This window comes from Vicugna pacos, chromosome 4 (genome assembly GCF_048564905.1).
Source record: "Vicugna pacos chromosome 4, VicPac4, whole genome shotgun sequence".
Lineage (NCBI taxonomy): Eukaryota > Metazoa > Chordata > Mammalia > Artiodactyla > Camelidae > Vicugna > Vicugna pacos.
The window spans coordinates 79,094,267-79,162,751 of record NC_132990.1 but is presented as its reverse complement, the minus strand read 5'-3'; the positions used below and the strand labels follow the sequence as shown (position 1 = coordinate 79,162,751).

The following is a 68,485-nucleotide window of genomic DNA, read 5'->3' as shown; positions in this document are numbered from 1 at the left end:
TCCCATTTCCTGGCCCACGGGCGCTGAGGTCATGGGTGTTCTTGTTGTCTTCCGTGGCTGACATTTTGGGGTGGCTTGTCCCCATGATCGTAGCCGTGGGGGCTGATGGCGCTGCCTGACGGAGGGGCAGTGGGGCCCCCACAGAGGGGCGTGTGGGAGCCCAGCTCCCAGCAGGCCCAGGAGGCCCTCCTCGCTTTGCTAATGCTCACCGCCTGGGAGCCCGAGAAGCCTGCGCTCACGTGGTCACGGTTAGCCTTCTCCTCTCTCTCCAGCGCCGCCGGGGACGTGGGTGACCGCCAGCGGGACAGTGAGGGTTGTCAGGAGCCATAACTGGGGTGCTCGTGTTTGGGAGAAGCTGGGGAAACTTGCAGGTGGCGGCGGCGGGTGAAGGCGGCGGCTCAGAGGGGGAGGAGGCGGAAATGGAATTAGTCTGCACAGCTCAGCTGCTGATGGCTATGCTCAAAGGCCTCTCACTTGCTCATTTTTAATCTCTTCCATTTTTAAACAGCTGGCAGCGGAGTGGAGCTCAAGTGCACATTCCGGGATCAGGTCCAGGCTCCCGCCCGCCTCGTCCTCTCTCTTAAGCGTCCCCTCCAGTTGGTGAGGAGGAGGGCTGCAGGCCCGCGGCGGGTGGGGAGAGCAGAGGACAGAGCTGGAGGTGAGACGGGGACCACACAAGCATCAGAAACTGTGTGCGTCCTTGTGACCACGTGCCCTCGGGGTTCAGTACCTTCTCCCCGGGTCCTGGGTTCCCCTCTCGGTCAGAGCTGTTGCCTGGAGATCTCAGCCTTCACTCAGCAAACCACACCACCCCCCGGCCCCCCAGCCCCCAGGGGCAGGCCTCGTTCCCAGCCTCACGTGGCTGAGCTACAGACTCAGGAAGCCCCCAGCCCGGAGCCTGGCCCCCGCGAGGCTTCAAGACACGTCACTATGATTATTAGTAACGACCAATAAGGGCAAGGCCAGTACCCCCACCCCGGGAGACCGCCTCTGACCCAGTCAGGGTGCCCCGGGAGGAAACTGGGGTCTCAGCTTAGCTTTGGGGGTGTGGACGTAGAATGAGGGGTCCAGATGCAGAGACCACATCAGGACGGAGGAGATGGGGGCGGGTGACAAGACCAGAGGAGGCAGAGCGGATCAGCTCCCACTTCGGGGACTGACTGTGCGGTCCCTGAACGCCGGCCCGAACACCTAGACTTCGTCCCCAGGCCAGGGAGCCATGGCAGGCTTTAGAGCAGTGGAGGGACGCCGTCCACACTGTGCCTTAGCAAGGCTAATACTGCCGCAATGAAGAGGAGTTGCTGAGGGAGGGACAGAGCCCAGCTGCTGCAGCTGCGCAGGGAGAGAGGAGGGTGGGGGCACGGTGGGGCCTCAGCAGGGACGCGCTCTGATGGGGGCGTGGCATGACCTTGCAGTGTGGGCGTGGCACGGCGGGATGGGCGTGGTGTGGGCGTGGTTTGATGGAGGGCGGGGGTGGTTGGGCGGGGCAGGGCAGGGGAAGCAGTGGGCTCCCTGACCCGGCCCTCCTTTCCTTGGCCTCAGCATCTCAGGTCCCCTCCGTAGGCTTCCTGAGAGGAGAGGAGAGGAGACCCTTGGTTCACAGAGGGAGCTCTGGGCATCTCGACCAGGAAAGTGGCCCCAGCGGTGGCCCCAGCGGTGGCGGACCCAGCTGTAGCTCTTTAGCCAGGGGCTCCGAAGGAAGGTTAAATCAGGCCGTCATTGATTAATGGTTCTCCGAGTCTGCGAGTGAGTGAATTGACCAGCGTGGGTGGTCCTTCCCGTGAGCTCAGAAAGTACATCTCAACGGGAAAGGGAAGCGGGAAAGGTGGGGAGTCACCGCGACATCAGGGCGGGGTCCTGAGCACTCCCGAGGCCTGCGCTGTGTGCGGCTGCAGAAGGGGGCCCTCAAGGACTCACGGGCAGTACGGAGTCTTGGGGGGGGTCCCAGGCAGGGCAGCAGGGCCATGGGGGGAGCAGGAGAAGGGGGAAGCGTGGCCCCCTCCCCCCAGGAGACAGAGGAGGGGCTCTGGCGCTGCCCAGATCCCGCCCAGCCTGGCCCTGAGTTACTGGACCTTGCTCACCAGCTGACCTCCTCACCCACCACCACCCCTGATCCCTGCCGCTCGCTCTGCAGACCTCTCTGCCCTCCGCTGCTGCTGCAGTGGGAATCTGGGGTGGTCCCTTCCCGTGCCAGGTCTGTAGTCCTGGGGCCCGCTCAGGACAGCGTGGCTGGTGTTGACGCTGGCATGGAAGGTGGCAGAGCTTCTCCACAGAGAAGGGACTCTCGATGCCCTGATAGCAGAATCAGCCCCGGCATTGCAGGTATTTGGAACCAACACCATTTTTTTTCTTCCTAAAGCGTCACTACCTAAGAAAACCCAGTTTGTGTAGTCACACTCCTTGAATCAGAAACTGGTATGTGTCAAGATAATAAGATTAAAGCTCAGGCTGGCGTCCCAGCAGTTTGATGGGCATCAGGGTTGGAGACGGGCGGCAGGCAGGGTCCGGGCGTCTGATCGGGCCACCGGAGTCGGAAGGGGAGCAGGCTGGCTTTCCCAGATGGTGGGTGGGCCAGACAGAGGCAAGCATGTGTCCCCAACTCCCAGCCCCCAGCATTCCTCACCAAATTTTCACCTTTTAAAGACAGGACTATTTTTAACCATCCTGTCAACATCCCTGTAAACTTTTTACTTTCCGTGTTGAAAACTGACAAAGACGCTACCTCTGAGGAGGCACAAACACTCCTTAACGGCATGGAGCGGGGAGGGGACGCGCTTGTGCAGGAAAAGGAAGGCACATTTTGAAGTGTACCCCGCAAAGAGGGGCTCTGGAAGGTGCAGTGAGGTGCTTAGAGAATGGGTGGAAGTCTGTCCTGGGGCTCCGACGTCTGGGGAGGAAGCCCGGGGGCTGAGGTCCTGCGGGGAAGCCATGCCCTCCGGGGGCTGGTTAGGGTCCCAGGGAGGGCAGGTGAGGGGGTGTGGCTCCTCCAGCTCTGGACTCTGGATGGGGGAGACTGGGGAGCACTGAGTTTCCCAGACATATTTCTTCAAGAATAGAGGTGAGGAATTACCCTGGCCCCAAGGAGCACATACCTTGGCCCCGAGGAGCACGTACCTTGGCCCGAGGAGCACTTACCCTGGCCCCGAGGAGCACGTACCTTGGAGTGTCTCCAGGGCCAGATTCCTTCCTTGATTCCTGACTGGGGCCCAGAAAGCCCCTGACGCCAGCCCCAGAGGAGCAGGGGGCCCTCACGCAGAGGGCACCTGGCTCAGGGCACCCAGGGACCCCCTGGCACCCTTGTGGGATGTACCACGGAGAGCTCCAGGGCTGCACGAGGTGAGCAGACGTCTGCAGAGGTGCTCGGACAGCCGGCATCGGTCCTCCTGAAATACGGTGCAGGGCGTCTGGGTGTCGGGGGGATGGTGGTGGGGAGGCCTGGGGCAGGGCTTAGGGCAGTCCCTCCAGTCCTGGATCCCTGGTGGGCGCAGACCGTGGGAAGCCCTAGGAAGGTGGGGAGACACTAGTAATAGAGGCCTGAACGCAGACCCCGCCCCAGGTGCGCTCCTCATCTCCGGGCCAGGCCTCCAGAGCAGCTTCAGGGTGCAAGGGCGCTGAGCGCTGTGCATACAGCAGGCTGCCCATGGATGCTTGTTGAAAGACTTCCCACCGTTGACAGAAGCTCGGTGAGTTTCCAATTTAGACAAACCTGATCTGCGCCTCCCCCACCAAGCCAGCCAGTCTACGTCAGGAAGATGTTCCCAGATGGCGATTGTGGCCGGCCGGGCTCTGCTCATAAAAGTTCCGACTTCGGTGGACGCCTCTGGGGGAAGATGTGACAGAAAATAACAGGCAGGCCAGAGGCGGTGCAGACCTTTCCCCTCTGACCCCAGCAGTCCTGCGACCCCCCGCAGTGGCTCCATCTGAGTCACCAAACCTGCCGAGGGCTCCCCCAGCCCACCCTGAAATTCCAGAGCTTCCAGAGTGGCCCCGCCAAGGGGGACAGACGTTGGAGCCCGGGCCAGAGGACGAAGCGGGGGTCCGTCGGTCGGGGCTCTGCTGCTGGGCAGTGGGGATGAGACTTTCCTTTCTAGGGGTCTAGCCGCTCGCGTCTGAATGGGGCAGCTGGAAGTGGTTCTGCGGCCTCTCCCAGACTGAAGCCCAAAGGGCAAGACCCCTTCTCTTGTTTGCTCCCCGCCCCCCGCCCAGCAAGCTGGGCGCTCATCTGGCTGCGTCAGCTGCAGTGACCGGGCACCTGCACGCACACGGGTTCATGCCCCCCACAGAGACTGCTCTGGGGCCGGCCACTCTCCAGGGCGGCTGTCCTCCACGCTGCCGCCCAGCCTGGGGCCTCTGTGTTTCCCCCAGTGGGGAAGAGAGAGATGGACGGCCCACCCCCCCCCCCCGGGAAGACTGCTGGTACCTCCCTGGCCAGAACCAGTCACGGGGCCCCCCATCCCCCCAGGGGCTGGTCTTCCCCCTCCCAGACCCCTGAGGGAGGACTAGGCCATGGGAGCTGGTGGGCGCAAAGGACTGTCTCTGCCTCTTACGTTGCTCATAAGTGAGCGAATGGACGGAAGCTTGCCCGAGGCTGGGCGGGCGGGCGACCGCTGGTGGGGCGGGGCCGCGGCCAGGAAGGCAGAGCGGTCACTTACATGACGCTTAGTTCCAGGAGGGCTTTGTCCTTAACACGCACGAGACGCCTCGTCACGCTGCAGTTAGACCCTCATTTAGGACAGCGTTTACCAGGCATTTCAGCGCGCAGGCTCTGGGCTTTGGGTGTCGGCTCGGCCCTGGCCTGGGGACAGGTGCCATCACGCGGCCCCCGGGGTGACAGATTGCTCTGAGGGAGCGCGGCTGGCCCTGGAGGGGGACGAGGAACAGGTTCTAATGATGGATGGCCCAAGGAGGCTGCTTTAATTTCCCACCCTCACCTGCCACTCTGCGGCCATCACCGGCGGCGCCAGTGTCATTTCCCAGACTCTGTCCATCCATCAGGCTAACATGAAGTCAAAGGTGCCCCTCATTTCATTGCCCGGGGTGGGGGGGCCCTATGCTGGGGAGGGAGGGAGTCGGTGGGAGGTGTGCCCTTCTCAGAAGCGGAGTTGGGAGTTTAGCAAAACCGGAAGAAAGCGTCTCCAGGCTCCAGCCTCCGGCCTGGGCTGGTTAACGTGGCAGAAGAGTGGGCCTCTGGGTGCTGATTTCCAGAGACTGCACTCGGGCCCTTGCTGGACCACGTCTTGGGGGTGTGGATGGCTGGAGCAGACCCTCCCCATTGGCTGCTGGACACACAGCTCAGCCAGGGAGCTGTCTGGAACTGCCGGACAGCCGCACCGCTGGGCAGATCCTCCCCGCCAGGCAGGACTGTGTCCCTCCTTCATGTTGTTATTCCAAAAAGGGACGCGGCTGTGCCTCCCCACCCACCGGGCCCCTCCCTGGTGGGGGTGCTGCGTCTGCGGGGGTTTTGAAGTGTGGGCTTCTGGTTTCTCTTTGTTGCAGAGAGCCACCAGGGAGCGCAGGCGGCTGTCCCATATGTTAGTGACAGAGCTGTCACGTCACTGTCAGGGGCTGGGCCGCCTCGTGTCCTCACCTCTCTGCCCTGGGCCCCTCCTCCAAGGGCTTGGTCCATGCGGGCAGGGGAGTCCTTGGCCTCTGAGGCCACGCCGAGTCCCTCGGTGCCACCAAGTTTGGTGCCCCAGATGATTCATCTCAGCCTGCCTCACCACCTTCTCCGAGGTGTCAATTGCTCGCCTTTAAAAATAGCTTTATTGCGTTCTTTGATTATAAAATGAGTTCATCATTATTGCAAAAACAGTTCAGAAGACTCGAGAGTCAAAGAAGGAAATTGTGACCACCTTCCCACGGGCGACCACCCCATTTCTGTGCAGGAGGACGTGCGTGTTTGCACAAGCACGAGGGCGTGCGCTTACCCGGCTGTGGCCGGCTGTTTCCCACCTGGAGTTTTGTGGACACCGTGCCCGCCCGTGCATGTCGGGCGATGTGTCACTTTCATGGCTACTGAGTCACTGCCAAGAACCGGGCTTCCAGTCAGGCTGGTGTGACCCCGGTGCGGCTGGGAATCCTCGGAGCCTCTGTTTCCCTCTCCCCCAGCACAGCTGCCAGCTTCAGAGAGACTGGCTCCCTGGAGTGCAGGGTGTGGCCCACGGCTCCGGCTGTGGGCATCCTCTGTGCGTCCCACTCCCACAGGCCCCCGGCCGTGATTCCCCAGCACAAAGTGCAGATCAGTGCACCCGGTTCTGCTCAAGGGCTGATGAGCTGTTTCTGCCTTCCCCCTGTAAACAACTCAGCAGGGGCCACCCTTGACTCTGGGTCTCCGCTTGCTTGGCTGATTCAGCTCTAAGATGATGTCCCTGCGTCCCTCCCTCCTCGTTTGGTTTTCGGTGTGTTTAGGAAATAGATCCAAGGGTGTCTGGCGTGGTTCCTAGAAAGCATAACCCAGGGCCCGGAGCTTGCACACAGGCCACGAGGCGCAGGGTGGAAGGGGCTGGCCAGAGGGCGCTGGGAATGGGAAGTCCCCAGCCTCGTCAGAAGCTGCAAGGCCACGTCCAGATTCCTGGAAACTGGAGGCCAACCAGCTTAGCCCACTTTCCAGGCCCAGGCAGAGAGGGTGCCCAGCAGAGGAGTGCTGGGCCCGGGGTTGGGGGCACTCCGGAGCCCGGCCTCCCCTTCGCCTCTGGCCCCGCCAGCCCGCCCGTCCTCTCCCAGGGCAAGCAGGTGGCTGGCTCCCAAAGACGGAGGGGCTGGTTCCGAGCACAGGGAGGTCGGCGCTCTGCCCCAGATATCTTCTCACTGGGCCTTTCGTCCCAGCCAACTAATTACAACAGTAGGAAAGCTCTCGGCTCCAGCCGGGAGAACTGGCCTCCGCCCTGGAGCCAGACGAGGCTCCCAGCTCATCAGGGTGTCTGTGCCTCGTCATCAACCTGCTAAGCCCCGGCCCGCGCGTCTCCCTGAGCCGGGGGGCGTGCTGACAGGTGCCACCAGCTTCCCGCCTTGCACGGAGCCCGGAGCCCGCCGGGTGCTGGGGCCTTGGGCTGCTGGACCACACCTGCCCCCGCCCTGCATGGTGGCGGTGCCGTGAGGGCACGGACTTGGCCTTGGTCGTCACTATTTCCTGTCGGGCCTGGTGGGCGTGGAATTGAGGGGAGGCCAGCTATGGACCTTCGGTGTTTGGCTCCAGTCGGACCTGCTGCACCAGTGCTGCGTCGCTGTCAGGGTGGCCGTGTCTGCGCTGCCCGGTGTGGAGTAGGGTCTTCACGTGCACGTGCTGAGGGGGTCAGTGCGCAGAGGAGGCCTACACGTGTGACACAGGCGCTCCTTCTTCGTGGCCACCCAGACCCACGCAGACTCTCCCTCGGGGCCGCACCACGAAGGACGCACTGCGGAGCCCACGGACACCAGGGAAGGTGAGGTCCGCCTGCTGCGGCCGCACAAAGCCTGCGGCCGGAGTATCTCCCCCGGCCGCCCCCTGGGGTCTCGCCCCCACCCTCTGACACGCTGGATGCTGCCCAGCCCCCAGGCCGCTCTCACTTGCCCGCCGACCTCTCACCCCGACTGGACCCTGGCGGTCAAGCTGTGCCCGGGAATGGCCCTAGCATCTCCCTGGCCGTGCTGCCAACGACTGTGCTGTTTTTCTTGGCGTTTGCTTTCGTGACGAGATAGCAGTAGCAGCTGTTGTTATCAGGTGCTCGCTATGGGCTGAGCGCTCCCTCCATCCCAGCCTTCGGGCCTGAGAAGCAGCCTGCAGGGTGGTCAGCCTGCGTGCTGCTTATAAACGACGTGCAGGTGGCCGACCCACTGCCGTCCCCACAAGTCCCGCAGCTGGAAGGGAGGAGCCGGACCCCGGTCTGTGCCTGCTCTGTGCTGAGGGGGGGCCCGGCGTGGTGACCGTGAGCCTGGCCCCGTCCTTGCCGGATGCACGCTGAGGCGTGCAGCTGCGAGGCTTCGGGGCTGGGGGTCAGTGGGAGGTCGCGGCAGGGTGGTCACGGGGCGTCGTTGGAGGGAGACCGAGGGGCAGGTGTGTCCCAGCCACAGGCTGCTCTCTCACTGCCTGTGCCCCATGCTCACTGCAGGTGACGTGGCCCTAAGACCCCTCTTCAGACAGTGACCCTGAAGGCTTGGTCCTTGGGGAGACCTTCCTTCCGGCAGGACTCACGTGGCCCCGACAGACAGCAGCCTGGAGCCGTGTCTCCCAGAAGCACTGGAGAACGCTGCTCCGGACTCGTCCACCCGCTCCACGTCCTGTCGGGGGTGGTCTCCCTGCAGCTCCCGGGTTCCAGCCAACTCCGGAATAATGAGCACCTCGCAGTCCCGGGAAGCCCAGCCTCAGAGACCCCCCAGCGTGATCCTCAGCCCCGGGCCAGCTGCCGCTCACCCCCCCCGTCCCCCCAGGACCGTCAGCCGACTAGAGCCAGATGGCCCGGAGCCGGGCATCCAAGGACACAGTCACGTCCCTCCCAGGAATAAGGACGTGGGTGGGAGGCACAGGTGAGAGCGTTTCCTTGAGTCCCAGTGACCCCAGAGCTCCTTGCGGACCAGGCCAGGTGTTGCCATGGGGACAGGTGGCGAAAGCAGCGAAAGCAGCAGGGGGCGGGCTCCCACCGAGGGCAGTGTCCCTCCCTCCTTGTGCAGAATGGTGTCAAGACCTCTTTTTTTGCTGTGAAAACCACAGTGTCCTCCCCTGCTGCACGCACGCCGGGAGTGCTGAGCACGGGCACCAGGGGTCCGCGGGCTCCGCGGGCTCCGCTCACACTTGCTCGGCTGCAGCCCCACGAGAATGCACAGCATCTTTGGTGGGCGAAGGGACGGCCTCTCTGGCCTTGCCTGGCCCTGCCTGGCCCTGTCACCAGCGGCCTGCGGCCCAGCACCAGCTCTGGGACAGCAGGGGACGGGGGCTCCCTCTCTCGAGGCCACCCCGGACACGCTCCTGCCCCCCAGGGCCTGGGGCCTCTGCCGGGTTCCCTGGTCACTCCCCATCTGTCTGGTCCCCCAACCAGTGCCAGGTGCAGGGGCCGCGAGATGAAGCTCAGGTGCTCAGGAGACTCACACATCCGTGTCCCCAGGACGCGGACGTCCTCGGCCCCATGCCAGCAAATGCGGCCTTATTTGGAAACAAAGTCTTTGCAGGAGTAATTGAGATGGAAGCTGAGATGAGGGCAGTCTGGAGTAGGATGGGCCCTTAGTCCCATGTGTCTGGGGTCCTTTGAAGCAGAGCAGAGCCGCGGAGACAGACACACGGAGCAGAGAAGGCGGTGAAGGCGCAGACACAGAGGGAGGAAGGGGTCAAGGCTGGGGCCACACAGCTACAGACCAAGAGACCCAAGGCTTGCCGACCACGAGCAGGAGTCAGAGGGGCCTGGAAGATTCTCCCGCAGAAGGAACCAGCCCTGCCGACCCTGGGACTCCGGACTTCCAGCCTCCAAGCCTAGGAAAGCGTACGCTTCTCCTGTTTAAGCCGCAGGGTTGTGGTCCTTACGGCTTAAACCGTTCTTAAACTGTTACACGGGTGCCCCCGGGCCTTGGGACTTGTCAGTCTCTGTAATGTGTGAGCCAATTCTTTAGAACAAGCCCCTTTATATATATATATATATATATATATATATATATATATATATATACACACACACACACACACACACACACACACACACAGCCCCCTTCTGTTGGCCCTGTTGCCCTGACTCACACGGGAGCTGGGGTGATGCTGAAAGGAGACAGTAGGGAGCGCTGGGGAGGGCACAGCTCAGGGGTAGAGCATGTGCTTAGGGGGCATGAGGTCCTGGGTTCAATCCCAGGCACCTCCATGAAGGAGATGGTGGAGGGCCCGCCTGGGCAGAGGGCTGGGCGGACGAGCTGGCCCCAGCAGGAGTGGCAGCGGCCCTGAGCGCAGTGGGCCCTTCCCGCCGCCAGCTGCCTAGCAACAAGACGGCTATCACAGACACCTCCAGGGATGCTCTGAGGACAAAACGCGGTGGTCAGGGACCAGCCGACTGCAGCCCACCAGCCAAAGCTGGCCTGTGGGGAAGTAAAGCTTTGCTGGTGCGCACCGACACCAGCTGGTTCGCCCACCCCGGCTTTCGGCTGCATGGCAGAGCCGAGCAGCTACAGTGGAGGCCAGACGCCCTGCAGAGCCTGCACGTTTACTGCCTGGCCTTTTCCTGAGGGACTTTGCCCTCAGTGTCGCGTGAGGGGTCTCCGCTGGCCGTGCCCTGTGGGCGGGGGCCGGTCGGTTCTGTGGCGCTGGCAGTTGGGCTGGCCTCCCTCACACGGGGGACAGGCTTCCCGGTCTGGGAGCCTCCCCCAGCTCACGCGGGGATTGCCAGAGCCAGCAGCGCTGAGGCCCGGCGCTGTCCCCTCTCAGGGCCCCAGTGGCCTCTGCTTGGTGGCCATGCCACCCCCCGCCCCCTCAGTTCCCGCAGGCCGGCACGCTGCCCGGCAGAGGCGCTAACTGTTAATGAAGCCGAGCGGTTCATTGATAACGGGGAGCCGGCTGCTGAGAGCCGCACGGACGGGCTGTCGCCGCGCATGCACCTTCCTAGAGGGGTGGGGAAGGCAGGAGACCCGTCAGCACCCTGAGTGAGGGCGCTGGGGGGCGGGCCCGCGGGGGGCTGTTTGCGGGATGCGGGCCGGCTGCTCACAGGCGGGTCCCGATGCGCTGGTGGTGCCGGCTCCGGACTGAGTCATCTCAGAAAGCGGCCCTCAGGGTCAGAAACGTCTGTGGGGCGGACAGAGGCCTGTGTTTCCCACCAGCAAGGGCGGGGGGTGTGCAGTGAGTCGAGCCCCGTGTTTGCCCTGGGGAGGCCGGGCCAGGCAGGAGCAGACCGCCGGGGCCCCTCCCCTCCACTTCCATCCCTGATACCCAACCTTGGGAAAACCGGGCTCAGAGCATCTGAGAGTGGGGCAGCCAGAGGGCACGTGGGGGTCCCCTGGCCTCCCCTCCGTCCCCGCCCCCAGGCCGTGCGGCTGCTTCAAGCTCTGAGGAGGGTTGGTGGCAAGTCCGGGGGCCTGGGGAGCTCCCACACCTCACCCTGACCCCATTTTCAGGTTAACTTCCATCAGAAAGGCCCACCAGCTCTACCGTCAGCTGAGGATGAGAACCCAGTCACCAAGGCTCTAAGGACCTCAGAAAGGAGAGGGGAAGTGTGTGTGAGGGAGGATGGTGGGCTTCCTGGAAGAGGGGGTTGAGCCTGCCCGGGAAGGACAGGCAGGATTTGGGCAAACAAAGTAGTGAGGGCCAGGCAGGCCGAGGTGGGAGGGGCGGGGGACAGCGGGCAGCAGGGGTCGGCAGCGAGGGTGCTTCAGGTGGAGAGGGAGGACCAGGTTCTCACGGATGCCACCCGGCGCCTCAGGGGTCTGCAGTGGGGAGCGGGGAGCAAGGGCCCACACAGGACAGGGGCGAGGAGACGCCTGGAGGGGAGGCGCCCCCTGGGGTCCCTGCTGCACAAAGGCCATCAGCGAACAGGCCTGGGAGTGAGCCCCCGGGGCCTGACAGGGGCCCATGAACCGGGGGGTGCTCCCTGCAGAGCCTGTGCGGGCGAGTCTGTGCTCTGAGCACCCCCCGCCCCCGCAGGAGCACATCCAGGAATCGAGCACCCTGTTTAGAGATGGGCCGGGCCTGCACCCGGGGCGGTGGGCCCCGCAGACAGAGCGCCCGCCCCCAGAGGCCCCCAGAGGCCCTGGTGACTGCGGCCTGGGTGGGGCTGCAGGTGGGGCTGGCCGGTCTCACGGCCCTGTGGACCAGCTGGCGTCCGGGCTCTGGGGCGGGGCCTGGCCCCGGGGCGGTCAGACGGAAGTACAGTGGCCCCAGGTGGGGGGGGTGTCGGCAGTGCACACAGTCATCTGCCCCAGGAGGGGACCTGGCCCTCCTACCAGGACCTCAAATCTGGGTCAAGACAGCATTTCAACCCCCCCCCCCACAAAACCCCTGCACGGCACCTGGCTGCATCCTCTTCCTGCAGACTCTGTTACGTGGATGTCCGTCCTCACACGCCGGGTGGGCAGTTACACACGTGGTCCCTCCCCTCCAGGGACACTTCTCTCCTGTCCCTCGTACACGCCACGCTTGCCCCTGTTCGGGCTTCACGCTCGCTGCTCCCCCGAGAGGATGCCCTTCCCAACGCCCGCACCCCTGGCTGCTCCCCCCGCAGACGTCAGTGCCACTGTCCCGCTAGGGAGGCCGCTGGCAGCAGCGTCCGCCGCCTCGGCCACCCTCCCTGCCTGTCCCCTCCGCAGCCCTTCTCAGCGTCTGCAGACGGGCCCCGGAGGCTCTCCTGCTGCCGCTTCTCGTGCGTCCTCTGTGCGCCGTCCGTTCCGCGAGGACGGGCTGTGTCTCGCCTGGGCGCTCGGTGCCTGGCACCTGCTGGGTGCTGACTCAGTGGAAGGGAAGTGCGGAGGCCAAAGGCCTCGGAGGAGGTCGCTCCCGGAAGGTAAGAGGTTTGATAAAAATTATAGACTCCCCCAGGTACCTTGTCCTCCGACGGCTGCACCTGGACACGCGCGCCAGGGCCCTTCCTGGACAGGGGACGGCGGGAGCTGATCGGTCCAAGTGGAAAATGGCACAAGAAGAGGCCTGCGCGGGAGGAAGTCTCCTGAAGAGCATTTCAGTGCCCCCCAAGCTGCCCGGGACACCAGGGGCCCCGGCGAAGCGGAAGTGCACAGTCTCGCTGCTGAGCTTCCCCCTCCGGCCGATCATCGACTCGGCAGGCGGTTTTCCTCAGGCCGCCTCTGACGGCCCCAGAAACTGAATCAGAGAAAAACGGGGAACTCCCGTAATGCTGAAAGTCACGTGTGGCTCCAGGAACCTGGTGCATTCCCATGCACCAAGGCACTCCTCTTGAAAAGCAGCTGAAAATGAGCTTCTGCTGTAAAGTGAGAACGCGGATCCACCCCCACCTGGCTCTCGGGGCGAGCCAGGGGGCCGCGAGGGGCCGAGCTGCCGCAGGGCTCCCGCTCAGTCCATCCTGAGGGGGCTGGCGTGCTCCCCGCCGTGCGGATGAAGTGCTGGGTCAGCGAGCGGTGTCCCCATAGCCCCAGCGCGCCTGGGCGTCACGCACACCCGTCTGGAGCAGAGGAAACGGTGTCACCGCTCCCTGCAGACGCAGCGTGTGTCGGGCACACAGAAACCGAAGGCGCTCACCCAGGGAGATCCTCAGTGAGAGACGAGGAACTGGGACTCAGGTGCCCCCAGTTTGCAGCCCGGGAGGGGTACACGCAGCCCCGAGTCTGTGTTTCTGGGACCCCGGACCCTCTTCTGACCAGACGCCAATGCCACCCGCCAACTGGCGCAGCCACGGCTTCCTGGCCTGTTTCCCCATCATCGCGTCGGACGTGGAAACCTCAGAAGGCTCCCTGACGTCGCCATTGAGTCTCCCGGCGGCTCGTCGCACAGCCGTGCCAAGCCGCCTGCTGCCCCTGAAGCCATCCCCAGGCACACCTTACCGCAACAAGCCCCCTCCCCAAAGCCCCCTCGGGTGGGGTCTCGCGGGTGAAGCCAGCCCCGCCAGCCCCCGGCTTTTGCTGTGCCGGTGGGTCTGGCTGCGTGAGGAGGGGGCGTGCGGCCTGCTTCCCTCCGCAGAGGGACTTGTGTTTGTCACGTTTGCCTTCCTGCTTCGTCCCCACGGCAAGTCTGGTTTCCTGCTGGCCTCTGCTTGGGGTCTTAACTAATTCATCTTTAAAACTGGGCCGGAGACCCCCGCCTCCCCAGGGGCCCTTCCGGCCGGATAAGCCCAGGTCCGTCGCCTCACAGCCACGGGGGTGAGGGATGCGGGCGGCACGAGGTGCGACCTGCAGGCGCAGGGCCACCGCCGGCGGCGCCCTTGAGGAGGCAAGACCCTCCTCCTCTGCCTTTGACCAGAGATGAAGCCCGCAGACCCCCTTCCGTGCAGACACCCGCCGCTCACACTCGCCCCAGGGAGGGGCTGACACCCCCCCCCCCCGCTGGCCCCCAACCTCGCTGGTGTCCGCAGGGAAGGTCTTTTCTCGTTTGCTTGTTTTTTTTTTTTTTGTGGGGGGGAATTAAGCTTATTTACTTATTGTTATTATTTTAATGGCGGCCCTGGGGGTTCTGGTGCCCGGCACCCACTCTACCGCTGAGCTGCGCCTCCCCCGGCGGGGAAGTGTTGTCGCACTCCTGCCGCTGGGGGCACGGATGGCAGTGAGGTCCGAGGCCCCCACGAGGGGTCTGCGTGCCTGGGAGAATGCCCGCCCGGAGCAGCGGGGGCCCGCCCGAGGTCAGGGCCTAGGACAGCTGGCTCTGGGCTCCTCTCGATCCTGAAGCAGGGTTTCCAGCCGCAGAAGTGGGGCCTCCGTGGTCACGGCACCGCGGCACGTCCTCGGGGTCCGAGACGTGAGCAGGAGCTCGCGGAGGCTGAGCGTGGACTCGGCTGTTCCGTCGGCTCCCCCCACGTCCTTTCTAAATGCTGCCTGTTTCTTCCAAGGGCTCCTTTCACAGAGTGGCCCTGAGGAGCTGCGCGGCCGCAAGCTGAGAGCCTTCCTCGCCCAGCTCCCCCACGCTCCGTGTGGAGGCTGGCTCCGTTCCCCAGATGGACTAGTTTTGTGCATTTCTGTGGGAACAACGAAGCAGGTGCATCTGCAGCCGGCCGTGCAGTCCCACCGTAGCCCCGTCAGTGCAAGGTGCTGGACGACCGTCTCCCCGAGGTGCGCGTGGTGCACGGGGGGCCTCACCACTGTGATCGGCAGCCGGGGCCAGGCCCAGGTGGCTTCCAGTCAGCCACCAGAGTCTTTCCCTTTCCCTGCTGAGAAGTGGGGGCGGCCTGGCTCACGCCCACCGTCAGCCTCGCTCACTGGCCTCCCCTCCCCAAGGTCTGCTTTGGCTCCCAAACCCGAGGCAGAACAGTGTGTGTGTCAGAGTGGGAACGCTGGCACCAAGGAGACTTGCATCCAAATCCTGGCTCCTCCGTGACCACTGGCGCTGCTTACACTCCCTGTAAAACGGGAAATCAAATAGCTCCCAGGTCATAAGACCGTCTCACAAATGAGTGAGTTTATTTCGTCTTCTAACTGAGGCTCCCAGGGGCTTCTGGGTCCTGGGCACCGTGTGATTGACCTTGCTCCTCTGCGTTCCTCCTGGCTCTGCCTTCTCCGTGTGTTGGCTCCGTCCCTGGGCCGGCTGCCCTCCTGGTCACAGCATTGTTGCCGGGAGCCGCCCCTTGTCCTTAGGTCCCCTTCTCATCTAGGAAGGGCGAGAGCACGTCGCTTCCTACAGCGGTTGCCCGTGAGTTCTGAGTCTCACCGGGACGGGGCCAGCTCCACGTCAAGGGGGAGGGCTTAGCAATGTGACCCCTGCGTGGGGTCAGCGTGCTGCCTGGTGGGGGAGGGGAGGAGCAGGTGCTGCCTTCCTGGGGGCTCAGCCCTCGGCTCCGCGGCTGTCGGTCCCGCTCCTGCCGTAGGTCTTGATGTTGACAGCATCGTAATCTGGGTGACACGCACCCCTCGCCTCTTCCCAGCCTGCACCCGAGGGGGCGCGCGGGGGCCTTGGCCCGGCTGGGCCGCAGCCTCAGACCTGATCAGGGCTGTGGCCTCTCAGAGTGACAGGCGACGGGCGATTTCTCTCCTTCTGGACAAGTAAAGCCACTTACTTCCAAGCCCACAAGAAGATTCTTGTTCCTCTATTCGCTGTCCATGACGGTCAGAGGCAAACTCACGTCCACGGCTCCCTTGGTTCCAACCTTAGGTGTCCTGGGTCACTGTCACACGTGTCACAGTGGTCATTTGCTGCATTAAACGCATGAAAGCCTGTGCTTCTCCCAGTTCTGACTGGCACCGAGGCTTGGAATTAAGGACACCTGTTAGCAGGGCTGGGGGAGCACAGAGCCGCCGGGGTTCTGCTCCCTGCATCTGACGGCCCCCGGGCTTCGTCGGCCAACACCTCTGCTCTCTGGCTGCTCTGCAAAACTTCCCGAATCCGGCTCTGTTCCTAAGGAGGGAAACTGACGGAAACTCCACTGGTGACTCCAGTTTCACCGTTTCTCTGGTTTTTAAGGACCATGTTCTCCCACAGGCCGTTTCTCTGGGCTGAGTTAGGACCCACGCTCTGTCAGGCGGGGCAAGGTTCTCCCACTCGCGGGGGCTGGGGCAGGAGGCAGGAGGCAGGAATGCGGTGACAACGCCTGCGGCCGGACGACTCACCGCGGAGAACCCCTCCCGCGCCCAGGCACCGCGGCTCCTCGGTCTGCGGACGGCGAGCTCGGCCTCGGGGGTGCTCCTGGATTCCGTGTCACCTGCTGGGCCTCGTCCTGCCCCGAGGGCTGGAGTGGGGTGGGGCTGGTACCTGGCCCACCAGCCACACCCTGGGCCCCTGGCAGGTGGGGCCAGCGGAGGGACCGCCGTGCCCCCGCGGGAGCGCGTCTCAGCCCCTCACGCTGTCAGCCACCGGTTTCGCCCTCTTTGTGGCACCTGCACAGCTGGGGTCCCTGGTTTACTTGCTTCTGTCCGTCTTGACATCAGCCGCTCTCCCCCCGCTGCAGCCCTCCCCAGGCATGAGCCCCCGCGGGCAGCCTGTCCCCCCCGGCGGGTCCCACGTGGAGAGAACAAGCGAATGAGCGGGCAGCTCAGCCGTCTCCGCTCCACGCACAACCCTGCTCCCTCTGCGACCAGACCCCTTCCAGAAAGCACCAGAACTTCCAGAGATGCGGGTTTAGCTGGAAATAGTCCCCCCGCCCCAGCTTCGGCGCCCGGATTTCCCTTGTGTGTTTCTAAGGCATCGAGGAACGAGCTTTGCTTCTGGTCCTGCGGTTTCTGGGGCCTGGAGGAGCCAGGGGCTCTCCCGCGGGGACTGTGGCACTTCTCTGCCTTCCCCCCCGCCCCTCGGATGAGAAGACCTGCAGGGGCCCCGTGCCCCGCGGCAAAGGCCACTCGGCCCGGGGTGGACTCCCGGCAGGTGCCTCCCCGCCCTCCCCGGGGAGCGCGTACTGTGACATCCTGAAGGGCCCATTAGCAGCCACGTGAAACCGCTAATTAGCATGTTAGCGAGGGTTTAGCTTGTCAACGCTGCTAATCCTCAAGTCACATCACCCGCCCGCGCCCGCGCCCGCGCAGGCGGGGAGAAGTCATCAAGCACGGGGCCCCGTGGGCGCATGCGGCTAGGGCGCAGGCGTGGGGCCCGGAGCCCGGGGCCCGGGGCCCGGGGCCATCCCCCTCTCTCACAGCCCATGGCCAGGCCTGCGGGGCCTTTCTGAGTTCACCCTGCTGGGCTGGCCTTGCCAGGGTCGGGGGAGGGCATGGACGAAGGTGATGGAGGGGCTCCCAGGCCAGAGATGGGGAAAGAGTGTCATACGCCGAGCAGTCGGCCGTGTGAACCCCTCGGTGGGGACGCGAGAGCCACGGGTGAGCCGTGAGATGGACGCTGAGCAGAGGGCTCAGAGCTCTAAGCATCCGAGGATCTGCCAACCGACGCCCAGTCCCGCCACGCTGAGGGTGTGCTCCCAGCTTTGGCCCACACGCACGCACGCAAATCCCTGGGGTGTGTTAATGCGGCTCTGCTGGGCCACGAGCTGCGCACCAAGTAGCAAGGACTTAGGGTGTGAGCTCAGGCCTCCGTGTGCTCACCGCATTGTGTCCCTGTGCTGTGAGGATCGAGGAGAACGAACATCCAATGCTGGTCCACTGACGACAGTGTTAGGAGGAGGAAGGGGAGGAGGCAGGTCCTGGAGGCAGATCCGGGCCGGGTCGGGGCTGCAGGAGGCCGGGCTGCCTGGGGGCCCGGGCACCCATCAGAGGAGCGCATCCCCATCTGGGGTGACCCGGCCTTGGTGCAGCTTCTCAGATGGTCCTCCCACCGAGAGGGCGCCGTTCCATCTTCCGGCCGAGCAGGCCGAGGCTCGGGGGCCTTCCCGGGGTGGGAGGGGCGGAGCTGTGCCCGCTGTGACCCCGTGCTCCACGTCCTCTCAGCCCCGCAGGCTTCCCCATCCGGGGGCGGGGCCCGGGCTCCCGGGGGAGGTGGACGTTCACTGGGCATGTCGAGTGTCCAGTGTGGGCCATCAGGGTCACGTGAGGCTGGGGGGCTACGTCTGGAAAAGGAGGTTCAAGCTAGAACGTGAGAGGCCCTGGGAGACCCCGAGGGACGGGTCATCAGACTGTCCCAGCCAGGGGTCGCTCTGAGCAGGGGCCCCGTCAAGTCAGCTGCAGATCACCTCCGTTCACTCATTCGTTCATTCATCATTTATCCAGCGCACCTCTGCCCGGCGTCCCAGGCAGGAGTTTGGGGCCAGCTGTGACAAGCCTGGCGAGGCCTCTGCTCCCACGCCCATCGGGAGAGAAACTGTCACCAGGAAACCCGGTGACTCAGGTGGCTCGGGGACAACTCAGGTGGGGTGGTCAGGCGCCGTGTCTCCGGGAGAATGTGCTGTGGGCAGAGGGACAGTGTGTGCAAGGCCCTGAGGTGCAGGCCAGCAAGGCGGGTTTGAGGCCAGAAGGGAGGGGCGGAGTGTGTGGGAAATGCACGGGGCAGGGTTCTGGCTTCTCCACGCCGGCTTCCTGGGCGGGGGCGGCGCAGCCCAGGACTCTCCTTTTGGAGGAGCTGGGGTTTGATGGGTCTCCCCCCACCGCCCCCTCCAGCCCACGTGTTCCTGGAAGCAGGGATCAGGACCGCAGCCCAGGACCTGGGGCACAGCAGCTGCCAAATGAATCCCAGGGAAACAAGCAGGTTGGCACTTCCTCCCACTTGGGGGTGGGCAGGGCGGGCCTTGGAAATGACAGCCCCTCCTATCCCTGCCGGAGTTCAGAAGGCAAACGGCCCCCCCAGGCTGCGCCCAGCCTCTGGGCTGAGAGCCTGGAGGTCCCCCGGGGAAGGGGCGAGCTGGAAGGGCGCCGGTAGTCCACGCAGCTGTCGTCCCAGGCGACAGAGAGGGCTGCCCGGGCAGGCGGCTCCTCCTCCCCTTCCTTTGCCAGATTCTGCCACGTAGCCAATAAACCTGTCTCACGACCTCCGCGTCTGCCTCTGGCTCCTGCCTCCACCTGCGGGCTGGCGCCGTGGGCCTCACTCGGACCAGCAGGAGGGGCAGAGCTGGCTGGGGCGTGGGGGCTGACTCTCCGCAGGACAGATGGAACGTGGAGGCCCCTTAGGACCCGTGCCTGCCCCCGCCGCCTGTCACCTGGGCCCACGTTCCATGGGCCAAAGGCGCCATGATGCCCGGGGAAAGTGTCCTCCCACAGCGGCTGGGCCGCGGGAGGGAAGTGTGCAGAGCCCTGATCTGCGCCCCCGCCGTCTCTGCCCGGCGTCCTGCCGTGTTCTGGCTCTTTAGCTCCAGGCCGAGCAGCTGCAAACAGAACCAGCGTCCTCAGCCCCGGGCCCCTCAGCTGCTGCCCCCTGGCTCCCCGCCCGCTCATCCACCTGCTCCCACCCCGCCCCGGGGTCCTTCCCGTCCGTGTCCGCCTGGGCTCACGGAGTCCACGGGGGAGGGTGGCCCAGACCCCTGTGCTGCGGCGGGCGAGGGAGCTTTTGTGGCGTCACCAGACAAACGGGAGGCTCGGGCCTCTGTCCCCCCTCCCCGCCTGGGCCTCCAAACAAATGAGCTGCCTCTGAGCGGCGCGCGGGAGATCCGTCTCCCCCTGGGCCGAGCCCACGACACAGGTGTTCATCTCCGCCGCCTTCTGAATTTATAGACGGCTGCGCACATCCCCTCCCGAGGAAATCTGTTAGCAACGACAAATAGGGCCTCCCGCCTTGGGAACAAATGCCCGGCCATGTGATTTACAGCCGCCGCTGCGGCGTCGCAGGCGGGCCCGGGAAGGCGGCGGGCACAACGCAGGGATGCCCCCAGCCCATGGGTCCTTCCCGGCAGCTCCCAGCGCCCCCTTCGTGGTTCCTCGGCAGTGACAATGGCCTGACCACCTACCCCAGACCTCAGAGGCCCTGGGGGAGCCGGGTGAAGGAAGCCAACGTGGCCCAGGGGAAGGAGCAGCCTGGGCCTCCCTCTGCTCTTCGGCCAGGTTCCTGGGGCCGAGAAGGAACAATGGCCCCTCCCGGGATGGCAGCTGTGCTCCGCCGGGCTGGCGGTACCTCACTCCACCGGGGCATCGCTGGAAGGGCGAGGAGGAGGCCCGGCTCTCAGTTCCACCTGGGAGACGCCCTCTGCTCTCCCTGCCTTGTTAGCTCGTTCACAGCCCCGAGTGCAGGGGGACTGACTTGTGCGCACTGGTTCCCCCTCACCCTTTGCAGACCCTCCAGAGAGGCCCAGGCTCCACGGAACACTGAGGGGTGCCAGCCCGGACCCCCACATGGAGAAGCGCAGCTGGGCCCGGGCGGCACGGCCCCGGGAGCCGGCCAGAGTTGGCGTCAGGTTCCCATGCAGCCCCGTGGGCCCCTGCCCTCCAGGCCTCGCTGCCCTGAGCTGCTCCCCACGGCTCCGCCGCGCACCCCTTGGGCATGCACCTCCTCTCAGCACCCCCGCCCCCACGGGGCGTCGAGAGGCACCCCACCAGCCGCAGCCCCTCCCCTGCCCATCCCGTGCCAGCCAAGCCGATGTTGGTTTGCATCTTCCACGTGTCTTTCTCCCTCTGGCCTGAAACCCTGCCCGACGCAAGCCCGGAGGCTGTTGGCATCACCCCAGTTTGCTGGAGATGGGCCTGCGCAGGTGTGGGGGGGGGAGTAGGGCCTGGAGCTGCCCGCAGGCCCCTTCCTCCCTTCCCACCCACCTCCCCAGAGACCCGCCTAGCCTGCTGCGGCACCAGCACCGACCCTGGAGGGGGATCCTCTCTGGGCCCCCCAGGCCATGCACTAAAATGAGCTTGCTGAAAGGCAAGTGCGCCCGGGCCGCTGCCCTGGGCTCAGGGCACAGGGACGCTGCCGGCCAGACAGCCTGTCGTTCACAGAGCTCGGTGGCACGGGCTTGGCGGAGCCCCGCCCCTCCGCTGGGGTTGGCATTCGAGGGCTTTGTGGGTGGCTAGTGGGTTTCCGTGCACCATCGTGCTGGTGAATGTGTTTCTCAGCGGGAGAGAGACCGGCCTTCAGCGCTGGGAGGTCAGGACAAGCTCCTTGCGGACATCTGGATGCTCAAGGACGTCTGGAGCAAAGTTGCGGCGAGCCTGGACCACTTCGCCCCTCCCAGGGTGGGCAGGTGCAGGGGATGCCTTATGAAGACAGAGCCCAGAGCTCCTGGGGGAGCCCTGCCTGTGGGCTGGCGTCCTCCTGTCCCCAGGCTCTGGTCTCCTTGGCTGAATGTACAGGAGGAACTGAAGTTTCCAGGGCGCGAAGGGACTCCACCTCTTCCCGGCTGCGTGGAGACACACCTGCTACTCCCATCCCGGGAGGCCTCCCACCTGCTTCATGGCGCTCCGGGCACCTGCAGCCTGGGGCCGGGAGGAGCTAACTGGCCTCCAGTTTCCCCACTTACACCCCAGTTCTCCACGCAGAGCTGTCTGAGGCCCACCGAAACCCCTGCTCCCGTCACACCCCCAGCTCAGACGCACCCTCCTCTAGAGGGGGACTGTTTCCCCGGAGGACACGCTGCCCTTCACCCACCGGCCTGGGGGTCGGACTTGGAAGAAACGGCCACACCCACAGCCCTGCAGGCTTGGCGGGCAGCTCTCAGAGGGACTCGGGGGCCACGAACAAAGCTGCCCGGCCCCGGCCCCGGCCTGCCCTCCAGGCTGTGCTGATACACCGGCGCACTGCTGGGCAAAGCGCCTCTCATTCAGTTGTGAGGGGTGTGTGTGCATGTGCGTGCGTGTGTGTGAAAGAAAGGGAGAGAGGGAGAATCTGGCTGGTCTTATTTTTATTGTTCTGCATTTTCCAATTACTACCTTGGAACTGAAAAACAAGCGTATTACACAAGATGGATCTGAGTTCAGACTTCGCTGTCAGAAGGTTCCGGGTCTGCACCCTGGCTCTGCCACCCATCGGCGCTGCAGCCTTGAGAAGGAACAGAGGAAGGAAGGAAGGGAAGGAGGCAGGGAGGGAGGGAGGGAACATCCCTCCCTTGGGGAAGAGCCAGCCCTCCCCTCATCTCAAACCCTCGAATGGGCTTGGAACGGGGTTTGAGCGGAGCCCTCGGAGAGTCCTTCCTAGAAGTCGCTGTCCTTCGAGGTGGGGGCCGAGGTCAGAGCCTGGAAGGTCCAGTCCTCGCTCCGGCAGACTGCAGGCCACCCCTCGTGTTGCCGCTGCCGCGGGAGGCCGGTCCCGAGCTCCGTCCGAGGCCCGGGGGGCCGTGGGAGCTGTCCTGGGCCTCGCGCTTGGTGGCCGCCGGGCTGCCAGACGGGGCTCCGCAGGGGAGGACGTGCCACACCCTCAGTCAGAGCCCCTGGGACCCGGGATGGACACAGCTCGCCTGTCCTAGGGCCCGGGGTGCTCTTTTTAGTCAGTTTTTGCGCCTCCAAGGCAGCTGGCGGAAGGCCAAAGCCGGTCATTTCCAAGGAATGAAGAGCCCAGTGTTTTCCCAGGACGGGCAGGGAGAGCCCGCCCGGCGTGGGGCGCGCTGCGCCTGGGGCCCCGGTCTCTGCCGCGGAGCTCAGCCGGAAGGTAAAGGAGCACCGCGGTGATGTGAGCGAACACAATCCACCGAAGGCTACGTGCGGGCTCTGCACTGAGGGCCCCGTAGGCGCCGCCCCGCCACCGAGGGCGTGCTCAGAAAGGACCAGGACCAGTGGCACCTCTGCAGTAACCAGAGAAGGAGCTGCCGGAGTCGGGGCTCCTTACCAGCTTCCCAACGCATGCTCCGGGCTCCGAACTGCTTCACCAGGACTGAATGCCTCCCTCAGGCCTTCTGGTCCGAGTTCCATCCTGTCTCGGGAGGATGAAGGCGCCCCCAGGGGCCAGCACTGTATCCTTCCTCCTCAGCTTCTACCCTCCCCTCCCGCCTTAGGAACAGTTTGTTTGTTTGGCACAGCAACGCGATATCCCCAGCTGCACACCCCAGGGCTAGGCTGGCCCCCGAGACCCAGTTCTGGTGGAGATGTATGTAAGCTCAAGTCTGGTGGGTGGGGCTCCTAGAAAAGCCACTGTTTTCTTGAGCAAAGGAGGCCGATTCAGCTGCTGATCACTTTTGCCTTTCTCCCTTCTCCCTTCCCCCACCCTCAGTGTGAACGATGCCAGGGGCTGCTGCAACCATTTTGTGACCTAGGGGCTGAGAATGGGTCCCTGATGTCACTGAGGCGCTGAGGGCAGATCTCTGGATTTATATGTTAGGTGGGGAAGGAGAGAATCTGCAAGTGGATGAGCCACCGAGGTCAGTCTTTGGTGACGCAGAACGTAACGCCGCCCCCATCGGGCGCCCCACCTCACTGAACCTTTAATGGGAGAACGTACTTAAGCCGCGTCTCTTGGTCTGCGCGTGACGAAGCCTCGGGAAGTGAGAGTTAAGACTGAACTGCCAGTTACCTGTGCCGGTTCTTTTCAGAGGATGAGACGGGCAGTTCAGCTCTGGGCGGGGCAGCTCAGCGTGGCGTCGAGGAGGAAACAGCAGACCCGACCTTTGGTCTGGAATTTCAGGAGAAATCTTGATACGTTCAACAGGAACTGAGTGTATCAGGGTCACCCGGGAGGCTGTTGGGAATCCTGGGCCCGGCAGACTCTCAGTCAGGGCCCCTGGGGGTCAGAGGCAGGAATCTGCTTTTAGAACTAGCACCCCCCACCGTGAGTCCTATCCCCTCGTGTGGATACGAGATGGTGCACCAGCCCCTCCCTCCCCGGGCCCTCTGCATGTGCACGTGTGTGTGTGTGTGTGTGTGTGTGTGTGTGTGTGTACGTACGAGACAGCCCACGAGCCCTGCCCTGGGCCCTCTGCACCTGAGCAGGATGCTGAATGTGAAATCAACTGAGGACACGTTTTACTGGGCAGTTAGCGAAGCCTCCCCACTGACAATCACTGCATCTCTTCCAGGTGCTCACGTAGAGCTGGAAATCTTACAGCCCTCACCTCCTGGAAGCCACTCAACAGCCCCACGAGGCAGGCTGGGACTGCCATTCCCACCTCACAGAAGCGGAGAAGAGGCTCAGGCTGGTGATGAGACTTGCCTGCATCCCAGCTGGTGGACGGAGGGGCAGGGATTTGAGCCCAGGACGTCCCCCCTCCCCTACAGCGGGGGTGCGGGCTGTGGAGCAGGGACTCCCTGCAAGCCTGGCCCAACCTCCCCATGTCAGACTGACGCCTCCAACCTTCCACGTCCCAGGGGTCACTTACGTCAGGACCCTTTGCAGAGGAGGAAACAGGCCCAGAGGGCGCGGAGCAGCCCGGGCACGCAGCTGGGCGCCGCAGAGCCCGGGGAGGCTTGGGTTTCTCCGGCCGCGTTGTACAGAACAGTTACCCGGAACAGACACGCAGGTGCAGCTCCAGCCGGAGCTTGGACTCACACCAGGCTGTGCCTGGGTCGCCACGTCTGTGCTCCCAAGGTCATTTTCTGTCAGCCACCAACAGGAGCAGGGGCGGGTGACAGGACAGGAGGAACAGAAGGGCCAGCGTGACAGGAGAGCCAGGGCTGGCGGCTGGGGACACAGTGAGGACCGGGGAAGGCAGGTCACCACGGTCCCTGCCTTTCCCCATCAGCCGTCTCAGAGATGCTTCCCCGACCTCTCCCCTTGGCCGTCACGGAGGAACGGGGGGAGGAGGAGGAGGACGGCGCGGGGCCAGCAGGAGCCCCCTTGCTCCGAGAGGGGCGGGGGTGCATCACCCGGACAGGGGTTCTGCTCTTAGTGCCCCGTGAGCTGGGCTGGCAGCTTCCGGAGTGAATGTGATCGCACTTCGGGGTCTGCCCCCCAAATCCTGACGGAGAGCCTCTCTGGGAGTCGTGCCTGTGAAGAACCTGGAGCATCCTGCTTTCCAAGTGAACTGATTTATTAAGTGAGCAAACACTGAGCGCCTGGACCCGGCACGCAGGGGGCCCCTGCCTGCAGGGCTTGCCAGCTCCAGGGGCTGCAGTCCCGGTGTGGGGGCGCAGGCTGTTGTGGGGACACACCACCGCGGATGTCACCACGGCAGCCCCCCTCCAGGCACCTTGGACGGCACTCCTGGGTCCCTGAGGGGGGTCGAGCCGTGTGACAGCTCTGAGCAGAAGGGGGTGTGGCGCTCCGGGCTGAGCATTTAATAGCAGGCGCAGGACCCCCGAGTGCCGGCCTCCTCCGCCTCTGGGACCAGAACGCTCCCCCCGGGGGTGCTCGGCCTGAGCAGGGCCTGGGGCTGACCCACACGTCCATGCGTGTAACTGAACCCTAAACCCTTGTTATCTGAAGCGACTGGGACTCTGTCAGACTGTCCTGGCTGATCCAGGCAGCGAGCACCGGTGCCCTGTAACGCACACGCGATCGTGGGTCACGGCGCTATCTGAGCGGCTGTGTCGCAGGGTCAAGCCCCCAGTGAGCCCAGCGGGTGCGCAGACAGGCCTGAGGGGCTGTTCCCGGCTCAGTCCTGAGTAGGACAGAATTCTCAGCTTTGACGCTGTGCTTTTTTTTTTCAGTCAACAGTTTTGGCAACTGCGAAGGGACTATTCCAAAAAGGTAAGGGGGGAGCCAGGACATACTGGAGTGTTTGCAAAAAAACCCAGGTAGTCGGAACATCAAAATATTACTGCTAATTAGAGAACACCAGATGCTTCAGGTCGATGGATTTAGCACTTCTCTGTGCACGGGAAGACGCCAGGGTCCGGGCTTAACGAGGTCATTCCTTTGACCTGCACCTTAACTCCCTAGGGCCAGTGTCCCGTGTTATTTTTTTTCCTCCATCTGAATCCCCTCAGGGTGCACCACTGTGTGTGTGTGTGTGCGTGTGTGTCTCTGTGTGTGTGTGTACGTGTGTCTGTGTGAGTGCATGTGTGTGTCTGTGTGTGTGTCTGTGTGTGTCCATGTGTGTGTGTGTTTGCACGGGGGACCCTGCAGATAGAGGCTGTGGGTGGGGGATGGGGCGTGCCAGGCAGAGGAGAGGCCCCCAGTGACGCCCACACCGTGGGGAGGCCCCCTGGAAGTCCCCTATAGGCCCCGAGCACAGTGTGGGAGCGTGTGGGCTCTGGGCACCTGCCGGCCGGGAGACTGGGCCCATCTGACAGCACTGGTCAGTGAGAACTTTCTAGACTGCACCCCTGAGGGTGGGAGCCTGGGAGGGCGAGGGGAAGCTGGGGCTGAGGATGGGGAGGAGGGCCTGCCCTCAGGCTGGGGGAGGGGAGACACGAGGGGAGCCAGACCCTCCTTCTGGCCTGAGGCTGGGTCTGTGGACAAGGCAGGAGGAATGGGTCTCAGTGCCTCGGAATGACCAGTCAGCCGTGTCTGAGATCCCGTCCCAAGAAGAACTTCTCCACCAAGTGAGCTTCGAAGGGATGACGAGAGACGCTGGCTTCGCCCCATGACCCTGCTTCTGCCACTTCGTGATTTTGTAGGCCTAGGAGCCCAGGAAGGCTCCCTGGAAGAAGGGGTGCGTAGTGGAAACCAAAGCGAGAAGCAGCTTTTGCTCACTGAACGGCTGCCTTGGGCCGGCGGTGGGGACAGAGGAGGAGGGGCAGCTGCTGCTCTGCGATCGATCGGCCGAGGGCAGGCGGCAGGGGGCCCGGAGGGGAGAGGGGTGGGCTTTACGGGCTGCGCTGTCCTCCCGGCCCCCAGGCCAGGGTGAAGCCCCGCCCCGTCGTCCTCCCTCAGTGGGAATTCGCCTCTCCTCTCACCTACACTTGCCAGAGTTTGCACAGGGAGGAGGCGTGAGGCTCCCCGCACAGCAGGCGGGCTAGTTGGGTGCTGGCCCACAGCGGGACTTGATAAACCCCGTTTAACAGGCGACATCACCCTCACACAGAGCCCTGGCCGGCCAGGAGCCAGCAGGCAAACCCACAAGGTCACACGGTGAGAGGGAGATGCTGTCACCTCCCGCCAGCTGCCGCCCGGGGACAGTGGGGGTGGGGGATGCAGTGGCCAGGCTGAACGTGCACCTCGAACCCCCAAACCTGTGAATGCCTTCGTCCCACAGGACCAACAGTCTCGTGTCGTGGGGAGAGCCAGCTTTTGCTGTCCCAGAGGCTGGGGTGGGACTGGTTCTGTCCTGGGTGAGAGGCGAGACCCTGGCTGCCCTGAGCCTTTGCCCGTCCTCTGGGAAACGGGGCTGGCGCACCCACTGGCCGACACGTGCTGAGACCCGAGGTGGAGGGTCTTGCTGACACTGGTACCCTCCTCTTGGCCGCCCCCAGGGCTCCCCCGGACGCCCCGCCCAGCCCCCATGGGCAGGCCCCCGCCCTACTCAGCACCCGGGCAGAGGCCAGTGGGCAGGTGAACACAGGCGAAGCCGTGTTCTGGGTCTGGCTGGCCCAGCCAGACCGGGCGGCTGTCACACGGCCAGAGGGCCAGCTGGCGTGGGGCCCCCGGGAAGCAGGGGGGAGGTGGCGCACAGCTCGGATTCACGGCCCCGGCAGGTCCGCGGGCACACCTGCCTGGAGGGCGGAGGGGCCGGCTGCGCGCGTCCACAGAGCCGGCTTCTCTTTCTCCTCCCTGACTGCGAGGTGAAGGTGTCTGCTCCCCATTAATCTTTGTGAGAAAGCACCCCGGGCTGATGTAATTAAGCCCTTGCATCTGGTTGCCATAGCGTTTCTGCCAGCGCCGGTGCCCGTCAGCCGGCAGAAGTCGGTCGCACGTTCACCTCCTCCCCAGTTCTGAGCTTCCGCGAGCTAATGAGGAGTCCGCCCGCTGTTGTGACCTCACCCCCTTGGTGGCTCCCCGCGCTGCCTTAATGAGCTGCCAGCCTGACGAGGGGACACGACCTGCCGCGCGTCATCTCTGGGTGCCAATTTGTCTGGGTTCCGAGGCCTGCTTGCAATTCCCGCAGCGGAGGCCGGGCCGTGTGCCGCACACAGTCACGGAAGTCCTTCAGTGAATCTGACCTTCGTGCCTCCCAAGCTGTCTGCGGGGCCACACTGTGGTGGACGGACGCCATGGGGCTGGGGGCGCTTGGCCCAGCCTGCAAGCGTCCCCACGCTGGAGTTTTGCTTGCCTGGGGAGGGGCCCAGCAGGAGCACCTGCTCTGCACTCACACCCCTCCTGGGGTGGCCCGGAGCACAGACAAGCATTTACGGAGTGTCTGCCTGCACCAGACCCAGAGGACACAGAGCCGGGCGGGCGGGGCGCTGCCCTCACACAGCAGGGGGCGGGGGAGGCTTTGCAGGTGCAGAACACGACTAGGAAAACAGCTGGCCGTCGTGGGTCGAGTGGTGGCCCTGCCTCCCCTACCCCAAGGCGATGCCCACCCCGAGTCTGAAGCTGTGACCTTACTCGGAAAGAGTGCTTGCACATGTAATTAAGTGAAGGGCCTCCAGATGAGACCCCGTCCACTGAGGGGACCACAGTCCAATGACAAGAGAAGAGGAGGCTGCGAGAGGACAGAGCCGCAAGCCAGGGCACACTGGAGCCGCCGGAATCTGGAAGGAACCCCTGCAGGGAGCGCGGCTGGCAGCACCTTGACCTCGGCCCCCTGGCCTCCAGGCCCGAGAGGGCTCACGGCGGCGTTGCTCTGCGCTCACCAGCGCGCGGTGACTTGCTTGTTTTGGCAGCCCCCAGGCGCTGATCTACCCCGTACACGCGTGTGCGCCCCTCGGGGCTGCTCTGACGCCTGGGGTGTCTGTGGTGGGGAGGAAGGGGCCGCCCAGAGCTCAGGGCTCAGGGAGGCGCACGGGGCTGCGTTACATCGATCTGTGCGCGTCTAGCAGCTCTGACCTCCGCGGGAGGAAAGCGGGAGCAACGCGATGGACTCGGAGCTGGAGGGCCTAGGGAGCACGGGGCAGCGTGGCCTGCCCGGGGGCTCTGGGGGGTGTGTGGGGTCTGGGCCGGGCCCCCAGGAGGCCCGGGCCCCGCGCTCCCCAGCTGCGGGGTCCTGGCGACCTTCAGCGTCACTGCGGGCTTGCCGGGGTCTGGGGTGCCAGCAGTGGGTGAGTGAGACCACCCACGCAGCCTCTCCCTCCTAAAGATGCAGGTAGTCGGGGAAGACCGCAGAAGGGGCCACCGCACTGGTGGGGTGGCCAGAGAGGGGGTGCTGCCTGGGAGTGGGGCCAGGGGTGTGTCGCCCAGGAGGTGGCATTAGACTGAGCTCTAATGACAGGTGGAGACGCCCCCTGAGGTCTGGGGTCTGAGATGGGGAGGGCATCCCAGGGGGTGGTTCCCCCTCCGGAAGGAGCTGATGGACGAAGCAGGAGGGTGGCAGGCAGGGCCAAGGGCACCGGTTTCCTAAGAAGGGTGGGGGTGGGGACCCAACTGCCAAGCGCAGTGGGACCAGGAGGCGGGGCCACAGCTGTCTGGTGACAACTGCTGGGAGCGGCGAAGGGGTTCCCAGTGATGGCGGGACGAGGGTGGCACGCGGCTCTGGGAGCTGAGTCGATACCTCCCGGGGTCGGGCCTGAGCAGCGGGAAGGATATGGTGGCCGGGGGCCCTAGGGGAAGGGGAGACCCACTCTGTGCAGACATTGGCGGGCAGCTGAGGTGTGAGTCTGGAGTGAGGACGACAGGCCGGGCTGGACAGGTCGGGGGGCCACACGCCCAGAAGGGTCTGGCTCCCAGTGGGTGCCCGGTGGACACTGGCCAGTCTGCTTCCCGACTCTCCCCAGCCGGAGGGGACGGGGAAGTCCTGCAGGTGGGCAGGGGTGGCCCACGGGACGGAGGACCAGGGCCTTGCCCGGCGGAGGCTCCAGGGAGGACAGTGGCCTCTGGATCAGCCTGTGGTTCAGGGAGCGTGCCGCAGGTCCCTGGACAGGAGGCCCAGGAGGGGAGCCGAAGGCCCCCCTTGCCTGCAGCTCCTCCTCAGCGTCCCTGGGACCGCCCTCTGGGCCCTGGTGGGGCCTGGGGAACTTGAGGGGGTGAGCCACACTGCCGGGCCTCCAGGCCTCGGGAACCCTCTTTCCCCCGGAGACAGGAAAGTGCATCAGCCTGGGGTCCAACTTACACCCGCCCTTCCGTCTGAGGCCCCGGTGTGACTGTCTCCTGCAGGCTTCCCTGCGGTGCCAAACACCCGTCCACCCCGCTCTCCCCAGACCGTGGCAGCAGGAAGGTCGGACTTCCTGTGTACGATCCTGGGGAGCCAAGTTGAGGAGGGATGTGGGCTCGAGAGCTTTCCAGGAAACGCAGAGACTTAGTTTCCGAAGGAACACTTGGTGAGGCAGGCAGGAGGGGCAGGGCACAGCCACTCAGGGAGTGACACAGCAACGGGAGCGTCGACTCCCAGCGACCCTGAGCTGCACGATGCCCTCACTGCACTACATCAGCAGGGGGAGGGCCCCCACAGGCGCCAGGATGCCGGGGGCGGACCAGGAAAGGCCGGGACGTGGGCGGCGGCCCGACTCCTGGGGATCCCCGCCCCCGCACCTGTCAGCCTACAACGGTCCTCAGCCCATAAACGCCAGCCCCCACTCTGCACGGCCCCCTCTCTGGTCTCTGGGAGGCTGCGCTCTGTCTGTGGAGCGTGTGTCTCTGAGTAAATCCACCCCCACTCGACTGCAGCTGGTTCCCAGACGCCTTCCTGCGGGAAGCCAAGGACCCTCACGTGGCGGGGCCGGGTCCCGGGACACACCGTCCTCTCATGCCCCGTTTCTCCTGTGTCACCGGCACACCTCGTCTCAGGGTTCCTGGTCTGGGCAGGGCTGATGGGGATCCCGAGGGACCCAGTCCAGGGTGAATTGTCCCTGTTGTCATGCCCTCCAGGCCAGCCCACCTGGGCCCACCTGGCAGTGGGAGCGGCGGGCCTTCCCCCCTCCCCCTGGGCCGTGGGTCCCCTGGATTCCTTCTTGGCCATCAGACGGGAATCCTCCCCTTGGCTGGACGGAAGAGGCTTCTGTCGGGGCCTGGGCTGGGTTTGGTGGGTGGAGAACTTCCCACAGCACATTCTAGTCCATTCGTGAGGTGCGTCTGACGCCCTCTGGGTGCCCAGGTCTGTGCCAGCCTTGGGGGGCGGGTGCTGAGGGGGCAGACAGACCCTGAGGACCTTCGTGGGAGGGTAAGGGAGCCTGAACGTGATAATTTGAGGGTGATTTGGGGCGGATCGGAGCAGCAGGATTGTGTGCCGTGAGGGGCCAGAGCAGGAGGGGCCTGTCACTGGCTGAATTGTGCCCCCACTCCACATGTTGAGGGCCTCACCCCAGGACCCCAGAATGAGCCCTCATTTGAAGATAGGGTCTTTGCGGAGGGGACTGCTAGGTTAAGACGAGGTGTCACTGGAGGACGATGGGCCCCTCATCCCACGTGACTGTCCTCGTGGGAAGGGAAGAGGGGACACACACAGGCACGCACACCGGGAGAAGGTCCTGTGCAGAAGGGGGCGGAGGCTGGGCGCTGCGGCTACAGCCCAGGACCCCCAGACACGGCCCGCCGGCCCCAGGAGCTGGGGGAGCCTCTGTGGGTGCGCCGGTCGCTGCCCTGCGCCCGACGGCCACTGTCTGCCTCCGCCGTGCACACGGGCTCCTGGAAGCCCACGTTCTCCCCGGCCCAGGACCCTCGCATCACGGGCCTTGCTGACCCGGCTGGGACCAGAGAGCAGCTGATTTGCATCTCTGAGGGACCCCAGCTGGGGCTTGAACATGAGTGCAGTCAGCCCAGGCTGAGGCCCCAGGAAGAAACAGTCACTGCGTGGGATGGGCGGGGTCCAGAGAGCCCGGATTCAGGGCTGAGGGGGCAAGAGGTGGGCAGGAACACAGAGGGAGCACAGTCAGCCCGGGCTCGTCCCTGAGTCGGGTCCCAGGCAGGACGACGGGGGTGGGAGGCGCACAGGGAGAGAGACGCCCCCACCCAGCACTCCAAGCTGCCTCCGTGTCCCCCCGGCTCAGCCCAGCAGGCTGCTCCCCCGGAGCCTGGACAAGGGGGAGGAGAATCACGAATAGGAGGAGGCCCCAGCCCTGTGCTGTCGCCGGCTCCTGGCGAGCGTCTTGCCTCGTCACTGCCTGCTTTGCCTGTTCTTGAGATCAATGACATCTGGTGAGGGGGCAGATGGCCCCAAGGGCCGCCTCCGTCCCCTGCCTGTGCGGGGCATGCGGGCCTCCTGGGCGTGGGGAGGGCGCAGCCGAGGGCTGACCGACGGACGGGGCTGCGGTCCTGCTCTAAGGCCCCAGGACACTCAAATCCTTGACACTCATCCCCCGTCTCACAGGTCCAGACCCTCCCTCCGGCTGGGACGACCCCCAGGCTCCTGAGGCTCTTCTGAGATGAAGGATCCAGAAGCTGGGAGGGGGCGGGGCGTCTCACGGCCGTGACATCTCCCTCCGTCGCCTTCCTGATCCCAGGCTCCGCTTGGCCGCGTGCAGGGCCTCGCCCAGGCTGGACGCCAGCCCTGCTGGAGCTCAGGCTTACAGACTCTGTAGGGCGTCGGAGTACAGTACGGCCCTTGGAGCTCCCGCACCGGGCATGGGGATCTGGGTTCTAATCCTGACAGCGCCAGTGACCAGCCGAGGGTCAGGTGACTGCAGGCAAGACGCCTCGCTCTCTGTCCTCCGTTCTCTCATCTGCAGAAAACTCTCCTCTAGGGGATGATGGGTCTAACCATCCCTGCCCGCCTCCCCCAGACCAGCCTGGTGCATGAGTTCACTCCCTTCCTTAGGCACCAGGAACAGCATCGTCCATCACACGCGCCACAGAGTCGCTCAGGCGGCTGCCCCTCGCCCCACCCCAGGTGTCTTCACAGCCAGACTGTAAGCGCCCAAGGGCCAGACTTGCTCACGGCCGTACCCAGCACCGAGCAGAGGCCTGGCCCAGACACGCTCAGATGGGTGCTGGCTGAAGGGAGGCGGGGTGGGCCCTGGAGGAGGGCGGGCAGTCGCAGTTCGGCCCTCCCTCCCGGAGCAGGCACTGCAGGGCCCCAAGGGCTCCCCGGGTGGACACCTGAGCGCCCCCCCCCACCGCCCCACGGTTCTGCTTCTGCCCCCGGGGGGTGGGGCTGGGGCTGCGCTCCTGCCTCCCGGGGCCTCGCTGTCTATACCGCGAGGGGCTGCCCTGTGATCCCAGGCCCCTCTGGAGAGCTCTGCCAGGCCTGGGGACGGGGGCCGCCGTGGGGGTCACACCGCCCCTGGTGACTCTGGGTTCTGCGTGAGCTGCTCACAGCCGAGCCTCCGCGGGTTTTTCCACTGCCTGCTCGGCTGCGGCCTCTGCCTCCCGGGCAGCAACTTCATTAGCTCTGTTTTCCCAAACAGGCAAGCGTGACTCAGCACTTTCGCACGCGGTCTAAATTTGTCGCTAACCCCCCAGGTGTCTTTTAGCTCAGTCCTGCGGGAAATTAGATCATGGGGCTTAGAACCCGGATTAGAGGGTGATTTCCAGCAGCTTCTGGCTCCCTGCTCGGACAAGGTTGGGTCCCTGCTGGACAGACCTTTGTCCTGGCCGGCTCCCCGCTGGGCCGGGGTCACAGATGTCTCAGGCTCCTTCTGACTGTTCCCTTCCTGTTCCCAGGAGGGGGCGCGGGCGGTTCAGCCCCCAGCAGCGACTGGGAGCGAGGAAACCAGGCCGCCACCTGCGCTGGTGCACTGCAGGCTCAGGGCTGAAGCGGCCTCGGAGCCTTCCTGGGGCTCCGTCTGCAGCCCCCTCCCCTCTGCCCCCCCTCCTGCCCCTCCTCCCCCCACCCCTGTTCCTCCCTCTGTGCCAGGCCTGTGCTGGGGGCTGGGGGGGGGTGGACGTGGCCCCTGCCCTCGTGGACCTTGGTGGGGGGCCAAGGCAGCAAACCAGCTCCTGACGGTGCGCCGTGACCCGGGGGCGGCCCCTGGGGCCCACCACCTCCACCTCTGACCCCTGGCCAGGGCCGTGAATGTGGTCGGCCATCCGGGGTCATGCAGCACAGGGTCTGTTAGGAGGGCGGGGGGACCCCAACAGCCAGACCAAGCCCCAGGCCCCGGCTTCTCCCTGCCCACCTCCGGCCCCCTCCCCAGCTCACACCCCTTCCTCTGCACGCACAAGCACCTGCTCCCCTCCCATCTGGGGGTGCAGGGGGCGGCCCTGTGGCAGGCGGAGGAGCCCAGGGTTCCCTTTCCCGGAGCACCCGGAGGCAGGTGTCTGAGTCGGGGGCGTTTCTGTGCCTCTGGACAGAGCCAGCCTCCCCTCCCCGGCCCCGACCCTGCCACAGTCCTTCTGTCTCGGCAGCGTGCCCTGGGCCTGGGCGGGCAGTGGGGGCGCGGGGTGCACTGAGGGAGCCTTGTGAGCTTCTGGGGGCTGCTGCGACAAATCACACGAACTTTGCGCCTTAAATACACGAGTGTTTAAGTCCTAAAATCAAGGTGTCAGAGCTGCTCGTGGGAGCTGCGGGGAAAGCCCGCGTTCCCTGGCTCCCAGCCCTCCCTCCCTCCGTCTCTGGGCTGACGGTACCTCCTCCTCCTCGGCTCCCCTCCTCAGGACTTCTTTCCACGCTGAGCGCCTCCCCTCCCTAGTGAGGACCCTCGCGGTGGCGCTGGGCCCGCCCGCCTCTTCCGGGACAGTCTCTCCGGTCAAGTCCTTAACTTGATCACCTGGTGAGTCCCCTTGACATGTAAGGCACGTGTTCGTGAGTTCTGGGGCAGGACGTAGCCTCGTTGGGGGGCTGCTCTTCTGTCCCCCACACAGTCACAGTGGCCTGCGTGTGAACCCCTGATCCCTGTGCCCCCCGGCCTCCGCTCAGCCTGAGAACAGCCCACCTGGCCGAGGCTCTGAGGGGCTTGATCCTCACTGAGACCCGAGGCACAAGGCTGGCCACCGCCATCAGGAAAGCCGGAGGCACCGCGCCCTCCCACTACAGGCCGCAAAACATAATCGTGGACGCAGAATACCTTACGCATTCATGTGGGTGATACTCCCTGCTTCTCCTGCCGTCATCAGGCAGCTGAATGACGCGGCCAGACGCCCCGGACAGGCTGCCAACGTCGCTGTCGGCGCCGCCGAAGTTGAGCTGTAGCGCCGAGCAGATGGCCCAGGGGCCAGATGGCTCGTTGCTGCCCTCCATCGGGTCCTGGGGCCCCTCGCCCGCTAGGCCTCTCCTGTCCGACAGTCCGGTGCTGCCCACGTGCGCCGGCAGGAGTGACAGCTTCCCACACTTGTCGCTGCCTGGGTCTGAGCCCGGGCCCCCTCCCCACCTGGTTCCTCTTCGCCCTGGTCTGGCTCCTGGAGAAACGGAGTAGAAGCCCACTCCCGTGCGGCTGCGACAGAGGCCCCCGCTGGAGCCCCACACCCCCACTTCTTGGTCCCTCTGGGCCAGCAAGGAAGCCCCCAGTCCTGGGTCTGGCTTGACCTCCTCTTGTTGGAATTTCAGGAACCACTGAATTTCCGTTTTCTGTGGTGGAAATTGGAGTGGTGACGGCAGGCGGCCTGCCTCCCAGCCTCGCCTCCTCCGCCCGGGACTGTCTCCGCAAGAAGGCCGGCGCGTCCTGCTCCTGCTCCTGCTCCGCGCCCGAGGCTGCCCACTGCCCACTGCCTACTGCCCACGGAGCGGTCCAGCCTCCTCGCAGCCGGGACCCGCAGGGGCGGGCCTGGGGTGTGCACGTCAGCGTGCTCACCTGCAGACGGGGTCGGTGGGGGCAGAAGCGCCCGGGTCCCTGGGGGAGAAGACTGCCGGCTGGACGGCCGGGAGGCCCACAGCCAGCCTTCAGGAACGTCGCTCCCTGCCTGCCGACAGCAGCAGTGCCCGGCGCAGGGCTGGCCCCACACAAGCTGCCTGTGACCTTAAAAACCCCCTTCCTCTCTGGGGTCGGTGAGGGGCTGGCCATCTTTGCCCATTTACCTATAGGGTGGGAGCTTGGCTGGGGCCAGTCACCCCATCCCCACTTTTGAGGTTGAAGGATGAAGGGAGGGTGGTCTGCTAAGGCCACCTGTGGGGGTTCGTGCAGCACGTGAGGATGAAGCGCGCCGGCCACACACACACACGCCCCCACGCACACGCCCCCACGCACACACGTGCAGTGGCTGAGCCTGGCGCTGGGCCGGGGCTGGTGTCTGATCCTGACGCCCCTGCCATCCCAGGCAGACTCCCCACTGGGGTCGTGCAGACATGCGCTCAGAGGCTGAGTCACCTCCCCGAGTTCACCCAGCCCTGCAACCTGGCCTCTGATGCTAGTGCAGCATCTCCCAGGTGTGGCCCCAGGTGTGATTTTATGTCAATAAACATGGCAAGGACTGGTCCCCGTCATCCCCCATCTCCTGCTTGCCCAGGGTCCGGGAAGCTACGTCTCCCAGCCCCCCTTGCCCTCGGGGTGAGGCCGCGGACTGACTCTGACCAGTGACGACCTCATGGTGCCTCCCTCCTTCTGCTCCGAGAAGCCCCTGGTGGCCCACGGATGGACATGCCTGGATCCCTGCGGCGCTGCGTGGACGAGAGAGGAGGGAGGAGATGTGGGCCGTCTGTCCACTGCCTTTCATCCTGAAGTATCAGGAAAACTAACGCAGCCCGCCATCGGGCTGTGGGTCAGACCCGTGGTCGCTTCACACGAGGGGTCTCTTTCTGTGACTGGCAGCGCAGGCGGTCCCTGGAAACGCTAATCCTCCGGGAAGCGGGTGGCTGCGGCTGAGTCTGCAAGGCCAGCTCCCGCCAGGCCACGCTGCCTCCCCTTTCCCGCACCCCGAGGCTCAGGCTGGCGTCCTCTGCCTTTAAAAGTCCTCCCTGGTGGCAGGTGCCTTTTAGGAAACCCGTCTCCTCACCCCTGGCTCCTTCATGCCGACTTCTCTCCAAGTTTGGCAGTCAGACACCTTACATCCAGAAAGGCAGACGCAGGCTAGCTTCCCTGGTTTATAAAGCCAGCGGTTCCGTGGAGCTCACGGCGGCCTGAGTTTCACGCGGCCCTTTCACACGCGCACTCCGTCCTACGGCTGAGGGAGGCGACAGGGGAGCGCGGTGCCCCTCCTCGCGCAGGAAACGGGCGCGCCAGCCCCTCGCGGCACAGGCGGCTCTGCTGACCCCAGACAGGCGGAGACGCGGGTGCGGGGCTGGCTCCGCCGCCTGGAGCCCAGAGGTGTCTCGGGCTGCGCTGCTGACGCATCAGAAAACAACCCGGCACCGAACACAGACGGGGCCCCAGGGTGGGGCCGGGCCCTCCGGGTGAGCTGCCCCTTAATAAAGCCCCGGGGGGCCAGGCTGCTGGGACACTCAGATGTGCACACCCGCGGGCTGGGCGGGAATGGAGGTCATCCTCCCTCGGGCAGACAGCCGCCCGGCTCCCCGACACCCCGCTCCGCTGGCACACCTGCCGCCGGCGCCAGGCACAGGGACAGCCAGCGCAAGGGCGTGAGGCTTCAGCCACGTGACCTGGAAGTGGGCACCTGCGCCAACACAGGCAGTGGTCCCTTGAACGCGTGGCCTTGTGGCTCTGAGATGGGCATGCTCCGGCCGTCACCCACTCTGGTCCGTGGGGCTGGCCTGGCAGCACGGCGAGGTGGTCGGCCCCCAGCCTGCCCTGAGGTCTGCTGAAGTCAGCTGAATGCTCCCACCTGAGCCTCCCCAGTTCGGGGACGGCTGTGATGACGAAATACGGTCATGAACTCGAGGGCCCAGCCCGGAGTCCAGCACGCTGCGCTCAGTGGACAGGGGCCCTGGGGAGCAGCCAGCCAGGCCAGCCAGCCCGGGGGCCCGCATCTCCTGGTCCCCGTGTCCTCACCGCTCGGCCCCAGCTGCAGACCCTGCGCCCACGTCCGGCCCCGGCCTGGGTGCTTCCCGGAAGCTCGCGGCTCAGGGGTCACTGGCAGTGATCCGAGTGGGTCCTGTTGGACCTCCTTCCCTCCACGGGCAGTGGTGCGGCCGCCATCACACGGTGTCCAGCGCTGGGGCAGGGATTTGACTGTGTCAGCTTGACCTCCAGCATTTATCACCTTTTCCACCGTGCACAGAAAGGCCTTGGGTGTTAACTTTCTATGTCCCTTTTGAGTTCTTTTGGGAAGATGGCTTGTCTCGGAAGCCTGTGTTTGGGAGGAGGGCAAGAGGAGGTGCGGGTCTAAGAACGGGATGTTTGGATTACTCTAGGACTGTGCTCCTAGACCCACTAAGGGCTAGAAGAGGCTGCCAGAATTTCCCTGCTATTTTATTTCATTGTGGGTGAAACTAGCTGTCAGTTTTGCATCCGAGAAACAGAGACTCGTGACACCGTCTGAATTGTCTGTCTCTGGCTCCTGCGCAGGACCTTGGGGACTGGCTGTCATGTCTGGCCTGGAGCTCACCACCCCGGGTCTCCCCGCCCCGGGCCACGTTCCCGCCCGCCTTCCCCTGATGAGTGCGGGTGGACGGCCTCCCGGGAGGAAGGACATGGGAAAGCTCTTCCGGACACCACGTCTGCAGCCCCAGGTTCGCAGGCCAGGCCGTGGGAGAACTTTCCCCGAGCGTCTCCCCTCCCGGCCCCTCCCGCCGTAACGCCCGCCCCTCTGAGTGGCCGGACGCAGCCGCTGGTTTGTTCTTCCTTGCGACCTGCCGCGGCCAATTTAACGGGCACTGGCGCCCGCGTAAGGGAGACGTGCAGTGGACGGGAGAGCCTGTCCCGCTGACTGAAGGGGGCGGCGGCGGGAGTCGGGAGCCTGGATGGAGGGGCCGAGCATCTCTGGGTCTCTGGCCTCGGGGGCGGCCCGGGGGTCTGGGCTGGAGCCGGTGGCACGGAACACGCTGCTCAGCAGACCCGAGAGCCCTGGGTGGGAGAAGCTGCCGCAGTGGGTGGGGCAGTCCCCCAGGAATGGCCGAGACCTCAATAAGCAAAGGCGAAAAGCAGGAAGGCCCCCCACCGCAGCATTCTTGGCGACCTTGCTTCCAAGCCCGCGGCTGGCAGGGAACGATCACTAAGGAGGTGACCGTCTCTTTCCAGAGTCCGCTGCGGGCGCGGCCCGGGAGGCCGCAGTCCTCGCTCTCGGGCCTGACTCGGGGAAGGACAAACGCCCGAGTAGGGTGCCTGTGCTCTTCCTGGCAATCCTGGGGACCCTGGCCAGTTAGCAGACAGTGTGACCTTGCCCTGCGTTCCCCAAACGCGGCTCTTCCTTCAGTGGGAGCCCAAGGCTGGGTGGCCGGGACGTGGTCCCATCCCGGGTCTGCGGCTAGCGAGCTGCACCAGCCTTCTCGGGTGTTAACTAGTCTCTGTGGCCCCACTGCCTTCGCCTGCTGGTGCCTTGCAGGGCAGCCAAGGACGACGGGAGTGCTCGAGGAAGACAGTTTCGCCAGGCGGGAGGGAGGGGTTTGAGGGGCCACAGGGTGCTTCGCCTGGAGGATGGGCTCCCTGACGTCATCTGTGTTGGCACCTGCTGCTCCCGCCAGCCCTGCACAGGGGTACAGAGGAGCGGCCGCCTCCCGGGGGGGCAGAGCCCGTGTGCGTGGCGGGGGTTGGGGGCGGGTGCCGGCCTGCAGCCCGAGCCCTGTGACTTCATGCCTGAGCCGTGCCCTCCCCCCTGCGCCAGCACAGGGCTCAGACCCGGCTGGGAGGCCGGGGTGGCCAGGGCGGGGGGGGTGAGGTCTTTAACGCAGAAGTTCCCCTCGGAAGCAGACAGCAGCCCCTCCCATTTCACCAAAGCGGAGACCAAATCTTGAAGCCAAGGGCGCATCCGGGCCGGCTCGCTGCCCCGTGTCTAAGCTTGCGTGAGCGCTTGGAGTTAGCCAGTGTGTGCCCGTCCGCGCGCATGCGTGTGTGCAGGTGTGCGTGTGCAGCGGGCAGCGGGATGGAGGCATACGGAGGAAAGGTCCCTCTCCCCCACCTCCCCCGGCGAGCGTGGAGCGGAGACGGAAGCCAGCCCTCCGCCTTCCTTGGCCGGGGCCTCGCCTCCCGCCGCCGTGCTGCTCAGGCGGCAGCAGTGACTCACCCGCTCCCGGCTAGGGCCACAGGGTGGGCCCAGATCCTTGCCCACCGTTCTGGCACCTTCCGCTGCCTGCTGCGTGATGATGAATAAGCGTCTGGTGACTCACCGGCTGGAGGACGGGCACTGCGCGCGGACGACTGTCAGCCCAGGGCAGGGAGAGGGGTGCGGGGCTCCGGTCAGCAGGCCTGCGCTGGCTCCCTGGTGGGCCTCTGCTCGGAGGAGGTGAGGTGCCACGTGGGGCCAAGGGTCTGCCCCAAGTGGGCCCCTCCTGGCTTTAGAGTCCTGGATTCGGCCTTTTGTCCAGAACAACAAAGAATGGCCTCGGGGAGACACAGGGTCCCGAGGCCACTTACATCTCTGCTGACCTGACGGAGTCAGGGAAGGCAGAAGTCCCACTCAGATGGACTAACTACCCGGGGTGAGGCCTCGCGGGCTCAGGGATGCGGCAGCACGGGACACAGCCTTTCAAGAGCACTTTAAGAGGCAGCGGCCTGAGTGCCCGCCTCACAGAGGCCGTGAATGTCCACCTACCAGCAAACTGATGGGAATTTATGCAAATGGAAGGATTTCCAGCAACAGCATCAAACACAGACTCAGCAAGAGAAGAGCCCGAGGTGGGGCCCCGAGGGCGCGGGACGCTCGGCAGTGGGGCGGCCGGCCGTGTTGGGACAGCGCGGCAGCCTTCTGGAAGAAGGTAAAGCCGGACCCGCGCCTCACACGGCACAAACCCCGGAGGCGCTGAGGGAGACGCCAGAGGAACGCAGCCGTGACCGCCCCGGCTGCGACTCCCCGGCCAGAAGCGCTGGCACAGACGCAATTCTGAACACGTCTGAAAACCCCCCCGTCACCACAATCCAGAAAATCTCAACAAACCGCATGATGTTTGCCGCTCGCAGAATCACAGACGAGGGCTGACTTCCCACGGGTGAGGGAGCTCCGAACATTGATATGGGAGAAAAATCTCAACAGCTGAGCAGGGAGAAAACAGGCCAGAGCTCCGAGCTGAGAGGCCCGGAGAGGCCCCGCCAGCGGCCCAGAGGCACGCGAGAGACGCCGTCCTGGCTCTTCATCGGAGACGGGAAGGCCCAAGGAGCTCGGGGGCACCGCGTCTTACCTCCCAGGCTGGGAACCCCCCAAGGACGCCCCGGGCACTCCGGGAAGCCGGCGCTCCGGCCGGCTGCTGGAAGGAGGCAAACTCAAGCCCCGCCGGGCAGAAGGACGGAGCGCTGGCCCTTAGACCTTTACTCCAAAGACACGCGCCATGTGCAGCCTCGGGGTGATTTTACGCAGGCTGTTCACGCGGTGCGGCTGTCAAGAGCAGACCGTTAGAAACGACCCGAATACATGCCGTGGGGTGCCGGTTACACACACCACGCCACTCTGCACAGGGGACGAGCACAAAGCGACGAAAAGGAAGGGCTCCGTGTCCCTAATGTCACCTTCAGGGAGAGTTATGTGAAAACGGCAAGACGCAGAGTGACACACGAGCGGGGCGAGGGCGCTACTTGCCACCTCTCGTTGCTGGTTTATTCTTGTAGCCTGTGAAAATCATCTCCAACAGTGGATTTATTAAAATAAAATCTTGCCGCAGGAGACCCTTTGAGAAACAGTTCACCCACAGGACACCACATGGAGGTGGTTCTCACGGGGCTTCTCCTCGGCGCCACAGGTTTGGGCCACCAAGGAGGGGATGTCCTATCAGCTGGTGAGCAGACAGGCCCCTTGGCCACCAGCAAGAGTTGCCTGGGTCTGGTGACGCATGGCATCAGATGCACCGTCCGGCTGTGCGCTCCTGGGGCCGGGGGGCAGCCCCGTCCAGCGCGTCCGAGGATTCAGCCTCACTCTTCACGGGCCAGCACCCACGTGGCCACTTCCTCCAGATCTTGCTTCTTTCAGTGACAGGTGGCACGTCTTCCTGGGCCACACCTACACAGACGTCTGGGCAAGGGTCCGACCCCAGCCCCCGCCCTCCCAAATCCTCGCCCCAGCCCCCCGACAAACCCCCGGGGGGGGCCGTCCCAGCTGAGGACGGGGAGCCTGGTGCCTCCTGCACAGAGCGGTGCGAGGTCACGGCGGGCGGGTGGTAACATCGGCCTCTCAGTGGAGCCCGTGCCCGTCTTTACCACTTGCAGTCTTCAAACGGAGTTCCGTGAAATGGTGCGACAAAGACGACATCCTGGTGGCGGGGAGGGTGGAGCTCAGGGGGAGAGCGCGTGCCTAGCACACACGAGGTCCTGGGGTCAATCCCCAGCACCTCCATTTATAACTGACTAACAAAGTCTAATCACCTCCCGCATCCCGGCAAATAAAGGGCAACCACCGCCCCCCCACGGGGCTGCCGTCCTCTCCCTTCTCGCAGACGGAGCCTGGCGCCTGCCCGGAGGCCCTGCGATTCCCAAGAACCGGGCTGTTTCTCCTTCCCGGTGGCCTGTGAGAGCTTGGTCGCCCTCAGCGCACGGCTCCATGAACTCTGCACGGGCGTCGGGACTCCAGGCACCAGAGGAGACCTCCGTGGGCAGTGGGGGCGGCAGGCTCCCGCCCCCGCCTCCCTCAAGAAGACCCCCGCGGAAACTAGGCACGCGGGGCTGGGAGTCTGGTGCTCTGGCCTCCGGGACCCCCAGAGAACTGCTGGGTTTTGCTTCCAAACCAAACTTTTAATAAAGATAATTCGTCTACAGGTGCTCGCCATCAGCCGATACATCCAGCTCCTGGAATTCCGGGAGATTTAGTGGCAGGGTGGTGGTTTTATTTGCTCTCTGGTTGGAACCACTTTTCTTGCGTATTTAATATCCTGGAGGAGTACGTCCCGCAGCGAATCCGCAGCCTGAGGGTGCAAATCCGTTCTGAACCCGTCAGGCCACTGTTTCGTCTTCTGGTGACTGGGAGCAGGCGTTTGTGTATTTGCTGCTTCCTGGGTCATTAGGGGAAATTAGGAAGCAGCCGGCCCACAACTGCAGCTGCAGCTGCGAAACAACCCCGGCCTGCGGTGCTTGGACCGGCTTCTACCGCGCTGCAGGCGGGGTGGCTGGGCGAGGGGAAGTCCGTGGCTTCCTGGAGTGTCTTACTGAGGTCAGAGTCTCCCGTCGGCCCGGCGAGGGCTTTGTGTGCGGCTCAGTCCAAGGGGACTTGCGGACGTGAAAGCATGAAAAGGCCTCCCACTTGGGAAAGTTTCAGTTGCGCCCGCGTCCCGCGCGCGCCCTCTTGCCTGGGGAGGGCTCCCAGCTAATGAGGATCTAATGAGGGATTGGGTGTCTCCTGTGCTGCCCCCTCCTCTCCTCCTCAGGGCTCAGGGCTTGGCACATCCAGCCCTCCCGGGGGCAGGAGAATCAGCTGCTGGGAAGATGGGCGGCCCAGGATGCGGGGAAGGCAGGAGGCAGCACCGATTCCTCCCTGGAGATGGGGGATGGGAAGCGTCCAGAAGGCGGGGAGCTCTGAGCTGGGGGGGCAGGAAGGCTGGTGGGGGGCGCAGGTGAGGACACTGAGGGGCTCAGAGTGCCGTGTGCTTGGAGGTGGAGACCCGCTTGCGGAGTGCGGGTGAGCGCAGGGGAGCAGGCAGAGGGGAAGGTTTAAGGTGCGATGGGGTCAGAGATGGCCGGTGCCAGGCACAAGGTGGCCCTCCCTGCCCCCCCGCCCCCGCAGTACAGCGCAGTCTGCGTGGCCAGTGATGGGGGGTCGAGGGCCCGGTGTGCAGTAGAAGGGAGAGACGTGGCCCCCGAGATAGGTGGGGAGGGGGTCCCAGGAGTGGCCAGGCAGCCACCCCTCCCCCGCGACAAGTGGGGGGCCGCCGACCGACACCCCCAGCACCTTCCCAGCATCCTCCTGTGTCTCCCTCCCTCCCCACCCAGCGGTTCAGGGCCCACCCGATTTCTCGGCTCTCACGGGGGAAGCTGGCCGCCATCCAGGGAACTACCCAGGTGAGCCCGGCCATGGGTGAAACCTGGCCAGTGGACATCTGCTGCTTCAGGGTGGTACTCCGGGGGGGCCGGGGAGCCTCTGCCCTATTCTTCATCCCACATTTCCCCAAAGATTGGCCGGGGCCGGATCACAAGGGCCACTGTAGTAAGCCGGCATGGTCCCCACGCCCCCAGCTGCCTGCTGCCCCGCCGGCTCCACATCTCAGCGGCTCCAGCCTTCGAGGGGCCCCGGGGACCAGAGTCGGACGTTCTCAGATGATCTCAGGTGGACACTGCGCAACCCAGCATTGTGACCACAGCTGTGCCCCACCTGAGTCCCGCCTGGTACCTGCCCAGCCTCTGTCCGGGACAGGGCACGGGACTCGGGGAGGCCCCCTGGGAGCACGTCAGCGCCTTTGCTTGCTGGCGTGTGTGAGGTGCCTGCTGGGCCAACCTCACGGGGGCAGCTGGCTCTTGCCCTGCTGCCCACCTGCCAAGGAGGCCCGCGGCCCCGAGCAGAGGGGAGGGTGGGAGGGCGGTGGGCAGCCCCCACATGCCAGGCCCGGCCTCGGCCTCCAGTGCTAAGGCCAGTCCTGACTCCTTCTCATGAAGAGTTACTTTGACCCGTTCCTTCTCTTGCCACACAGACTCCCAGGCCTCAAAAGGCTCCGTCCTGCAGAGACCTCTCCACCGGTCTTCTCAGAGGCGGGGCCAACAGCAGCGGCAGGCCCGGTGTGCTCGCCTGAGCTCCTCTGGCCTGTGAGGTTCTCCACGTCCAAGGCCCAGGGGCCCAGACCCTAGCCGGGGCTGGCCGCTCACTCCCTCACCCCAGGGCCCCTAGAGGGTGAAGTGGCCAGAGGGGCTCTGGGTCCCCCCAGCCCGCCCGTCCCAGATGCCCTCCAGCTGTGACCTGGAGGAGCCGGGGGTGGGGTGGGGTGGTGGTGGGGGTTCCCAGTGGCGTAGTCCTGGATTCAGACCCACCCAGCGGGGAGGGGACCTCCAAGCCGCTTCTCCGTCTCCGACTTTCGGGGGATGGGCCTTAGAGACCCCGTGCGGCTTGAGTCCAGACTGTGCCCCTTCGTCCCCGTCTGAGGGCGGCACGTGCGCGCTGGACTACGTCTGCAGGGATCTGAAGTCTCGCTCCTTTTAAAAGCTTCAGAAACGACAAATGAGGCCAACGCATCTCCTAGTATTTTTATTGTTCCTCAGATAACCAGATAGGACAAAGCTTCCCTCCGTTTTACTTAAAAAACGTCCTCTCCGCCTATGGTTGCCCTCAGGAGCACTTCCTTCCCGCTGGAAACGAAGCCCCGTCGATGGGCCCTTCTCATCCGAGGTTACATCATTCAGGTAACTTAACAGGAAGAGGATACCGCCTTTAGCTGTCATCCACACGAACGTGGTCGCCCCGCTAGGAGGGTGAACACTGACGTGTGTTTTTTTTTCTTCTTAGAAACAAAAACCATTCACTTATCAATCCAAACTACGGCATTGCATCTACAACATTCACGGCATGAACTAATCGTACAAGTCACCACCTGGAGGAAACGACAGACGGACGTGGTGCGATGGGCCTACGGGGCACTCGGAGTCACACGGCGGGGCGCACACCTGTCCGCCCCGCACACGCCGGCCACCGCTCGGCGGGACGAGACTCGGGGCCACGGCTACTTGGAGTCTCGGCACAGTTAATCTAAGACACAACACACGGTCGAGGGACAGCAGTGGTGGTGGGATGCGGGTGACACTAGCCTAGGGCGCCCCTCCGAGGCCGAGCGGGGCCGGGCGGGGGGTCTCAGGGAGACACGACACTATGTCCATCGAGCTGACCACGATCTACGGACAAGTCCATGCGAGCCTAACAGTGGGTTGTTCTCGGCGAGGATTGGCCAACAGTCATCGCCTTGCTTCTTTAGGACGTTCATTGACCAGGGCGGGGGACCAGGGAGCCCTGGACTGCAGTTCCAGCTGCAAATACGGGGACTTCCTCCCACGCCGGCTGCCCTCCGGCTGGGGCTGGAGACACACGGCGGCAACGCCACCCCGCGACGCCGGAGTCCACGTCGCTGATGATGTCTCAAAGTTAGCACTGTTCGTCTGGCTCGGACTGCTCCGGCAGCTGCGTCGCAGGCGTTTCCACGTGGGCGAGGACGCGGCCCCGTGGGACTACAGCTCGTCAGCCCGCACGACGTGGAAGAGGGTGACGTTGTAGAGGACCTGGTGGCCGTTGTTCCAGGCGTACAGGGCGCGGTCCTTGGGGTTGTAGTCCAGCATGGAGATGTGGGAGTACCTGTTCTGGAAGGGGATGTCGATGTACTCGTAGGTGGAGGCGTTGGTCTGGTAGGCGTAGTGCACCTTGGTGCCCCCCGAGTAGCCGTTGGTGACGTAGAGGGTCCCGCAGATGATGAAGGCCTCGCCGGCGCTGCGCTTGGGGTAGCTGGTGTTCCAGGTCTGCAGCACCTGCAGGGAGACGGGGTCCAGCTTGCTGACCACGATGTTGCCGGCGTTCTGGTTGGTGGCGTAGACGGCCCACAGCCCGTTCTCGTCCACCATGAGGTCGATGTCCGAGTGGCCGCCCCAGGCGTAGTGGTACATGTTGTTGTAGCCGGCGTAGTCCAGGCTGCGCGTCTTGAGGATGGTCTCCGTCTTCAGGTCGAACCTGATGACGATGTGACTCTGGAACTTGTTGAAGTAGATGGAGCCGTTGTAGACCACCTGCCCCGTGCCGGACCAGGGGTGCGGGAGGCGGTGGGACGTGAAGTTGTCTGTGGTCATGAAGTCCAGCATCGACTTGTACTCGCGGACAAAGCGGTTGTTGTGGTAGCCGTCCATGTACCAGACCTGCGGGGAGAGCGGAGCCGTCAGCGCTTCAGAGGGAGGGGCCCCGCCCGGGCAGGCGCTGGAAGGGCCAGGGGACACTGAGACTGAGCAGGGCCGTGTCCTCCTGCAAACCCGCCTTTCCTCAGGGGACGGGATTGTCTCCTCACCAGAGGAGGAAGCCTCCCATCTGGACAAAGGCTGGGTGGGGACACCGTGCCGACGGGAGTGGGAGCTGACAGCCCAGCACCCACTGGCCCACAGCCACCCCCACAGGCCCCCAAATAGAGCATCTCTTTGGGGTGCCCCCAGGCTGTGGGTGAGCGGGCACGGCTGGTTGCTCACTGCTCTCCCTGGCGAGGGCACACAGCTGGTGTGCAAGGTATGTGGGGGGTGGGCACTCCACCAGCGGGTGACACCGCCGTCCAGCAGGATGCTGCTGCCAAGGGCACGGCTGCCTGCACCCGGATGAGGACAAGCGCCCAGCACCGGGCAGTCTGCATGCATGACCATTAGCAAGGCTGCCCGGAAGGGACAACGCCCCCACACCCAAGGGGGCGTGAGCGTCAGGCCTCCCCTGTCAGCCAGGCGGTCACAGTGGGCGGTCTGGCGGGCAGACCCTCATTAACTTGGCATTTGGGGAACCTTCGAGGGTAGCCCCTCCTTGTCACGCCCAGTCTGGGGGTGCCTCTCCCCAAGGAGCGTGGGTTCCAGAGGCTCTGATCGTCCAAACCAACCATGAGGCCCACGTCCGGGGCCACAGAGGAAGGGGCTCCGACAATCGCTTAGGTGCCGGCTGACTCGAAAGCTGTCTAGACCTTGTACAAAACGCTTTAGACACTTTCAACCAATGTGGGAGCAAATTAGAAGGCAGTGCAGCCAGTCAGAGGGAAGCCTGGGCTGAAGCCGCCCCGGCGCGTCTGCCGGGCAGTGAGACGGCCGCCTCCTCCGCCGGGGGCTCTGGCTGCAGCAGAGGTTAGGGCGTGGGGGCTTCCACACGCCGAGGTACATGTGCGGTAAAACGGAAAAAAATCCTGTAACCTTGTTCCCGAGACGCCGTTCAGACGCTCAGAGACAGATGTGCTTTTTGTGTTTTAACGCGATTTGTAAAAAAAACCGTCTCGTGAGGCTTTTACTGTCTTTAGCCTCCCTCAGACCAGCCCCAGCGATGGGGGTCACGGGGCAGAACGGGGCAGGTGCGGTGCTGGGGGTGTCGGGGGTGCGCGGTGCTGTGCGGGCCTCCCCGACATGCTCCACTTGGTCGCCTCCTGGACGGGGGCTCACTGCTTCTTTCAAGACCCAGCTCGCGTGGCACCCCCTCTGCATCCTGTCGGGAAGGAACGGTCTCGCCCGCAGCGGGAGGAATGTGTTCCCACGTCTGGCTCCCCACCAGTGGGCCTTCGATGGTGCAGACCCTGCTGGGGCTGCTGGGAAGCTGCTTAAAGGGAGCCCTCAGCCGACCGACCGGGCGAGAGGGGAGGTGGGGGGCAGTCCTCGCCAGAGACTTCACTGGGGAGTGAGGGTTGAAAAGGGGGCCCCAACACTGTCCCTGCTCGCACAGAGAAAAGACCGAAGGGGCACTCGTGTGCACCGAGCGGTGCGGACTCTGGGCTGCCCTCCGGCCACACCGCACGGCGTGCCTGCGGATTTCGGTAATTTAACCTTCCGGAGCGGGGATTCCGTAGGAAACGTATAAAATACCTGGGTGACTCTGACACTGTGTAAATGATCGGGAAGGACTTTAAAACACTCAGCTAAGCTCACTGTTGTCTGTGAAATGGTTGTGTTTCAGCGACGAGAGCGCCTCCTCCGAAGCACGGCTTCCTGGGGGCCAGAGGCTCCCTTTCTGACGCCGGACGTGTGACGTGAGTGGGCCTGGGACTTCCGCGGTGGAAGCAGGCCAGTGGGAGGCCCGGCGGACGCCGGACCCTGGAAGGGTCCATAGTCAGATCGGGGATCCCCCCGGGGGAGCGGCACAGCCTGGGGGCACGAGAGCCTGGCTTCTGGCGTCTGGGTGCCATCGGGACCACGTGGGCCTGCCACCGCTGAGGGATGGCCACTTCTGGGCAGGGTGGAGGACCCAGGAGCCCCGCACACTGCCCAGCACACAGCTGGTGCTCAATAAATGAGCTAACCTGGTTCTAACAGTTCAGCACAGAGGCAGGGGACCGAAAAGCCCCTTCGAGGACTCCCCCACTGGGGTCCCACAGCAACTCCCCCCCGCCCCGTTTGGCCACACCCCCGTTACCTCGCCTCCTGCCCCGTGGCTGCCTTCATGGAAGCCAATATCGATTCTTTCTTTTCTGAAGCCAATTATTGGTCTCCTGTGTGTGTGTGTGTGTGTGTGTGCGCGTGTGCGCGTGTGATCAAAATTGGATGGAAGCATGGAAAAGATCAAAACAAAACAAAACAGCGCTCTTCCAGATCGATGGCGGGGCCTGGGGACAGGCCCCTTAGCAGCTGTGAGGTGGAGGCCGCGGTGCTGCGCTCACAGCCTGGGACAGGGCTGCCAACTGCCCAAAGGCTCGGAGCCGGCCCGCAGGTCCCCGGCCAGCGAGCTGGGTCCCTCCCTCTCCCCATGCAGTTGGCTCCCACCAGGGAGGCCTCCCCCTCCCGCCTCCCACCACCAGGGCCCCCTTTCCTGGAGGGGGATCAAGTCATCGGGCAGAAGAGGGACAGGTGCTTTCCTAAGGCATCCATCACCGACCGCCTCGAAGGCCTCGCCCGCCTGCATCCTCACTGCCCAGGAGCCCTGCTGCTCGCTGTCTGAGAAAGCACAGTCGGACGGACGCTCACCGCAGCAGAGGAGGCTGACACGGAAGTGGGGACCGAGGGTGCACGGGCGGCGTGAGGCTGGGGTGAAACACTCCAGACCGGGGCTCGTCCTCGGCGGCACGCACCAAGGGCACAAATCCCGATGGGCCTTCTGTGTTTCTGGGGGATGTGTGTGGTGGGGAGAGGGCAGTGGGAGGGGACGGACTCAGCAGACTCAGCTCAGAATGGCTAATAAGACCATTGATCGGCCCTTCCGGAGAGCTCGGGCGAGTCACGTGACGCTGCTCGCCCTGGGTTTCCTCGTTAGCACAGCAGAGCCCGCTCCGACCCCCTGGATGGAGGGTGGCTGTGGGACCCAGGAGAGGCATGCGGCCCACTGAGGGCTGGGCGCACGCGAGCTGCCTCGCGGGCCCCGACGTGTTTCTTCCAGGATAAACACAGAACGTGCCCCACCAGGCCCACGGGACTGCGCCCAGGGCCTGCTGACATCGTCTGGCCATCACGCCTGTATTGCTGTCGTCACCACCCACAGCTGCGGCCAGAGCTCGCTGTAGGGGAACCCGGGCCAGACGTGGGGTTTTCCAGGTGGGACGCGGATGAAACCGAAGACCAGCCGGGGTAATAATTGGCCAATTAAACTGTTAATTGGTAGTTAATGCGTAATTAATCGGCCAATTGAATTGTTAGAAAACTTCCAAGCACCAGCTAGCTGTCACGATTCAGAAAACAAAACAAGCACAAATTTCACCCCGAAATACCCCAGCCCGGTTGTCTCTGGGGTTTGCCGCCCGTCGCCAGCGGCTCCCGGTCTCTGCTGGCAAACGCGGGCCGAGCTCTGAGAGGAGGCTGGGGGCCTGCTAGGGGTGGTGGGAGCTGGGGCCTCTTCCCCCGGAGTTGTCTGATAAAGAGCCTCACAGAAAGCCCGACATCGTCCCCGGGAGGAGAGGGTGTCCCAGAGGGTGGTGCCACCCCCGTTCTAACTAGAAGCCACCACTTCCTTCTAAAGGATGCGGGTGGGGCAGGGGGAGGCACCGAGATCAGAAAACTCAAGATCCATTCCCGTAAGAATTCTCCAGACGAGGCTCAGAGGCGCTCGAACTGCTAAGCGGCTTTTCCCACCCGCCCGGGGGAGCAGCTGTGTTTTTTTAAGGGTTTATTAAGCGGCTGGCTAGGAAAGGCCCCGGACTGCTGACAGTCCCCGTGGGGGCCGGCGGCCAGGCTGTGGACCAGCGAGGGCGCGAAGCCCCAAGCTCCTGTCCTCCGAGAACCAGAGCCCTGGGCGTGCAGAGCCGCCCTCCGGCGAAATGCTCCCAAAGGATGCTGCGGTGACGGGTGTGGTCCCCGCCCGGCGGCCGAGCGCCACCCAGCCAGCCAGCCAGCCTGCCCGCTGCCCCGCACACCCACAAGGGACGCCAGCAACAGAGCCAGGCCCCCCAACTCCGATCAAGGCAGACGTGCCTCTGGGCTCCTTTTTTTCTGAGTTTTACCCGGGGGAAACGTCTGCGAAAAAAAGAACGGGGCTTTCTTCCTAAATCAAAAAAGAACACGAGTTTCCATCAGCCATGAAAGGAAAGGCAAACGAAACACAAATGAGAAGTCATTAAGACGAGGTGCGGGGGCAGGGCTGCGCGCTGGGGAGGTTTCAGCCCAGCGGCAGCCTCTGGGTGACCGGGACAGAGCCGCACCTGGGGAGGGGCGCCCCAAGCTCCCCCCATCCGTCGCTGCCACCGTCGTCCTCGCGTGGAACCCGCTGCCCCGCCTGCCGTCTGTGACTTGGGTTCGGGCAGGGACCTCAGCAAGGGACCTGGGACAGACCTCTGGGGGCACCAAGCTTCGCTCGTCTGCAGCCTCCCCAGCTCGACCCAGACGATCCCACACCAGGCCCGGCAAAGGGGCACTTACCCTGTTATCGCCTTCTGGGGCCAGGGGGTCCGTCATCCAGGACCCGAACCTCGAGCCGGAGGTCTTGACGGTCACCGGGTCACTTATGCCAGTCAGCTTGCCACAGGCTGGAAGACAGGGCACAGCCCAGGGCAGTGAGCGCCCTGGTCCAACCCAGCGCCTGCCTTGCTCTTCCCGAGACACCCCCAGCCCCAAGCAGAGAGCAAGGGGCCAGGCAGCAGCGCGAGGGAAGGGCCTCCCGGGCCTGGGGGCGGGGGGGCCGGAGCTGCACCTCCGGGGAAGGGGGCAGTCAGCCTCCCCAAGACTCAGTTTCCTCCTCTGGGAAGTGGGGGCAGCGGCAGCTGGACCTCCTAAAGCTGCTGGGTGAGAGAGGCCACCCTGGACACAAGGCGTGTGAGGCTGGACTCGTCTCAAGCAGCGACTCCGGGACTGGCGCCCTCCACGGCGCGGGGCTCAGCGCCCTGTGCCCCTCCAGCAGCTAGAGCCAGGCTGGGAGGAAGGCCGCCTTCCCACGCGAGGCCCTGTGAGCTTCCCCGCAGGGTGAGGACCCCCTTCTGCCCGGAGGAGGAGCCCAGGGGCTGGAGGCTGGGGTTTAAGAGCGGGGAGCGTGGGTGGGGACGCCAGCGCCCTCCCATCTCACAGGCGGAGGCTGGGACACACCGGGGCCGCACTGCCACTCAGGCAGGGCTGAAGTGGGGGCCCACCCTCCCGACTCAGCCCGGCGCCCTTCCCACAGCCCCGTGGGCCCCCCAGGCTGCCCCCGCCGGCCAGGGGCGGCCAGAGAGTCAAGCAGGAACCCCCTCCTGCCACCTGGACGCCAGCCTGCGTGCACAGCGCCCGCAGCCTTCCGGAATAGATAACCCCAGCCGGCCTCAGAGGGGCAGTGCTCCCGCGCCCGGGAGCCGACCCGCCCCTCGGGCAGGAAGCGGGCGCTGCTTGGAGGGCAGGTCTCTGCGACGACCCCCCCGCCCCGGGCCAGGCCGGCTCTGCCAGACTGCCCCGCGTGAGCGTCTGTGCACGGGCGGCTGTGAAGTTCAGGGGAGAGTGCTGGTGACAGCCCGGGGACCGTGACTTGGACAGGAAAATCCCGTGGAGCACCGCCGGCCAGGCCCGGGAGGGCCACGCCCGCCTCTCCAGCCTCCTCCAGCTCCAAGAGGGGCAAGTCAACGCATCAGCATCACTGAACGAGCCCAGGGAGGGACCCTCAACCCGGCCCTGCCCAGCGCCTGGCGCTGCCGCGCTGTGGTGGTGGGAGAGCCCGCATCTGGGCAATGCGGGGCTCTGGGCAGGGACTAGGAGCCGGCTGTAAGCAGAAGAAATGTGGCTTTACACCCAGATTCTCATCAAGTCACGCTGCCCCGCTCCCCGGGCTGCTGCCTCTGGCCCACATTTGAAAAAAACAAACAAAAAACAAAAACAAAGCCACCACTACTTTTAGGGTCCCATCCCTTCCCCGTGTGTCTGGCTTGTTCCCCTCTCAGAAGGAGTTACGCACTTTCCCACCTAAATCCCGTCCCCTCCCGGCCTGAGGCCTGAGGCTCCCCAGCAGCCCGTGTGCGGCCCCTGTGGAGCGCACGTCTGCCCGCCCCGCCCCGCCCACAGCGCCCCCAGCCCGTGAGGCGCGACAGACACAAGCGGGACCGGACGTTGCGTCCAGGGCGGCTGGCGTCTACTGCGACTGGAAGGAAGCAAACGCAAGTGGGCTTCTGGGAATCTCATGGGAACGCGGCTGCCCACGGGAGCCCCGGACCGCGCTTTCATCCCACGGCGGCCCTGGGGCTTCCGGGTGGGGTTCCCTGAGGGTCCCGTCGGGAGGGGGCCCCTCACAGCACTCTCATTGTTCCTATGACCCCGGGGAGGGGCCTCTGGGCTGCCCCTGGGGGACAGCAGGCCCTCCGAACTGGATGGGAACTGGGGGGTGCTATTAGGGGCCATCTCGCACCAGCAACAGCCCTCTCCCTGCCGCCGGGAGGCCAGCGCCCACTAAGATGGCCCAGTGTCCCGTGCAGGGCCTCCCCGCCGCTGAGGTCCTTTGGCCGCCTGGAAGGACAAGCCCAAAGGTGCCATGGCCCCAAGGGTGTCAAGGTCCGGGGCTGGGTGGGACCCCTGCTGGTCTGCATCGCCGACACATCTCCCAGTGGGACGCCCGCTCTCGCCAACGCCCTAACCCAGCCGGCAGCGTCCACACCCGACCTGCGATGAGCGCCCCCCACGGAGACAGACGCAGAAGGTGCAGGTGGCGGGTGGACGCCCGCGGCTCTTCTGCCTCCACACCTTCGCTCAGGCCAACCCCTCACCGGGGCGCCGTCCCCACCCCGCGCCCGCCTGCCCGCCTGCCTTCTGTGCCTGGACCCACACTCATGTCTCTGCAGAGCCCCCTCCCTTCTGAACGGCACGCACCCTGGCACCCTGCCTCCCTGCCTCAGGCTGGGCCCTCAGCCCCGGGGTGGACGGGCGTCTGGCTCTCACCGCCCCAGGCGGGACGCCGCGGCACTCGCTCATCACCTGCACCCCCACCCCACCAACACGGCTTGGCCTGGGGAGCGGCCCAAAGGCATAAACGGACAAACGGGCGGATGACTCCTCTCTCAGGTCCTGAGAGGCGAAGTCATCCATCTCTCGGAAAACCCTGCTTGGCTTCGCATCCTGGTGGAGGGGTTGGGGTGGGGGGACAGGCTGCCTCTGCGCAGCACGGCCTAGATGGAGGGCTGCCTTATCTGCACAGGGGCCTCACGTCTGAGGTGGCCGTGGGGGGTTAAGCAGTTAACGGGGGGAGCCTTAGCAGGATGCCCGAAGCAGAGGAAGTGCCGGCAAGGCCAGCAGCCACCAGCAGCACCGGGCACTCGCCCTGAGACTGTCCAGGCCAGGGGCTGCGCTGGACGGTCCCACTGCGTCCAGGAGAAGGACACCAGTCTGCGGGCGGGGGTGGGGGAGTCTGCAGCGGTCTCCCACTCCCTCCCCTGCCCGAGGGGCTAAGCCCGCCCTCCCCCGGCCCTTGGAGGGAGCCCTAAAACCACGGGTTAGAGCCGGCAGAGGAGGCCCAGCTGGCCCGGGAGCCCCCCGTCAACCTCCCGGCTGCGGGCTCAGCTCTCCGCTGGGGCTGAAGGCTGCCCGCCCTGCCTGAGTCAGGGAGCTATTTTTGGTTCTCTGTCCAGACTGGTTCTGCCAAGACCTCGGGAACTGACAGGGTCTGAAAAAGCCCCGAGGCAGAGCCGCGAGGCGGAGTCTTGGCACATTCAGTTCGGGAGAGTGTCCCTCTCTTGTCACGAGCGCTCAGGATTTGTGTCCAGGGAAGGGAGGGGAGGGCAGAGGCCAGCAGGTGCCCAGCAGAGGAGGCTGGGCTCCCGCACAGCTCAGCCAGCTGGAAGGGCCTGAGCCCGGCAGCCTGGGGTGGGTCTCGGGGGGCCGCCCGCCGAGCTGGGAGCGTGGACGAAGCAGGGTCCCTGCGGCTGAAGTCACCTGCCTCTTGCTGTTCCTAGAAGGAGGCCACATCTGAATGACAGCCCAGGTGATCTCCCAAAGGGGCCTGGAGTGACATGCCCACCGAGCACGCAGGCCAGAGACCAGACTGAGGGGGCTGAGTGCCCCACAGCAGGCGGACTGGTCCTGGGACTGCCTGGCCTCTGGGCGCATCTCCCTTGGCCCCAGCTTTTGCCCCTTAAAGACTAGGGACAGTTAAGCCGGAAGAGTTTGCAAAGCTGGCAACTTAGACAGACTAACGTCCCTGCAGACAAAGTGACCCGGTGGGCAGCAGCCTCCCTGCACACAGGCCGCACGACCAGGCCCAGGCCGGTCGGAGACCTCTCGCCATGCGAAACCCCGAGCACTACCGGGAAGGAACCCGGAGGGCCTGCCTGATGCCTGCCGGGACCCCCCGAGGCCGTGCTGTGAGCAGCACTTGGACTTGGGTTCCCTGCCTCCCTGCTGTTCTATGGGTCCCCTGCAGACGGAGATTGAGGCACCCTAAACTTCTCTCTCCATCCTGAATGCAAAACCCGCGTGTGCCAAGTCATCCACTACCCTTGGAAGCAGCTCACTCACCAGCTCCATCCAAGGCCCGGGGCGGAGGTAAGGGCCCCTCTCTCTGCTGCACTGACCCTTCCTGTGGAGGCCGTGAGAACCGGGGTCCCAGGACGGTCCAACCCGGGGAAGCCCTGAAATGAGGGGGCTTCCCACGTCTTACAGACAAGAAAGCTGAGGCCTGACACTGACAGGCGTGTGCCGTGCCCAGCCAGGCGGCCTGGCCGAGCGGGGTTTTGTGCTGATCTTAAGTCTCTGGTGTAGGGGCCGGGCCGTGCTCTGCAGGCTCTCCGTGGGGTGACGGTGAAAGCTCAGGGGGACGGGGTCGCCGGGCAGCTCTGCTTCTCCCTCTCTCGGGAGCAGAGGAGCTGCGGAAGAGCCACGAGGACCTGCCTCCCGAGAGGACGCCCGGAGAGACAGCCCAGAGCCCGGTTCTAGAGCTCGGAGTTTCAGGTTCCAGTTCTGGCCGCCAGGAAAAAACACACAATCCCGTGGAGAGAGGGCTTCTGAAACGGAAGCAGGGAGCCAGCAGGACCAGCCATCCGTTTTTTTCTCCCCGAGTGTGCTCTGGGGTCAGGAATCTCAGCAACATGGATTTGGGGACAAGGAGGGAACGGATCACGGCTCCTCTGGGGAGCTGTGGAGGGACGCTCCCTGTCCTCACACCAGGGGGCAACCAGACGCTGCTCCCTAGACCAAGGCCTCTACCAGCCGGCCTCGGACCCGGGGGCGGGGCGGGGGCAGGGTGGTGGGGGGAAGAGCCCGCTGCCCCCAGAATCTGCCGCCCCTTCAGACGTCCCCCCCCCAGCCCCGCCCCGGCGCACGCGCTGGCCTCCCCGTTTCCCGCTCATCCGCGACTCCCCGCGAGGAGACTGCTGCTAAGACGGCAGCATTTGCACGGCCAAAATAAAGACTAAGCCAGGTGGCCACAGGACGACAGCTGGGTCTTTGTCACTGAGCTTGAACGGACACCTAGGAAAAGGGAGGAACAGTGGCAGCTAAATCCCCCTACCGACCGGCGGGCCGGCCGACCCACCCACCCGCCTACCATCCGCCTGCTGGCCTCCCTCCCTGCCTCCCTAGCCTGGCTGTCTCTCCATCTACCAATCACACCTGCCTATCTTTCCCTACTACCCACCTGCCTACGTGTCCGGCCACCTCCTACTCTGCACCGGGCAGTGCACAGCCCATGATGTGAGTAGTGTCTGTGGACTTGCACAGGGACCCCTATACCTTCCTTTTACAGATGAAGAGGTGGCTGAAATGCGAAGTGGTCAGTGTCTCGGGAGAGCCACATGGCCAGCGAGTGCCACTTAACTACGTTAGGACACTGCCTCCCCCAGGCCGGGGCTTCTCTGTATGACATCCGCCCCAATCACCACTGGTTACAGACAGATCCCGCCCACGGCCCCTGCAGACTCAGCGGGTCCATCTATAGGTCAAGGTCTTTCTGAAGAAGGAATTAAGCTCAGAGGTGAAACCCCACACTTAGTCCAAAAATAGGCCAAGTTTGGACGGGGAGGCCGGGCGACCGGGAGGGGCGGCAGCCTCTCGGAAAGGCCCTTAGCTTGTCATCAGCTGTAACCCCTCACTCTGAATTTCCGTCTTGCTCCCTGAGCATTGGGAAATGTGCAGGTTTAATCTTGGCTTCTCGCTAGTCTACATGGTCTGTCTACCAGGGAGGGGAAAGGCTGCTGTGGGGAAGTAAGTAGCAAAGGAACTCCCCTCCCTGGATTTCTCAGAGGCCGAGACACCCGGCGGGAGTGGCTGGAGGGTCTGGGGAGCTGAGGGGGGACCAGGGCCCTCCTGAGCAGAAGCCCAAAGACAGTGCCCAAGGAGGGTGGTCACACAGCAGCCCACCGTCGCGGATAAGCCCGAGAACCAGGACCATTCTGAGCGCTCCCCCTGACTGCCGGACTGTCCAGATGGGAAGGGCTGGTGGAGACCGCCTGGCCCAGACCCCTCCGGGACAGCCCCAGGTCACCCAGCCCCGGACACACCAGGACTTGGGCGCCGTGACCGCGTGTGACAGACCACGGCGGACAGCCCCTCACGTGACGCAGCCAGCGTGTACACGTCACAGCGGGTCCGCTCTCACACGCCCGCCGCTGTCCTCTCCGGGCTGGGAGCTTCAAAGCTTACGCCTTTACTAGGGCACCTGGAACAGCACTAGAAATAACCCAGACCCGGGAACCTGCTGAAGCAGAAGGGCCGGCCGACTCCAGCTCCCTGCCCTTTGAGCGTTCTCCCTTCCACTGAACAGCACTGGGATTCTTTTAGAGGTGTTTGTTCTTCGGGGGTGTTTTAAGTTTATAATAAGGCATTTGTAGTGTGTGTGTGTCTGGGGGCAGACAAAAAGGGGACGAAGTTATTGTTCACTTCAGTGGGCATTTCGCAAAGGATTGTTCCTTCTCAGGGAGAGAGGGGGCAAAAAAAAGTACAAAAAAGGGGGGATGAAGGGAGAACATCAGGCAAAGCCTAAGGAAACGTCTTCATCAAACAGCATTACCCGAAAAGCTACCCTAAGTTGCTCTGAAAAGTGTCCAATGTGAAAACGAACCACCTTCGTGTCAGGAAACAGCTGGGGAGCAGGGCCGGCAAATCTTTCCTAAGGAAAACTAAAAATGGAATCGGGATTTAAAATGGGCGATTTAAAAGTGGACTCAGACGCTGGCACGCCGAGGTTTCTTAAAGCAGCTAAAAGGAAAGCTGGTAAGTCGAGTGGGTATCAGCCAGGAGTAAGGCTCCAGCGGCGCCAGGAGCTGTCAGCCCTCGTCCCACCCCTTCCAGGCGCCAGGAGGGACTCCCTTCCCGCCGTGAGTGGCAAGCCTTCCACGGCGATGTGGTCGAATTTTCTGCCTGATCGGGTACCTCAGGGAGGTCCCTCGGCCCGCGCTCCCAAGCTGGGGGGAATCTGAGATGTGTGCTTCCAGCCCTAAGAAACTTGTGTCTTAAACAGTCACCCCAGCACACGTCCACACACGCACACACACGCACATCTTCAGATGGTGCGTGACGTCTGACGTCACCCTGTCTTCCCAGGGGGCAGCGTGGCGGGCCCGTGAGCCGGCCTGGGCGCTCCTGCTGCCTCTCGGGGTAGCCGGGCCGGGAGCCCGCGGGCACTGTCCGCTTCAGCACCACTCCCTAAGCCTGTGCGAGCTGGGCGGGGCGGCGGGCGGGGCGGCGCCGCGCCCCGCAGGGTTCTGGGCCTACCTAGTTTTTGCATGCATGCACGCAGCCTTTCTTCAAGATTGGACACTCTGCTCTGAAGTTCATCGTAGTCATAGGCGCCAATTTCCTCTTGCAGCTCGTTAAGCACTGACGTCAGATTCTGGGCCTCCTCTTTAAACTGCAATACCAATTTGGCATCGGCCTTGTACTCTTCCAACACAGGGATCAAAGGCCTAAGTTCATCCATTTTCGCTTTTATTGCCTGCAAGGTTAAAATAAGCTGGGTTCAGTGCGATGCGTGCAGAAACTTGTACCTCCCTGCCTTGGCCTGGCTTCTCCCTGGGCGAGGGAAAATGTGCACACTCCTGCTGTATTTATAGGTTTATTTATTCTGGTCCAGAGGAGTTAGAAGAGCATATTAAACAGTCTTCAGAACACCAACATATTTGGGAAAGGTCTTTATTGTCAGTTTAGAATGCAACATCTTAAGGTTACATGCGTTAAGTCACATACACAAAGTTTCTTTTTTTTCTTTTTTGTTTTTGTTTTTTGTTTTCAAAAAATGCATTGACAAGGGTTCAGACTATTCATGAAATGCATCTACAGTCGCATGCAGGAGAGATCCTGGTTGTGCTCAGGCTCCTTAGGGACATGGTGCTAAGTACTGGGAAGTGATAGTAAAAATGCAGGGCGCAAAAAAGCTCTCTGGCCTCTGTCAGGGTTACATGGGAGTGGACTGCTTCTTCAGTCATTGCAGCATTGAAAAAACTCTTTTAAGTTAGCCCTGCAAGCAAGAAAACGAACACTGTTGAGGTAGCTCACTAACCTGCCTTCAACAGATAGCTACTGACAGACAGAGATTTTCACGGTCACTTAAAAAAAAATCACACTGCAAGGCTCGAGTTAATCCAGACAAACTGCTTGAACAGGTACTCAGATGCCCTGACAGCAATTTCTGCTGAACGTGTTTAGTCAGCTAAAGGGAGGTCAAAGCAAAGGCCGCGTTCCTTCCTCCGGAGCCACAGGCCCAGATCGGGGAGCTGGGACAGGGGCCTGTGTGGACGGTGCTTGCCAAGGCGAGCTAGCCCCAAACTACTGAACACACCCCTGTCCTCGGAGGAATCTAAGTCCACCCCAGGGAAGGGGGTGCTGGCCTTCCGAGGAGAGACACGAGCTCTTTTCGGTTGGGCAGGTCAGAATCTCTTCTCGAGATAACTCGTGGTGCATGTCAGAAGCAAGGACATGCCCACCTGCGTCCACCAGGAGCCATCTCTCCTCCCCAGGATCAGCCGGCTTTTATTTTATTTATGAGACAGATTTATAACTTCATTAGCTGGCCGTTTCGTCTATAGAATGTATCGCTTTTAAAAGCGAATTAGGTCTTGCCTCGTGCAGGGAGCACATCAAAGGAAAACATTAGCATAAAAAGGACGGGAAGACAGAGCATCAGCGTTTCCTGGTCCAGGGGCTGTGGAATCTGACCCGCTCATTTACATCTGGGCTGGGTTTCTAATTAACATGCATGTATACCTTAATTAAGGTGCATATAATTTGTCAATTTAGTCATTTCGAAGCTGAGTAAACTCCAGGTGTCTATATACATATTCGTACATATGTATATATGGCGTTAGGTCAAGCCAGCTCCAGAGTTAGGTGGAGAAAAGGCACACTTGCTGGGAAGATGGAAGGGTGTTGGTGTCTCTCCCCCCGGCACACGTACAGTGCGCCTCGTCACAGCTAAATTAGGTCAGATGTGAAGAGCTGCCCAGAGCGAGCCCTGCTCAGCAATGGCTCTAATCAATTACGCTAATCCTGGGCTAATGTGATTCACCTGCAGCAGCTGTGGCTCGCCAAGGACCAACCACGTCCCTTCCCCGCTGACCCGGGACTTGGCTGGAGAAGCCGGGCCCTGGGACCCTGGCCTCGGAAGCTAATGGGCGTGAAAGCCGCATTTCAACTTTGCCCCTTTCGAGGTAAATTTCGCCAAACCAGGGCGACGGCAGGCGGCCTCTCTGTTCCTAAGGACAGCTGCCTTTGGCGAGGCAAAGAGCGGTGCTTACTGAGCTCCTCCCCACCCCCAAATTATCGCTATTCTGGAGGGAGAGGGGGAACGTGAAGGGAAACACACCCGGTCCCAGGAGAGGGGGAAGGAGGGGAGAGGAGAAGGGAGAGGAAAAGGGGGAGAAAGAGGAAGAGGAGGAAGGGGAGGGAGGAGGAGGTGAGGAAGAAGGCAGATGGGGGAAGGAGGAGGGAGAGGGAGAGGAGGGGTGGAGGGAAGAGGATGGGGGAGGGAGGGGGAGGGGAGGAGGGGGAGGAGGATGAGGAGGGAGGAGGAGGGGGAGGAGGGGGAGGCAGGAGGAGAGGAGTGGGGGAGGGAGGAGGAAAGGAGTGGGGGAGGGAGGAGGAGGGGGAGGGAGGAGGAGGGGAGTAGGGAAGGGAGGAGGAGGGGAGGAGGAGGGGAGGAGGGAAGGGAGGAGGAGGGGAGGAGGAGGGGGAGGAGGGAGGGGAGGAGGAGTGAGGAGGGGAGGAGGAGGGAGGAGGGGAGGAGGAGGGAGGAGGGGGAGGAGGGAGAGGGCGGAGGGGGAGGGGGAGGGAGGGGGAGGGGTGGGGAGGGAGGAGGGGCAGCACACATACCTTGAACTGCCTTGCCAGGTGTTGCTTATGACTTTCCTCCACCTGTTTGAACTTGGACTCCAGTCCTTTCATCTGGTTCTCCATCTTCTCCACGTACTGCAAGTCTCTCTGAGTCCGCCTGTCCAGGACCTCTATGGATTGAGACATGTTTTGCACCTGTCAAAAAGGCAACGGGTTCAAGAAAGGAGCTGCAGCAGGTGCCCAAAATCTTATTTGCCTCCTAATACGCAAAAGCGACCACGGACGGCCAGCCCACTGGGAGCGGAAGCAGCCCGCGCGTGATTTACTAGTTAATCATCCAGCAGAGCAAACTGGTTGGGTCAGCGCTTCCTCTGCCGTCTCCAGGACGTGCTCTTACAACCAGGGGTGCAGGAGCCTCCGGTTCCTCACCGGTCACAGCTCCAGGCATGTGGCTTTGGGTGATTTTTTTCTTTTTTGGGGAGAGATGATTGTTTCTAGTCTTTTTATTCTGCAGGATGAAATCAGCCAGGCAGGCATAAACACCAACGAAGACGAACAGTGTCGCTGGGCTTCCCCCAGCTCCTCTGTCCCCCTAGACCTCACTGGCTGTCTTCCTGGGAAGGCTGCCTGTGTAAGCGCAGTGCGCGGGAAGCAGGGACCGGGCTCCCTGATTTGGCATCTTGCACGCCATCCATCACGCCCCACAGTATCATAGGCAGATGACTGCTCTGCAAACGTGTACGTTCAGAACACAGAGTCAGGAATCAATCACCCAGCAAATGAAAAATCGCTGTTTTACATCTTCACGGGCAGATGTGAATTGAGTCTAGCCTCAAGATGGAACTTTAATATTCAACAGGATTCCAGAGAGCTTAAAAGAAAAACAGTTTCAGTGCAGCCACCTGCCAGCGCGTTTTATTTTCAGGAAACTGACTGGCGCTTCCGAGCAAATGGGCTCGGGGCTGTGGGGAGGCGCGGCGGGGCTCAGGGTCGCCGCAGCATGGTTTGGGTCATTTTTGCAGAAAATAATCCAATCACTAGGGGAACGATGCTTGCATTGCACGACTCTTCATTTCTGACTTTTTGCTGGATTTGAAAATACCCCCCTTTTAGGAACAAAATCACTTGGGTCCCAGTCTTCGCTTTGCCTGGTCAGTAAAAGAGGAGATGGCGGTGTGGCGTGTTCCTCTTACAGCACATCCTCCACCCCCGCAAATAAAACAGTCAGAGAGAGCGTGACCAAAGGCTCTCGGTGGGAGAAACCGGGTACTGCTCACCTCAACACTGAACAACGCCTGGACTTTATGGCTCGTTATTTGAAAGTCACGCACGGATTCGGTTTAAACATTCAGGCTTGTAAGATACAGCATGTGCTGACTTGGACTCCTCCTGCTCTGTTCCCTTCAGCTGTTTTCCGGGAAAATGAAATATATTTGCTTCGCTACCTCGAGTCTCCCTGTCCCCACTCAACTGTTGGCCCCACCACTTTGAAGAACTGCAGACTTCTTTGAGAAAAGTTGTCTTTCCTTTATCCTTCCAGGCCCAGCCCAAATGCCACCTCCTCCAGGGAGGCTTCCCTGATGAGCCAAGCCAGAAGGGGCTGGGCACCTCTTGGAAACACCATCATCTTGTTGGCACAATGCTTGCACACACCCGTCTCTACGGCCTTCCTGGACCACACCTGTTGCCCATTGCAAGGCCCTCCACCTAAGGCCCAGCCTTACCGTGGGAGCTCAGTCAAGACCCCTACCGCCAGGGGGTACGATTCCTGAAATGACTGAGAACCCACCCGGCTGCGGACTCAGGTTTGCTGAGCGGAAGTTGCTGAACCCGCGTGGCTTCAGCCTTGTTTCTGATGGGGGCCACGCAAGGCGCGCTGGGCTGTTCATTCGCCAGAGAAGGAATGCTTTTAGCAAGTTAAAAAATTTCAAATTAAATTTTTTTAATTAAAAAAATGGTTTTTTTGGGGGGTGGAGGAGTAATTAGGCTGAGTTGTTAAATAGAGGCACTAGTGATTGAACCCAGGACCTCATCCATGCTAAGCACGCCCTCTACCGCTGAGCGCTACCCTCCCCCTTGACTTGAATCTTAAATTCAGAAAACAAATCTTAAAGATGCCAAGCAGCTCAGTGACCTTAAAACACAATACACGCCTTCCTACGGTCCTTCCCACGGGGTGCAGGCTTCCCTTTCTGGCCAATCACAAAGCAGATCACGGAGCCCCGGGGGCTGGGGGCAGTCACTCCCTGATCACAGTCTAGAACCTTCTCCTCTGCACGCGTCCTGTCTCCTACCTGTAGGACGTGCCCCTGAGAGGCCAGCTGAGGAGCTCAAGGTCACACAGTGCCAGATGCACAGGCCAACCCCCACCCCGGATGGCGGCAGGTGCTGGGGCGAGGGGCGGCAGCACACACACCGGGCCCAGAGGGGACGACTGCCCCCTCAAATCCACGGACTGCTTTCTTCGTTCCAGGCACATTCTATGCTGAGCCCCCCATCTTACTTATCCCCGGGAGGTGGGCACTACTTCAAGTCCCATTTCACACATAAAGGAGACCAAGGCTCAGAGAAGCTAAGAACCGGTCTCCTGCCACACAGCAGACAGCCACCACGCAGGGCCTGGACTGGCTCCGAAGCCTCCGCTCTCAAGCTCTGGGCTGAGTGCGTCTTCAGAGAGGACAGGGCCTGGGGTCCTCGCCTGCCCTTGGCGACCCAGGGCTCCTCAGGCCCAGCCCTTGGGGGCTATCGCGACACACTGGTGCCCGGCTCCTCCCAGGACTGCAGGTGGGCTAAAGTCAGGGCTTCTGGGCCTGGGACCCACGGCTCTGCCTTTGGAAGCTCCCGAGGTGGGTTTTCAGGGGACTCCAGGCAGGAAAAACCCGCACAACTGGGACCCCAGCCCCGGGGACAGAACAGGAGCTCAGAAGGTGCTGGGTGCACACCCACCTCAGCCCAGCTCTGCGCTCAGGCCAGAAAGGGGAAGAGGAGGCGGTGGAGGCGGGCTGAGGGGCGGGGGGGGGGGGCGAGCAGCCCCGCCCCTCCCGCGAGGCAGCAGCCAGCGGCTCCTGCCCTGGAAGCCCTCAGGGAACGCAGGGCCCACTAGGGTGTAAAACAGGGCTTTTCATTTTTAAGCAGTGATGCTGCGGTGCACACAGGCAGGAAGGGGCTCCAAGCCTGTGTTCCCAGGGGCTCACGGAGCTTTCTGGAACCCTCTGAGCGCCTCGTCCCAAGGACTTGGGAGCTGCTCCCACCTCCCAGGGGCCTGGCAGCCCCTCCAAGCACCACCGCCCTCCTCTACAATTCTGAATTATTAAAGGCCCAGTTAGACTTTGGTCTAGTTTGGTTTTGATAAATGTTTGTGGAATCTGCTCAACGTATCTTTCTTTAATTCTGATAAAGCGGTGTACCGGGGGCCTGCAGGTGGCGGAAGACAGAGCACACAGCTCCTGGGGGGGAGGGGGAGCCCGGCCGCCCCTGCTGCTCCTCGCCCCTCGCCCCTCCCCGGCCCCTCAGCTCTCAGCCGCCCTCTCCCTCCACAGCTGAAGAAACCGAATCCAAGAAAGGCGCCTGGTTACCGGGACCTGTGTGAGGGCTGCGGGGTGAGCTGGGCTCGAACTGAACCGGACCGAGCCTGGCCCGGAGACGTGGCCCTCTGCCGGCCGCCAGAACTCCCCGTGTGGCGTCATGGGGCTGTGTGTGCGCGCGTGGTGTGCAGGGGGTGTGTGTATGTTATGTGTATTTGTGTGTGGTGTGTGTGAGTGAGAGGCGTGCGTGGGGTGTAAGGTGTGTGTGTGACATTTGTGTGGTTGTGTGACGGACGTACATGTGCTGTGTGATGTGTGTGCTGTCTTCATGCAGGTGCGTCCGTCAGCGTTTGTGCGCGGTGTGTGGGAGGTGTGACCCCTCTCAGGGCGCGAAGGGTCCTGACACAACATGTGCGCTCTTCCTGGGGGAGGGTGCCGAGTGGAGCAGAAGGACCACCCATTCCTCCTTCTCCCCTGAGTGGCCCCCAGGGGACCTGACCCTCGAGGTACCTGAAACCCCAGGGTTCTTGGAGCAGGGCGTGCGGGGAGGCTGGGAGCGAACCAGGCGGGAGGCTGGCCCCAGGGCTGGGACGGGCTCCCCTGCTAGCCAGCTGTTTGGCTTGGGACGGTCAGTCCACCTCCCTGGACCCAGAGCCCCTCTTCTGAAAATGGGGTGAAAATCTCACCAGCTTCACCTGGTTCTTGTGAAGCTCGAGTGAATAAAGGATGCCAGATGCGTCTGTTACAAAGGCGACAGTTTCGTCTGCTTTTGCACCCAGAAGGCAGTCCCGGGGGGTGGGGGTGAACGCCTGGCCGGGCTGCCACCAGGGCAATCACTCACAAGGCGGGCAAAGACCAGGGGAGCTCCCCCAGGTGCTGCTCCGTGACAGCGCGGAGCCCTCTGGACCACAGACGTGGCAGGACTGGGAGACGGCGGTGGGGGGCGGAGCCCTGCGTGGCCCCTCGCTACACCCACGTGGCTCCTCAGTGGGGCTACTGGCCTCCTCCTGGGCCACCCTTGGGGAGTCTCCACCCATTCATTCACCCATCACTTCATTCACAAATATTCCCAGTGGGGACGTGCAAGGGAAGAGTGAGGCCTTGGAGCTGGGATGAACCCTGCAGGCTAGCCACGCCCTGCTGCCGGTGTGGGCACGGGCAGGCACGCATGCGCGCCTGCGCACGTGTGCGTGCACACACACACACACACACGCTGCACAGACTCACCTTTTCCAGCAGCTGCCTCAGCTGTTTTGTGCGGGCATCCCGTGAACACATAGTCTGCTGGGGGGCGACCACCGTGCAGATACACCTGCCCTCGCTGTCCTGGGCAGAGCTGTACACCTGCCAGCTCTCCTCAGGGTTGGTGGGCAGCACCTGGAGAGGCGGCAGGCGGAGGAGGGAGAGGGAGGGGGAAGTGAGACCATAAAGTAGCGCGTGACTATCCTCATCCACCCCCGGGGAAGGGCGGAAGGAAGTGGTCCAAGGACACGTGTCTACCCTGGGGAGGACGGGGTCCCCGGGAACACAGACCATCTCCCATCAGGAGCCCCAGGGCTGGAAGGCAGTCACACAGGTAGAGCTCTTTAAAAATTGTTTTCTAATCCAAGGGAGTTTTAAATTTAGGGGATGTTTGGAGTCTCGGCATCTGACCAAATTCACACGTTGGGTGGAAGGCAGGGTGACCAGAGGCTGCAGGCCGGCTGAGCAGCAAGCAGGACAGCAGGCGGCTGGCTGACTCACAGCGGGCACGTAATTGGGAAATCAGACCTCCTCCCGTAAGTGGGGGGGGGGTGCTGGCGCAGCCTCGCTTGGCTGCTCCCTGACGCTGGAGATGAAGGGCCCGCGGTAAGAGCCCGGAGCCAGCAGCCTGTTAGCCCAGAGCTGCAGCGACCCCAAGCCTGGGCCACATTCCCGCTGGCAGCCCGGCCGAGGCAGTCCCTGCCGGCGAGGATGCCGGGCTTCCAGCTCCACACAGGCTGCCACCCACGAGCCATTTGGAGGATGCCACCAAGTTGCTGGTGACATGTTGTGCCGGGGTCACACCCAACCTCAGTGCCGAGGTGTGCCCAAGGACCATCACGAAGCCAGAGCTGATGTGGCTGGTGTCACCTTGCAGCCCAGCTCAGGGGTCCCCACCGGCAGGGACGCGGGCAGGCACTACTGTCGGAAAACACTCCCCGAGCCCAGACCTGCAGCCTGCCCAGTCGCCTCAGGCCACCTCCCTGCTATTTTTAGCGTGGGGCGGGGAGGAGAAGCTGGGCGGAGGGAATCCATAGTAGATGCATTTCATTTCATTCATTTCTAACCCTGAGCTCAGGACCCACAGGCAGGAACAAAGTCATTAGGAAGAAAACGCTGCATGCAGTTCCCGAAAGAGCAGGTGAGGTGGACGGATGACGGCTCCGAGGGGTCGCCATGAGACCTCCTCCCGGGGCACTGCGCCCTTGACAGCCGAAAGGGAGCGGGAGAGGAGACGAGTGTCCTTCACCTCTCCTTTTGGCTTAGAAGGAGCGGGCCTGGGGCGCGCCCCTTCCTCCGCGCGCCGCCGCCGCCGCCGCCGCCGGCCGCTCCGGGGTGGTTCCTCTGCCCCCGCTCCAGCCACCGCCGAAGTCAGCCCTGCCCAGAGGCGGTCTGGGCCGCCGGCCCCCTCCCCCAAGGCGCCGAGAAGGGAGGAGAGGCGTTTCAGCGGCAGGGTGGGAGGGGGGCGCGGAAGGCGACGGGCAAGCCCAGCAGCTGTGGCCCCGGGGCCCCGCCCGGCCCCTCTGCACCCTCCGCCGGCGGGGGACCCACGGACCTCTGCACGGGGACGGGAGGCGAAAGGTGCCTCGGGACTCTGAGGGCAGGAGCCCCTCGGCTCCCCGCCCAGGCCCCACTCCGGCCGGTCCAGTCCGGCTTTTGCGAAGTAGGGCGCGCTCAGTCCCGAGCGCTGGCTGGACCCAGCCGGACTGGGGTCGGTCGCGTCTCCACCCCTCACTTGCGGAGTGACCTTGGACAAGTCCCCAAGACCCCTGCCTCAGTTTCCAAACCTTATCAACGGGGACTCATTAGTTGATTGAGGACTCCAAGCCTCTGAGTCCCTGAGCTGCTACCCCCGCCCCGCGAGGGGACCGGGCAAAGGCAGGAAGCGTCTCCCCGCGGGGGCCGCGACCGGAGGAGTGGCCGGCGCTAGGGGCGCGGGGAGCAGGGTCGCCACCGCAGCGCGCAGGAGCCGCCTCGGGTCCCCTGCGCGTGCCCTTGCCCCCGCGCCCTGCTCCCCGCGCGGCGCCCGCCCGGCCCGGGGCTGGGGACGGGGAGGGAGACGGGGAGGAGGCCCCGCCAGGGCGGGCAGCGGGCGCACTTACGCCGGTGCTGCGGTCGAGCGTCCCGCCGCTGGCCGCCGAGAGCTTGGTGGTGTTGAGGCCCACCAGCGAGGGCAGCGTCTGGGACATCCAGTTGGTGATCATGGCCATGGTGCTCAGCACAACCCCGATCTTGAGCAGCGGCACCGACATCGCGCCTCGAATGCCTCCTGCGCCCGCGCCGCGCCGGCGCCGGCTCCGCGCCCCGGGCAGCCTTCAGGCGGCGGGCACCGCGGCGGGCAGGGGCGCCCGGCCGTGTCCCCGCGCCCCCTCGGCCCGCCGCCGCCCGCCCGCCGCCGCCGCCCCGCGCGCCCTGGCCATGGCCGCGCCGCCTCGGGCGCCCGGGAGAGTGGCCGCCTCGCCGCTGCTCACCGTCCGCGGCTGTCCGCCCGCCCGCCCGCCCGCCACCCGCCGCCGGGAAGGGCCGCCGGCTCCGGTTCCTGCTCTGGCTCTGAGCGCCGCGCGGGCTGAGCGCGGGGGCCGCGGCCGGGAGGCGGGGACACGGCCGGGCGGCGGCCGACGCAATCTGCCCAAGAAATGGGTGGATTTTTCCTCTCCACTCCGGCTCCCCGCCGCCCCCTGGCTGCTGGCAGCGAGGTCTGCAGAGCCCTGTCGCCCAGGAGTTGGGAGGGGGTGATCCCGGAGGAAAGAGACCGCTGCCCCCTTGCAAGTCATCGAAATCTGCCTGCCGCCAGGCCTTGGCACAGGGGCTGGCGGCTGCCCTCCCACCCTCCAGGCCTTCGGCGAGCAAGGCCCAGTCAGCCCTGAGACCCCCCA

The 68,485-nt window shown here is 64.0% G+C and overlaps 1 protein-coding gene across 1 annotated transcript; it reads right to left on the bottom strand.

The window, feature by feature from the left end:
• Positions 1–44,743: 44,743 nt before the first annotated feature.
• On the bottom strand, positions 44,744–68,154 carry OLFM1 (olfactomedin 1). The gene is made up of 6 exons (XM_072960521.1): positions 67,712–68,154; positions 65,595–65,744; positions 60,883–61,038; positions 58,291–58,510; positions 51,058–51,164; positions 44,744–46,404 (listed from the first exon to the last, which is right to left on the bottom strand). Exons 1-6 carry the CDS (start codon positions 67,859–67,861, stop codon positions 45,730–45,732), a joined length of 1,458 nt encoding a protein of 485 aa, XP_072816622.1. The 5' UTR covers positions 67,862–68,154; the 3' UTR covers positions 44,744–45,729.
• Between the last annotated feature and the right edge of the window lie 331 nt (positions 68,155–68,485).

What these genes read in the sequence shown, in the direction of transcription:
- OLFM1 (XM_072960521.1), bottom strand. Translation starts at nt 67,861, where the DNA reads ATGTCGGTGCCGCTGCTCAAGATCGGGGTTGTGCTGAGCACCATGGCC. An exon ending in CGCTCGACCGCAGCACCGGC is followed by an intron (nt 65,745 to 67,711) that starts GTAAGTGCGCCC and finishes CCGCCTCTCCAG; the next exon opens with GTGCTGCCCACCAACCCTGA. An exon ending in TGAGGCAGCTGCTGGAAAAG is followed by an intron (nt 61,039 to 65,594) that starts GTGAGTCTGTGC and finishes CCTTTTTGACAG; the next exon opens with GTGCAAAACATGTCTCAATC.